This window comes from Mesoplodon bidens (genome assembly GCF_964165515.1).
Source record: "Mesoplodon bidens genome assembly, chromosome: 1".
Taxonomy (NCBI): domain Eukaryota; kingdom Metazoa; phylum Chordata; class Mammalia; order Artiodactyla; family Ziphiidae; genus Mesoplodon; species Mesoplodon bidens.
In genome coordinates, this window is record NC_138176.1 from 86,610,588 (window position 1) to 86,682,676 (window position 72,089).

Below are 72,089 nucleotides of genomic sequence, written 5' to 3' on the forward strand. Positions count from 1 at the left end.
TCAGGTCCTCTAGATGATGTTTGTGAAAGGAACTAGAGATGTGTAGTGTGCCATGAAACAGTAAAACCAGCTACCTTGGAATCATTAATGCAGGGGGTGGTACTAGAGTTAGAGGTAATCATAAGGGCAGATGACATTTGTACCTCAGTCTACCAAAAGTGTAGCAGTAAGTTTAACTTGCTAGGCATTTCCTAGGAGCAAATGCTTCTAATTTGTGAGTATTCTCACAAGTTGAGCCATGCACATAATTGGACAGAAATGTGGAAATGAGTGGCTTCCCTCTGGTAAGAGGAACAATGGACCATGTTACTTACCTATCACTCTAGTAGAGGATGTAATTTTCCCTTCTAAGCAAGGGAAATGGCAGTGCTAAATAGTTTTGTAACTTTTTGAATGAGAAACTTTTAGGTAAAGATAAACTGTCAGATAATATTTTCAGATGCATTTACATTGACTATGGGGAAAAGATTGTGAAAAAAGTTAGTCATTTTTTTTAATTTTAAAGACTTGAGAACTTCTGTTACATGAAGTGACAATGTAAAAACACATTTAGTTTTATACTAAATCTTTTTTAAGGTCTTGGCATTTAATATAAAGCAAATCCACACATTTTCTAACTTTCCACGAGTTCCAAAAAGGGAAGGAAGAAACCTCAGTCTTGAAATTTTGGTTTTTAAAAATCATGGCACCGTTTTACCATGAAATTGAGTGGCTAACTTTTGGTAACACCTTTTGTTTATTTGTATGTTTGTAATAATGGACCTTTTAAAACACAGGAATGTTTTGGTTTGTACAGACTTTGGAAAATGTGTGTTAATAAAAATTCATATTGACTTAAAAAAATACTAGCAAACAGAATCCAACAGCACATTAAAAGGATCATACACCATGATCAAGTGGGGTTTATCCCAGGAATGCAAGGATTCTTCAATATATGCAAATCAATCAATGTGATACACCATATTAACAAATTGAAGGAGAAAAACTATATGATCATCTCAATAGATGCAGAGAAAGCTTTTGACAAAATTCAACACCCATTTATGATAAAAACTCTGCAGAAAGTAGGCATAGAAGGAACTTACCTCAACATAATAAAGCCCATATATGACAAACCCACAGCCAACATCGTTCTCAATGATGAAAAACTGAAACCATTTCCACTAGATCAGGAACAAGACAAGGTTGCCCACTCTCACCACTATTATTCAACATAGTTTTGGAAGTTTTAGTGACAGCAATCAGAGAAGAAAAAGAAATAAAAGGAATCCAAATCGGAAAAGAAGTAAAGCTGTCACTGTTTGCAGATGACATGATACTATACAGAGAATCCTAAAGATGCTACCAGAAATCTACTAGAGCTAATCAATGCATTTGGTAAAGCAACAGCATACAAAATTAATGCACAGAAATCTCTTGCATTCCTATAAACTAATGATGAAAAATCTGAAAGAGAAATTAAGGAAACACTCCCATTTACCACTGCAACAAAAAGAATAAAATACCTAGGAATAAACCCACCTAAGGAGACAAAAGACCTGTATGTAGAAAACTATAAGACACTGATGAAAGAAATTAAAGATGATTCAAACGGATGGAGATATATACCATGTTCTTGGATTGGAAGAATCAACATTGTGAAAACGACTATACTACCAGAAGCAATCTGCATATTCAGTGCAATCCCTATCAAAATACCAATGGCCTTTTTCACAGAACTAGAACAAAAAATTTCACAATTTGTATGGAAACACAAAAGACCCCGAATAGCCAAAGCAATGTTGAGAAAGAAAAACAGAGCTGGAGGTATCAGGCTCCTAGACTTTAGACTATACTACAAAGCTATAGTAATCAAGACAGTATGGTACTGGCACAAAAACAGAAATATAGATCAATGGAAGAGGATAGAAAGTCCAGAGATAAACCCATGCACATATGGTCACCTTATTTTTGATAAAGGAGGCAAGAATATACAATGGAGAAAAGACAGCCTCTTCAATAAGTGGTGCTGGGAAAACTGGACAGCTACATGTAAAAGAATGAAATTTGAACACTCCCTAAGACCATACACAAAAATAAACTCAAAATTGATTAAAGACCTAAATGTAAGGCTAGACACTATAAAACTTTTAGAAGAAAAGATAGGCAGAATGCTCTATGACATAAATCACAACAAGATCCTTTTTGACCCACCTCCTAGAGAAATCAAAATAAAAACAAAAATAAACAAATGGGACCTAATGAAACTTAAAAGCTTTTGCACAGCAAAGTAAAACATAAACAAGATGAAATGACAACCCTCAGAATGGGAGAGAATATTTGCAAATGAAGCAACTGACAAAGGATTAATCTCCAAAAGTTACAAGCAGCTCATGCAGCTCTATGTCAAAAAAAACAAAGAACCCAATCTAAAAATGGGCAGAAGACTGAAATAGACATTTCTCCAAAGAAGATATACAGATTGCCAACAAACACATGAAAGGATGCTCAACAACACTAATCAATAGAGAAATGCAAATCAAAAGTACAATGAGGTATCACCTCACACCAGTCAGAAAGGCCATCATCAAAAAATCTACAAACAGTAAATGCTGGAGAGAGTGTGGAGAGAAGGGAACCCTCTTGCACTGTTGGTGGGAATGTAAATTGATACAGCCACTATGGAGAACAGTATGGAGGTTCCTTAAAGAACTAAAAATAAAGCTACCATATGACCCAGCAATCCCACTACTGGGCATATACCCTGAGAAAACCCTAATTCAAAAAAAAAAAAAAAAAGTCATGTACCACCATGTCCATTGCAGCTCTATTTACAATAGCCAGGACATGGAACAACCTAAGCATCCATCGACAGATGAATGGATAAAGAAGATGTGGCACATACATACAATGGAATATTACTCAGCCATAAAAGGAAATGAAACTGAGTTATTTGCAGTGAGGTGGATGGACCTAGAGTCTGTCATACAGAGTAAAGTAAGTCACAAAGAGAAAGCCAAATACTGTATGCTAACACGTATATAGGGAATCTAAAAAAGAAAAACAAAATGGTTCTGAAGAATCTAGGGGCAAGACAGGAATAAAGACACAGACCTACTAGAGAATGGACTTGAGGATATGGGGAGGGGGAAGGGTAAGATGAGACAAAGTGAGAGAGTGGTATGGACATATATACACTACCAAACGTAAAATAGATAGCTAGTGGGAAGCAGCTGCATAGCACAGGGAGATCAGCTCGGTGCTCTGTGACCACCTAGAGGGGTGGGATAGGGAGGGTGGGAGGGAGACGCAAGAGGGAGGAGATATGGGGATATATGTATACATATATCTGATTCATTTTGTTATAAAGCAGAAACTAACACACCATTGTAAAGCAATTATACTCCAATAAAGATGTTAAAAAACAAAAAAAGAAAGATTAGGTCATGAGCCCACTTGACTGGGATTAGTGTCCTTATAAAACAGGCCTCAGAAAGTTAGCCTCATTCTATGTGAGGACTCAGCAAGAAGTTGGCAGTCTGCAATACTTAAGAGGGCTCCAGAACTTAAGAGCCTCCAGAATAGTGAGAAATCAATTTAAGTTGTTTATAAGCTACCAAGTATGATATTTTGTTATAGCAACCCAGACAGACTAATGTTATTGAAATTGGGGGTCTGGCTGCTCGCTGCTCAAAAGCCAATAAAGAGGCAAAGTTGGTGGAAAGGAAAGCTTCTGTAGTTCAGATGTCGGCAAGAGCTTTTATCGATGGAGAGAGGGGGCTACATACAGAAACAGCACAGTCAGCTCTGACAGTCATCAGAATTGTGGCAGCTTATGTCATGGCTACAGTCTGGTCATCACCCAATTAACTTCTTCCACCTGGTGGGGATTTCAGTATCTATACGACAGCTCACAGGATGTGGCTTGGAATATATCTATAGCCCTTGAAGAGGAACTAAAGGTCCTTGACTATGCTTAATGACTAAAGTATTATTATTTAGTCTTGTTGGACTGTTTTCCTTTGTTTCTGCATTTTCTCACTTCTCTGATTAAACTTCTTCTTTAGCTAAAGTTTTTCCACAGACAAAAGGCAGGCTGAGGATGTGGGGGGCAAGGACCACAGGATCCTGTTCCATTTCATAAACTAGGCAGAGGAACTTGGTTTTAGTTTCCATTTTTATTTCAATTTTTCCCAGCTCTTTGAGGGAATGGGACGATGACCGCTCTGGCTAGTTTCTGCTGAAATGGGGGGTAGTGCTGCCTAATTTGGGGAATGCACACTGAGTTGGAACAAATCTCAAGTTCCAAGCTTAGTATCAATATTTTCTATTCTGAAAACATTACCTCTCTCTTCGATTACTTTGTCATAGTACCTAGACAAACATTTGAAAATGAGTTGACCTATTACAATGAGAATAATAATCAAAATTCATCTTTGTATTGTTCTTTGAATTTCTTTTTTCTTATTGGTTAAAGCAGGTGTGCAATGTATGCTTAATAGGCCACAAACAGGATGCTTTCGTTAGCCTAAAGTTCAAATTAAATCATCTATAAGCCAGAATGACTTCCCCATACCTCAATATGTGAAAATTTCGTCCATCATTTTCCCCTTTTAATTGTAAATCTTTTCATAGAAAGCACTGATAATTAATATATTTTCCCAGCATTGCCAGAGTGGCTCAGCTTCCACTCAGTGGCTCCGTTCATGTCCGTCAGTACTAGGCCTACTTATTTGTTTATATGTTTGCCTAGTCATCTATTTTGGGGAAAAACTAATCAGACATAACATACAAGTATAAAGAGGTATGCTGATAGGGAAACATTTTATAGGCTATACATTTTATCAGTTATACCCAATTGTCACACAGACTTTGTACATGTGCTTCAAGTAGTAAACTTAAAGCCAGCAGTGATACACATCATAAGTAGTTATATTCTGTGACAACTTCAGTAGACAATTTTTTCATCTGGAACATTGGAGTCAAAAGTATGGTTAGAAGTAAAACAATAGCTTTCCATTAGAGTTCTTTAAATTTCTTACTAATATTTTTCTCTGAGATGCCTCAGGGGCCCTCTGGAAAACTCAGTTAGCTAGAGAAAGAAACTTACAATCTGTTATCAAAAGCAGCTCAGTATTCCAGGAAAACTTTGTTTTCTTCCCATAGAGAGAAAACCAAATTCAGTCTTGCATCAGTTTACTGCTAGTAACAAAATTCATTTACCTAATTAAATTCAATCTAATCTTAATCCTGACAACATACAAAGTTCTTTTCTCAAATTCCTTTTTCACAAACATTTTATTGCTTTCTGGATCCATATTAACTTGTGCCTTATTTTCTCCATACAAAAGTAACCAGACCTAGGACAAAATTATTCTCCTTCTTTTCCCCCTCAACAAAAATGTCTCCAGTCTTTATATCTTCTCTTGCCGGCAAAACATGTCCTATTTGCTTTACATACAGAAATGCTTCCCTTATCATTTTTATGTATTACAAATTTTAATCCTTGAAAACCTTAACAAAACCAAGAAACAAGTAATTGAACTGTCATACCAGCATTTTTTGATTGGCAAACTTAAGAACATATTTTATAACCTTTAAAAACGTACATTTTTCTCATAGCACAATATCTCTTTTTAATGTGATACAAGATACATGTTTAATAAACCCAAACCCTCTTTCTTCTTCTTCTTTTTTTTTTTTTTTCTGGCTTGAATTTCTACTAATTAACCCAAGGTTGAAGTCTCAGGGTCTCAGGCAAAGTGGGTTGTGTTTGTATTTCAAGGACATGATGAGAGTTAACTTTAAGCTTTCTCCTAGGAATATTTTTATTCTCTCAGAGTCAGAATTCTGCAAAAAGTATTTTATCAAGCTGGCTTTTTATAACTGCATATGCAAAAAGAACCAGTTTTGGAGTTTCAAAAGAGTTTCATTTTAACCAATTTTCTCTGGAGTTGGAAGGATAATGTTGGTGGCCACACAGTGCTTAAACAAATTATCTTCCTTTTTCTTTAGTCATAGTTTCATAGCTAAAATCTTTCTCATGAACAGAACCTGAATTTCTCATTTTACAAAATACAACAAGAATACCAACCACACAAACGGAATACACATTGACACACCAGAAGACAGAAGTGTCTCAAGTCCTCTAAGACAGTGGTACCCAACCTTTTTGGCACAAGGGACTGGTTTCCTGGAAGACAATTTTTACGCGGGCGGGGCGGGGGTGGGCAGGAGAGGGGGGTGTGGTAAGGTTCAGACAGAAACGCGAGTGACAGGGAGCAGCGGATGAAGCTTCTCTCACTTGCCCTACACTCACCTCCTGCCCTGCAGCCCGGTTCCTAACAGGCTGCGGCCCGGTACTGGTCTGTGGCCCGGGGCTTGGGGACCCCTGCTCTAAGAGGAGTCCCAAACAAACACCTCCCCAACACAAATGGCCTTCAAAGTCAGACACACGTCAGAACCAATTGGCAAAATGCCCAAATAGCAGTTCAGTGCTCACAAATGGCCCTCAACGTCAGACACAGTCAGAAGCAATTGGCAAAATGCCGAAATGACACTCAGGGCTCAAAAGTGAAGTTTGCCCGGATGTACACCGGTGGACTTACTCGGTCTTGGAGCTCATCAGCTGGTCCAGATGCACGTTTCCGTTCCACCAAGGAAAAGTGTAAGTTGGCAACCAGTGCCGAGCAGGGAGAAACAGGGAGAATCCCGGAAACAAATGGTTTCAGCAGCTCCTACGAATGTCCCCCAAAATCTCCCTCTTGGGGCTAGCTAGCCACGAGCAGCGGACTCCTCGCGGCCATCCAGTCCAGGCGTGTCGTCATGGCTGCGGCTCTACTCGGGAAAACCCCGGGGAGCCAGACGTCACGAGAGCGCTGCAGCCCCACGTTGGGCTCAAAAGCTGTTCCTGAAAGTTGGGTCCGGCTGCTCGCTGCTCAAAAGCCAATAAAGAGGCAAAGTTGGTGGAAAGGAAAGCTTCTGTAGTTCAGATGTCGGCAAGAGCTTTTATCGATGGAGAGAGGGGGCTACATACAGAAACAGCACAGTAAGCTCTGACAGCCATCAGAATCGTGGCAGCTTATGTCATGGCTGCAGTCTGGTCATCATGTAGTTAACCGCTTCCACCTGGTGAGGGGTTTCAGCATCTATGAGACAGCTCACAGGATGTGGCTCGGAATATTATCTATAGCCCTTGAAGAGGAACTAAAGGCCCTTGACTTTGCTTAATGACTAAAGTATTGTTATTTAGCCTTGTTGGACTGTTTTCCCTTGTTTCTGCATTTTCTCACTTCTCTGATTAAACTTCTTCTTTAGCTAAAGTTTTTCCACAGACAAAAGGCAGGCTGAGGACATGCGGGGCAGGGACCATAGGGTTCTGTTCTGTTTCACTAAGACAGAAACCAAGATCTGGGTGAGAGCTGTGTTTATTGCTACTGGGGTGTCACTGCTTCTACACTCTCTCATTGACAGAGCATAGAAATACATGTGTGTATACTAATCCGTGTATATACACATATTAATAAACTTCTCTATACATAACCATCTGTATTTATATTATTCTAAATATTAGTTTATACTGGCATCTCCAACTCTATTTCGTCACCATCACATGGATCATTGTAGCCTCCTCTCCTTGTTTATCAGTAATCTCCCATTCCAACAGTGAAAAACCGGCTTCCCCCATCTGCCATACATTTACCCAATTGTCTAATTCCAGTATATACTTATAGCAGTACCAGAATTGTTAATACTTACCCCCAGGGGAAACAACTTTGTCAACTGGACTATAGTGTTCATGTAAGTTTCTTTTGCTCTTAGTTTTACAAATTCCTTTTCGTTTCTAAAGTTACTTAGGTCAGCAATTCCCTCCCCTCCCGCCTGCCCCCAGCAAAACCATCCCCTTCAGTGGTGTGGTTTCACATGCATTTGTAATACAATTAGATCCTCTGGCCAAAATCTGTATTCCCTTTTGGGATCCCCTGGCCTCCTAGATGATTTCTTAAAATTTGCATACATTAAACTGTACAGTTAGAAAATTAAAAAGTGAAAATATATAAGCTAAGTGATCAACTCATGCAATTAAATGCAAAGAAAGCAGGAGGAAAGAAATAGAGATAACATTAGAAATTAACAAAACATAAAACAAAGAAACTATTTAAAAGAGTAATAAAACCAAAAGCTGCTTTCTTTGAGAAAAATGAAACAATTGACAAGCTCTTGGGAAGATTTAAGAAAATAAGACACAAATAATTTAAAAATAATAAAGGAAATAAAATTAAAAGTATGTAAAATACTTAAAGAACATAATACTATGAATAAATTTGGAGCAGTGCATTTGAAAATTTAAGTAAAATGACAAATTTTAAAGAAAATATAAATTAAATTTTTGATTTAAGATAAAATAGAAAACTTGAGAGAATACTATCAGTAAATAAATAGAATAGTCACAATGCTCCAAAGGATAATAGAACCAGATGGTTCACAGGTGTGTTTTATCAAATATTCAAGAAGTCAATAACTCCTACTAGTATACAAATTGTTTCTGAGGATAGAGAGAGAAGGAAAGCTTTCCAATCAATTTTGTGAAGCAAAGAAAACCTTTACAAGAAAACTAGACAAAGGCAGTCTGAGAAAGAAAAATTAGAAGACATTCTCATTCTGGGACATGAAAGCATAAATCCAAGAGAAATACTTTATGGTTATAGTCTATATATGGTTTTGTAAATAGCTTTATATTCTCTGTGTATTTATATAAAATATACATAATTTTTGTAAATACATATAAAATCAGGACTTGTACAACAAACCAGATGTTGGCATTAACTTTGTATTTTATCTTACCCAAAATGCAGATGCAATAATCATTTTTATTATATAGTGTTTAAAAGTACTTTCCAATTCTTAGTTCAGTCCTCTATAGATCCCTTGAGAGTAGTTTCATTTTACTTTTTTATGGTTACTTCATTTAACCTGAATTTGTAATGAGCATGAAATGGGAATTTTAAAGGTATTTGCCCAAGCTCTTGTCAGAGAAGAGTGTCATGACATTTAACCCCGAGAGGCTCCAGATACTGAACCAGTCTCTGCCCTCGTTGGTGCCTGCCATTCAGCCCCCTACCTGAATGCTCCAAAGAGCTGCCTGCAAAGGAGAAAGCCTCAAGGTGGCTTGAGGATGTGTGTCGTTTTCATCTCTGACAGAATTCTTTGGGAGCACTGGGTGAATAGATAAGAGACGTTCCTTCCTCACTATTCTCACCCCTCCCGGGAAACTGATTACGATCCAAGACACATGTAGACTGAAGAACTGCTTTGATTGAAAGGACTTGGTTCCTTGCTCTCATGGTATTAAGTGGCTGGGGTGGGGTAGAGGTTTATGAGGGTGATCATAAAAGAGAAGCCAGGGAATGACCTGCTTTTAACCCAACCTCTGCGTCACGTGGACTCAGGGACAATTTCTACGTAGAATCTCAGCTTTCCTTGCCAATGTCAACTTGAGTAGTGTGGATCAGAAACACAGATCCTCCCAAGGGTGTTAAATATAAATGTGAGTATAACAATCATGTCAACTGGGCTTTAGAAACATTTCCTTTGAACTTACATTTGAATATATTTGCCTGATTGTGGGTATCATGTGTGCATGAACCCCTAAGCAGTATCCCACATGGTGAGTGAGCACTCCCACAGAGATATCGACAAGGCTGAAGATGAAAACAAGGTCTGGAAGTAGTTTACTTGTGCTAAAAAAATGTATTCTGGGCTTCCCTGGTGACGCAGTTGTTGAGAGTCCGCCTGCCGATGCAGGCGACACGGGTTCGTGCCCCGGTCCGGGAAGATCCCACGTGCCACGGAGCGGCTGGGCCTGTGAGCCATGGCCGCTGAGCCTGCGCGTCCGGAGCCTGTGCTCCGCAATGGGAGAGGCCACAACAGTGAGAGGCCCACATACCGCAAAACAAACAAACAAACAAACAAACAATAATGTATTCTGATACTTGTTCAGATAGTAGGGTGGACTGTTGCAGTAGGTGTAGGGGCTACTGCAATGGGGTTTTGCAGCAAGGAGAGATTGGGCTTACCTCAGGATACAACAAAGAAAAGTAGGGATTTACAGCCAAAGAGCAGGGTGGGAGGAGGGGTCAGTGGATGAAAAATTATGATGAGAGTATGGTGATACTTGCTAAACTGACCTAATGGGATTCTTGCTGAAGGCAGGCTGGGGTGATATGATATTATCTGGGGATGGTGGTAGGGGATGAGAAATTTGGCCAGATGTCCAGAGTCATCAGATTCCAGGGTGGGGGATTTGGGCTAAACTGACTTAGCAGGATTCTTGCTAAAACTGGGCTATGCAGGCCCTCCCAGGATGGACACTGAAGATCCAAGCCTAGGCAGCTCAGACCAGCCTGACTACAGGTCAAGGAGAGAGTCTGTCACTTGTTGGGAGAGGACACCCGTATGCAACAATGAACACAGGAGAGGTCAGCGATGGTTCAGTCCTGAATTTGAGGATGGTTTAACAATGATAGAGACCATCATTGTGTGTTCATATTGATACACATTTTACATATCTGAGGAGAATGGGAAGAAAGGATGTTTAGAAAAGAATGGGATCGGGCTTCCCTGGTGGCGCAGTGGTTGAGAGTCCGCCTGCCGATGCAGGGGACACGGGTTCATGTCCTGGTCCGGGAAGGTCCCACATGCCGCGGAGCGGCTGGGCCCGTGAGCCATGGCCGCTGAGCCTGCGTGTCCGGAGCCTGTGCTCCGCGACAGGAGAGGCCACAACAGTGAGAGGCCCGCGTACCACAAAAAAAAAAAAAAAAAAGAAAAGAATGGGATCAAGCTGACATGGGATGTGGGCCCAAATATCAAATTCAATGAAAAAAGCCAGTTACAAAACTGTGTGTTTAGTATAATTCCATATTTTGTAAAAATGAATGGTAATAATAAATAGTTTATTTACAGGGAAGGAAAAAGTTTTGGAATGTAAACAGAATTGTTAAAAATAGTTTTCATTGGGGAATAGAATTAGAGTGAAGGTTCAAGTTTCATGGTATAGGTTTGAGTAATTTTTTAGTTGTTGTAGTTTTCTTTTTATAACAAACACTACCTTAGCAATTAGGAAAAAAATATTTTTTAAATGGGGGAGGGGCTAAAGGGGCAACAGAGCCCTCATCTCTCCTTAGCACTGTCTAGGAAAGAGTTCAACCAAAGAAGTCATATCAACTAACTCACTGACCCCAAAGGTGATACTCGAATCCTGTTGTCAGCTGCTCTTCCCCCAGGCAGGACACAGAGTTCACCAGCTTTCAGCCTGCAACTCAGGCAGTGGCTGTGTGAGCTTCTTAAATGCCAGGTACATAGGAAAAATTTGTATGGGAACAAAGGTATAAGAGAGCGAATCAGGAGAATGTCAATATCAAATACTCAATGTGCCAACAAAGTAAGTCCTTAGTAGAATGAGCACAGGTCCAGCAAACTTTAAAAGTAAATCTGTGCCAGTGGGTCCCACAGGAAGTCAGAGCCTCTTTCCCAAAGGCAGGAAATGAGAATCACCCCTTCCAGCATTGGCTTTATCTATAACCCTGGATTTGACACTGAGTTGTACCCCTTATTAGCTGTGTGATATGGGGGAAGTTACTTAACCTCTCTGACCCTTGGTTTCTTCATCAGAAAAATGTGGAATAATAGTATCTACCTAATAAGACTGTTGTGTGGATTATCACAATATGCCTCAGCTCGGGGGCTGGCATATAAATGAAGGCCCAGTAAGTATCTGCAATTAAAAAACCTATAACAAAAGAAAGTAAATATGTACAAAACAAAATCCCAAACAACCACAGATAACTCTATATGCTAAAACACAAAAGCATTAAATAAAGGTTTATTGGCATCATATTACAGACACATTTTATCTTATGCAAGCATTACAGCAAATTCTGTATAGTGAGATATATAAACAAATAGAAAGAAAGGTTGTTGTGATATAGTATAAGACATCATTAGATGGAGAAATCCTACACAGTAAAAGGAACTTAGTGATCCTTCGTGAATTATTTCTCTTTTGTCTCTAGCTCTTCATATTTATCCATGTCAAAGATAATTTGTTGATAAATGTCCAGGCCAACCTTTGAATATGTTTTAAATTTTACCCATTTTTATCAATTGTCTCCTCATGTATTCTATTCTGTAAGTTCACTAATAAGCACTAGAGCTCACACCACACAAATGGAAATAGAAAGATGCATACATTTGGAGCCAGATGTATCCATTTTTTTCTTTTTTTTTTCTTTCAGATGTATCCATTTTTTATTCAATTTGTGACCTTGAGCACATTATGTAATTTCTTTGTTCTTTGGGATCTTTGTCTGTTCAATGAGACTGCAATAATGTCTTCATCTCAGAGTTGTTATGGGGACTAAGTAATTGTATCTCACATGCCTGGCACTCAGTATGTGCTTAAAGGTTGTTAGTTTCCCTGCTTTACCAAAAGGAATCTTAAGAGATCATTACCCTTCTCATTTTACAAATGAGAAAGCTCAAGACCACAGAAGTTAAAAAAACCTCACATCCTGAGTCCCATTTCTACACTCTTTCCACTGCTGTCCTTTCTCTTATTAGCTTGTTTATCTTCAATAGAGAAGAGAAAACTCAGCGGAATCAAAAAGTATTGTTTTCCTTTTTTTAATATAGGTAAGCCACCAAGAGACTTTTAAAGGAGGAGTAAGTTTTATGAAAGCTAATAAGTAGTCTAAGAACCATTTTAAATCCTCAGAGATATTAAAAACAGAAGTTCTGTTTTTCCAAGATTTCCATGGCAGAACATAAGTATTCTGTATGCTTTGGCACCAAAAACTCCAGCACTGACTATTTATCTGCACATTTGAACTCAGGCCTTTGGAATGCTTGCCCATCGAATCGGCAAAGGAATTGGAGTTCAGTATTCAGAGCAGTGAAGTTTGCTCAGCACACAGCTGTATTTGAAGCCCAGCTCTCTTCCATTAGTCAACAGAACTTGCACAAAATGCAAATAATTTAAATGTAAGTGCTGGGATCTTACCCTGCTTTCATATCTTTGTCATCTTTTTCCATACCTGAAGATCACCTGTGGATAAGCCAAGAGAACCCGTGATCATGTGCATGATGGAAAAAGTCAAAATTGGGCAACCTGTAACTTAGACCTTGGCCTCTTTATTTGAGGAAGAATGGCAAGCTTTATTTGGCAGGAAGGAGATATTCAATACTACCATTAAAAATAGCTAAAAGAGTCTGTTATTTCTTTAAAAACATGTTTTTAAAATGACATTTTACCATAGTAAAATTGGTTGAATTTTATTTGGTTATTTAAAAAATATATGTACCTTTATTTGTCTCTCTCAGCTGTTTCACTTGCCTCTTTGCTGGTCTCAAGTAAAGTTCTTACTACATCCAGAAGCACCAGGAAACTTTAAATGTCACTAAGGCTACTTGTGGCTGCTCTGATACTTGGAAACACAGCCATTGGAAATGGGCCATATTTGTGACTACGCCAGTTGCTCTTAGCAAATTGCTCACACAGCAAACTATATCTGTGGTTATAACTCTTAAATATTTCAGCCACAATCCAGGTATTTTAAGCATATGGATCCACAGAAGGGCACAAAATTGGTCAGTCAAATTCAGAGGCCTGTGTGACATCTCTGTGGCTTTTGAGGGTAACAAACTGCTTCCAAAAACGGCTGGTTGATTTGGCATTGGGGAAATTTTCCAACCTGCATGGTAAAAGTAGCAATATGTTAATTCTATTTAATAGGTCAGAGTTCATTTTATAGGAGGGATGAGACTGAACAGTCAAACCTCTAACCCTGCTATGTATTAACATACTTGGTTCTGTTTATTACAAATAATTTTTCTCAGAAGCAAAATCCTGTCAGAATTATAATTAAATACGGACATTTGGGAGTCTTGTCAAGTGTATCTTAAAACAACTGTTTATATAATTCTGTGCTGCCTTATTTACACAATGTAGAAAGATTATACCAAGGGCTAAACTATAGATAAGAAATGGATATTTGCTCCTTTCCAAATTATGACAATTTGATTGGATATTAATATTGGCAAGTATTTATACAAGCAGAAAGAGACTGGAAACATTTTGAAATTGCTTCTTAAAGCTCACTTTCTGACAATAACACCGAACTCAAAAACAAAGCAACGCATTCATCGCTTCTCTTAGTTGTAAGATGGTTATTATTATTTTTTTTACTGTTCTGTCTGGATCTCATCACCCATAACAAGAACCCATCTGCTGTAACTTCTTTGTTTTACACCTTAGTCTCAATTCATAAAATTATTTCAAATTCTGAAGTCTTGGGACATGTCCACATCCTGGGAGCCTGCTTGACATGTCCCTGCTTCAAAGTTTCTAGACTCTAAGTTTCTAACAAGTTTCCAGAAAACCTTACACTTTTCCGAAAATTCTCCCCTGTAGGGCAATAGGATGACAAGTTACACTCATTCTTCTCTCCGTTTTCTAAGCGGTCCTTTACTAGGATGCAATGTCCCTCCCAGCACTACTCTCTTCCCCCTCTAACACTTGATGCCACACTATCTTCATTAGAATCTGAATAATGACTATATAGAAACATAACTACCCCTAAGGCCTTGCACTCTTCCATCTTGGAACCAATTATTTTTATGTGACGGCGATCAATAGCCTTCTATATATTTTACACTTTGAAAGAATATTGTAAAATATCTTTGAAAGAGGTATAAGGGTGGATATGAAAAGCCATTCTAAGTAATTTCATCTCTAAACTTTGATTTATTTCTCAAAGGTTGAGGAAGGGCAATGCAAACAAACAGAAATGAAGGAAATCTTACCCAGGTACATGATCAACCATTCCTAGCAAATAGCGGGATGCAATTTTAATAGAGTGGATGGTGATCTATTAAATTTTCTAGTGCCAGGTTGTGTGTAGAACAGAATCCAAAACCTTAATAAAATTAAGCTGTATTAGATCTCTCACTTCCCTTGATCTCTCAGACCACTTTGAGAACAAAATTAGATAAAACTACACTTTGCTCCATGCTCCGTTTCCTCTCTCTCTTCTTCTTTCTCCCATTTCCCACCTTCACAACAACAACAAAGACCCAAATCCCAGGCTACTGCATATTTTTCTGACCAAAACTCTCTGGGAAAAACACAATAATGGGTGTGCCCTGATGTCTCCCAGGTCCTGCGGACAACTTCAAACAGAGTACAGCTGAAATCGGGCTGCAGTCACTTTGCTTGGTCCTGGGGGAAGGACCCAAAGGCAAGTTCCCAGCTGACTTTATCTCTATTGCACCATATCTAAGTGGGGAAGAAGTGGCTGGAGATGCTCCAAATGACCTTGTTCTTCAAGTTAGATGCTGGGTTTTGTTTTGAAGCCAGCCAGTGAAGAGAGACAAAGGTGCATAGTCTGGGTGAGTGGCTGCATGCCTTCTGGAGTGAAGAAGTGTTTATAATGAACTCCGGGAGTGAACATTAAACTGGGAGTACAGGAATCTGGGTTCTAGTCTTAGCTGAGCCTCAGTTTCCTCATCTATAAATTGAGATAGTTGAACTAGATGATTTCTAAGAGGCATTAGTAATGTGTTGGAAGAGATTCCTATTGGTTTCAGGTCCAACAAATTCCTTGAATTGTATTCAAAACGTGTGTGTGTGTGTGTGTGTGAGTGTGTGTGTGAGTGTGTGTGTGTGTGTGTGTTTTCAATGGTGTCTGGACCTCCCAAACTATTAAAAACCATTAAAACTGATTTCAAACTCTAAAGTTCATCTAAGTGATTTTTTATCTGAAGTCGCTTCATTTGGCTTTTTAGGGTACAAAAATCACAACTTTTCCAAGTGTATTCGGAGTAACTAAAATAAGCAATGCATATATCCTTTCCAGCACTAACCCTCTGATGCTTGTTTAAAAAATTAATCTAGACATTGATTATAACTTAACCAAGAAAATCATCTGCTATAAACTTTTATAGATTCTGAATAGTTTTAGATTTAAATAATTGACTAATGAACTTAACAGCCTCAGTTTTTGTGTACATACAAACCTAGATTAGAATACTTTGTCTCTAAAATAATCATAAGTTTTTTTTTCTTACAAGTTTGAAGTTGTCAATTATGGGTTACACACACAGTCTTAACGAAATTTGAAATGGTCTTTAAGAATGAGTTGCTTTGAAGTCATAAATAAGACAAAAATTTTATTTCCTTTTGGAAAATAATCCATAAGTGACTTCTTTTCCCTAAGAATTGGTGATTTATATTCTAGTAAGGATTTTGGAGTCTAAGCAATTCTATTACTTATTTGTTTTGACTATGAGAACTTTCTTTTTATTTCTCTGGTATTCAATTTCCTTTTGCACCTGAAAAATAGAGATAGTAAACTCAAATAAAATATCCTCAGAGATTCCTCCCCCCTCAATGATACTATGGCTATACTTGGTATTCTAAATGCCCTGTTCTCAATATAGCTATCCCGGAGCTTAATGGAGAAAAGGTGGTGTTTTCATATTAGCTTTCTAGTTCTTTTGTTAATTAAGAACAAATTTTTCTTTCTTGTCCTCAGTCCACCTGAATGCTCCTAAAATCTAAACACATTAGTAAATAAAAGAGCTTTGTTTTTAATAGGTTTCTCTCTTCCTTTATGAGTGATAGAAGTTTTACAATGTGTGTTTAATTTTCCCATAATTTTTAAAAGGCAAATTTCACTGGGGATATGAAAGAATTCTCTGGTATATCCAGACTACATAGAATCCGCCATCCCAGTTGGCTAAAAAATAAAAGCTTGGTTAAATTGACTTGGCCTGGCTCCCAGCATTTCCCAGGCATTTAGCAATATCTGAGAGTTAAGTCCATCACCTTCAGAAGCTGCAATAACTCTGATTCACTGTAGTCCCATTTAGCACATTGCTCTGTAATAATATATTTGTGAGTAATATGAGAAAGTTGATTCTCCTTCCAAAGGCACCGTATTTATAACTTAGGATAAGAAGGTACCTGGGATATTGTCAATTTTAAAGTTCTCCTTCCAAGTTGGTTGGTTATGTGGCCACTGGGGACATGCTCTTTCTTCCTTTTAAAAAATTATTTCAGGTGTCACAATGCTTCATACAGATATGATACATTTTGTTTTGATATCTTAACACTGATGAATTGGATGACACATTTTTAGGGGGGTTATTTTCTCCTACGGTGGTCCTTTCATAAGGACAACCACTTATACTCCCCAAACCATAGTGACTTTATACTCCATAAGAATGCTACTCATGTACACCCACCATATGAAAGGTCGTGCCAGCACATAGGGGAAATGTAGTGGTTAAGGAATTACACCTGACCCACTTGTAGTTACAGAAACACTTTCTAATTTAGAATCATAGAATTCTACAAAAGACAATGTCTCATGATAGAAGGTATCCTATAATATCATCTTATCCAAATCTATCACCACCTAATTTTATAAATGGGAAAGAGGAACAAGGGGAGGTAACAGATTTTCCTAAAGCCACATAGCCTAGTTGACTGTAAATCCCAGACTCTTCGGAATCCTCCAGTGTTTTCATGACACATCATGTATAGAACCTGTGGAGAATGAAACTATCTAAAACTGCCCTCTGTAAAGAGTTTTTGATAAATGAAGGTTTCTATTATTATTTGCCTAAATTTTATCTTACACCTAAATTACTTTTTGAAGATTCATGAAAAATCAAAGCTAAAAGTAACAGACTGTTAATGTTACAAAACAGCAGCTTCCATATTTTTCTCATTACTAATTACAGTCCTAATTGGTTGTTGCTTAGTTGTTCCCACTAGAAATCAAAACAATTATTTTGCTAATATTCAAGCAGCTGGAAAATATTTGCCATATCCCAATTTTGTACTTAAAATAGATGCTTATTTTTAAAATAGAGGTAATATATTTTAGGTTGTCAAGGACAATTTGTTGAATACTTATCGAGCTACAGTATTTTGAGGCTTGTCTTATTCTAAGCCCATTGGTGCGCTCTCAATTCTCACAACAGCTAGCTCCTATTCAATGTCAAAATACAAATTTCAGTAACTGTCTCTAATGCCACAGTAACTTTAGAGGAATGCAGCATGCCTTTTAACTATTAAAAAAGGGTCAAACCTGGTGCAAAATTACATAAAGGCGCAGTTTGGGGAACAGAATAGAAATTGAATACACCAAGGTAGCTGCTTGGGAAAATGAACAGTATATAATCTAATATCTTTAATTTTATATACATGAATATAATGTATGTCAACTTTGTACATGAGATACATACAGTATTTAAACATTTTACTCAACAGATAAGAATTTACAATAGCAATAGAACTGACTAAAGGGCTGTCCACTTAATATACTTAGATTAGATCCGTACTTTAACAGGAAAAGAATTTAATAGTTTACAATCATAGAAACACTGACATTTAAAACAAGACTTTATAAAATAATTTATATATATCCTAGCATCTATTGAGAGGAATAATTTGCATTTGTGGATGTGTGCAATGAATGGCATATTCAAAATTTTTAGGTGATAAAATAATTTAGAAGCAGTTCATGCAGTGGTCAAAGCAAGGGATGGCAGTTCCTTCAAGATGTCCTTTCTCTTTGACATCAGTGGATATCAGATGCACACTAGGTACCATTGGGGCACACTAGACCAAGTCTCCTCCAACAATTACTTATATAAACATCAATATACACCAGTTGATATCCTTTCTTCCATAGTACAAGTACAGGTCACAACTTCTCTCAGCTGTGGGAGTAGTCAGTTTATACTTAAAGTGATTTAATGTCTCTCCTGGAGTTCTAAGTGATATATCTCTATACAAGGTAACTAACAGAACTTCCTGGTTTTTACAACTTTACTCTGATACTTCACAGAGTGCCCCCCATGTCCTGTGACATAAACATCCAGCAGGTAAGATTTTCCAGGCTGAAGACCTTTAATTGTTTCTGTGGTCACTGCTTTTTGCAGGTTTTGACTGTGGAAATATTTACAGAGGACCTTCTCTGATTTCTTCCTTGTATCTGGTCCAAGGCATTGGTTTTGTTCTCTTTTCTTCTGGTCTTCACTGTAATTATCATCCACTTCCTTTTTGTAGATGCAAAACTTGTTCCTTTCCTGGGTGCCTAGCCAAGCCACGGTGGCTGAAGAACAGGTACGGAGCTTGTCGAAGGCTTTGATGCGTGTGTCTTCAGGAAGAGAGGGAAATGACTGCTTACCGGGCCTGGTGGTAGCTAGTATTTTCAACATAGATGCTCCCTTCTTGTTTCCTTTCAGTCGAATGAGATATTTGGCTTTAGGTTTTCCTCTCAGCTGAAACTGTCGAATGCCTTCCACATTCTGAGACAGAAGAAGTTTCCCATCTCTTCTCACTTGGATTTGGACAGCGTCCAGACAAGAGTGAATAAAGAAGGTGACCTTTTGGTGAGACGAGACTGGAGCAAACCGTAGAAACTTTGCCCCCTTCCTTTTAACAAACACATCTGTAACTTTCCCATCTTTCAGCTCAACTGTCTTCTGTTTCGCTTCTTCCTTGGTCCTGGCAAAGGTGCCCACGTAAGCAGTGCTCATATTGCTGTTGCTGTTGGCCACGAAGACATCAAAATAGTACTGCGTGTCGGGTTTCAGATCCGAGATGGTGAAGATGTTCTTGTTTCCTATGCAGATTTTCTGAATGTCAACCTTGGGCCTCGAGTAGGCATGCCGCCCCAGTTTTGGAGACGGCTTTGTCAGGAAGCTGCGCTCTTTATCTGAATTATCCGAAGCAAATCCGAAGTGGGCAAAGTCAAAAGGGCTGAAGTCCAGACCGGGCTTTGGTGCCATCATGAAAGCGTCGTCTGCATTCAACTTCGCTTCCACTGCGCAGAGACTTTTGAAATTGTGCTCTTTGTTGATCACCACACAGTACTGAATGGGTTGTTTCAGCAAAGAGGCCGTGGGGCTCGGTTTCCAAGCCAAAGTGACAGTGGTGCATCCCAGGGAGGTAACGTCGACTCTTGGGTCATAAGGTAATTCAGGGTAGGGCTGGTCAGACTCTGGAGTTGTGGTGGCATATACTTTGAAATGTGTGTCTTTCTCTGTTGAAAGAAGCTCCAACTGATATAAACCAGATGGAGAACTAGAAGATACGAAATATTCCACGTCGTTGCCTTTGTAGGAGAATAACTCTGTGCCTTCCTCATGAATGATCTGCTGCTTCTGCTGATCCAGAGGCTCTGGATCACCTAAAAGACACAAGAGAAGCACAGCCTACACGTCAGGGCATGTGCTATGGCTTGCCAACCTTAAATTGTGTTCTTAAGACCATTTAATTTTGTTTTTCTCCATTATAAAAAGAATACATGTTCCCAGTAGAAAACTGGGAGATAGAGAACAAGATAAAAAAAATCATCTGTTAATACAAGATCCAGATAGTCCTTTATTAACAGTTTGGTCTATTTCTATCCGTCTTCCTTCTACACATGTTTATGCAGTTGGTATTATTTTCTCTTATTTTTCTCTGCAACTTTATAACATTTATTATCATGCATATACATACCTAGAGAAACCTCCATTTTTCTCACTTAATATTATATCATAAAAATAAAACTGTTGCTTAATTTTTGACCATTATAATAATGTTGTTATATATGTAAGGCTTTTCTGATTTTACATTATTTCTTCAGGATAGATTCCAGCTGGTAGAATTTTTAGGTCAAAGACTGCAAGCCTCTTAGAGACTAATTCCTAGTGTCAATCTGCTTACCAGAAAGATTCTATCAGTTTGCACTTGGATGGCTAGCCATTTCACTAATTTCACTTTTGTTAGTAGGACTGGACAGTCTCATTAAAATATAGAATATAAAGCACCAGTAAGAGGACCTAATTTTCAATGTGTAGAATATGTGCTCAGGAGGAATATAGGGAAAGTACTGAAACTAAAATAATGTTTTCCATTTTTTGTTACTATTAATATCAGATATCACACAGATATCAGTGTTAGAAGACCCAGAGAAGGACTGTGTAGCCAGAGTGGGAATGGATCTTTTCCAGCTGATCACTGCAGGTTGAGAGTGAGGTATGTAGAATTTCATATTCCTAAACCACGCAACTAACACAATCATCATGTGACTATTCATTCTATCTCAATCTCATCACTCCCATATGCCCTTTCAATATTTTCCTAATTACAGTGTTCCCACATCACTGTAAGTATCCAGCTTGCTAACATCCTGTCATGGCACCAATCTCAAGCCTTCACTTTAAGCTAGGATGCCTTTGCCCCTTAAAGGGAGGCAGTATCAACCCAGGGCCTCATTCAGACTCTACTCATTTCTTTGTATCTGTTATTTGCTTTCCATCATCTGCATCTTCTTTAAATGCCTGACCTATTCCTCCTGACTTTCTTCTCATCCTGGACTTTCAGTGGTGCTCAATGCCCTTTTGTTCTCTCTTTGTGGCTATGCTTTACTCCCCAGAGATCAGAGGCTCTTATCCTTGGGTGCATATTAGATTCACCTGGAGGGGAACTGTTACCATCCCAATGTCCAGACCCCACCCCAGGGCAATTAAATCACAACCTCTGAGGTAGGATGCAGGCATCAGTAGAATATACAGCCCCCAGTGGTGAGTCCAGTGGTTAGGCAAGACTGCAAACCACAGCCAGGGAAGCTGATCCTCACCTCTTGCCTTTCCTCACTCCTTCAGCCCACACACCTGTCTCTCTCAACCTTTTATTTCACCAAATCACCGCCATCTGATGTCATCCTCCATTTCCCTCATCTCCATCCCCAAATCTCCAGCTTCCCCCGTGCATCCATGCTGGTTTTTCTTACTAAGAGAGAAGGCTGTCTGTCTCATAAGCCTTTCAGCTATCTATCCAGAGGTCTGGGGCCAGGTCTGCCGCGCCGCTTACCTGAGCCTTCCCCGCTCGCCTCCTCTGGCAGCTCCTGGAGGCTCAGCGTCCACGCTAAGGGCGCATCGCAGGGAGTCACTGTGACTGACAATGGCGTGTTGTCTTCTTCGACCACAAAGAAATACCTGGGTGAAAGTGGACCACTTCAGACCGAGGTAATTCATCCTAACACTTACAACCAAGATTAGTGGGGAAAATCACTTGGTTTAATTTGTATTCACTTAACAGAAAATCAAACTGGCTATCTGACACAAATCATGATATTTTCAGCAGTAACCGTGGAAGTCCAATATAGCCCAAGGTTCTGCGACCAGATTTACCATCCGCACAGTCTGAAATAATTGAAAGACATTGAACCAAAATGTGGAGTTTGGGTGTTACTCGAGTTAAGAATCAACACTTACCAGTTTGGGGGTGTTATTTAACACCAGTGCAAAGTAAGTCACAACCAAGGGGAATTTCCAGGTACGTTGCCCTACAGGTACTGCATTTTCCATAAATTTGGTGATAAATTTATGTTACCCCAAGGGCACTCTAAAGCACCAACCATTCCAAAAGATCATTTTCACAGCAATGTCCTTCTAAAATGCATGTTGGTTTCTGGCAAAATAACACTGCATTCAGGCTTTTACAATCTTGACTTTTGTTCACAGTTTTACTATTCCATATCCTTTTGGAGAGAGGTATCTAATGACCATTTGAGAACTATTTTTAAAAGGTAAAGGTAACTGTGTCAGTCAGTGGAAAGACACATTTCTCTATCACTAAGATTTTCTGTTGAATTAATAACCTAGTGATTTGAAAACATTTTAAAAGAACAAAACATTCTCCTCTATGCTTTCCCCTTAGATTTTTAAAATGATGTCTCAAAAGAACTTTTAAGTAGAATAAAAATATTGCCTATGTATAACAATGCTATGTATTCTTACTCTGAATAATTTATATGATTCCATTTATCTTTCAAAGCCCATAATCTTGCAAGGGAGGAAACAGTGGTTTCCTCACTGGTTTCACGGCAAAAAATAAGCAAGTTTCACCTCCTAGAGATTGCACCTCCTGGGTACGTCTTTGCCTCTCGATTCTCTCTATATCTACCCCAACACTCTCTCCAAACTGACCACAGTGGCCAGCTGCTCCATCAGTCTCCTCCGCAGTTCTTCTCACCTCCCTGACCTCTAACCCATGGGGTGAACCAAGGGCCTGTGCTAGGACACTCTTTTCTACCCGTGCTCATTCCCTGTGTGATCTCACCCAGGCTCACAGCTTTAAGCTCTTCTATTTTAATGATTCCCAAATTTAAATTGTCAGCCTGAACTCTTAGTTAAATTTTAGAGACAACTATGTTCTAGCCATCTTCCTTTAGAGATTACTGAAAATTTCAAACTTAAGATGTCTAATCCAAACTTCTCATTCTCTCGCTAAACCAACTTCCCCTGCAGTCTGTCTCTACTCAGTAAATGACAGCCCTAACCTTCCAGTTGCTCAGGACAAATGTTTTAGAGGCATCTTGACTTTTTCTTACTCTTCCACTCCACATACACTGAATCAGCAGTCATTTTTTTTTGGCTTCATCTTTAAAATATACCCAGAGTCCATCACTTTGTTCCACTTTCCCTGTTACCACCAGATCAAGCCACCATTTTTTCTTGTCTGAGCATTGCAAGAGCCTCTGACTGGTTTTGTTTCCACTTTGACCCCCTTAGTTTATTTACCTCCTTCCAGGAGGACATATCCATGTACACCTAAGTCTGAACACACTCGCTGCAAACCCTCCAGGAGCTTCTTATCTCATTCAGAACTTGCAATGATTTGCATCCCCAACCAAATCTCTAAACTTGTCTCCTCTATTCTCTCCCTTCTTTACTCAGCTCCTTTCTCTCTGTGGAATGGTTATGGCACACTCTTGCCTCAGGGCCTCTGAACTTGCTGTTTCTCCATCTGAAATGCTCATCCTCCAGCTGTTGACCTTACGTGCTCAGTCACTGCATCAACTCTCTTCTCTAGAGTCGGTCACCATCTCGCCATAGGCCGACTCTGACCCCTTATGTAAGATACCACCTTCCTACCTGTGAAGCTCTTCTACTCCTCTTCATTTTCTTCAAAGCACTTATCACTACCTGATGTATTATATATACCTTTGTTTATTTTTTTATTTTTCCACCTCCCCCAACTAGAATGAAATCTACAAGAGGGCAGGGCATTTGGTTCATTAATGAAGACTTAGAGACTTAAATAATTATTAATGAATATTTGTTGAATGAATAAGTTTAGCTTTTCACTTTTGGGGAAAAAAAGTCCTTAATTTTTCAGAGAGTCTACAACTTCCCCAGCAGTGGGGCCTCTGCCTACCTCACTGTCATGTCATCATCCCTCTTGCTTTCTGTGCTCGAACCACGTAGGGCTTCTTTGAACCATTGGGATGTTGTTTGCTCTGCCTGAAATACACCCCTTAGTCCTTACTAATATTTGTAAATAAATAAATACATTATTTTTTAATTGAAATATAGTTGATGTACATGCCCTTACTAATATTTAAATGTCACTTCTTCAGGGATGCCTTCTCGTACTGTTCTGGCTCAGGTTCTCTCACATATTCCGAGTGTCCTATACTTTTCACTTTGGGCACCTATTGCAATTTGTTACGATATATTTATATTATTATTCGATTAATGTCATTTTCCCAACAAAGACCCACTTAGGGTTCATTTTCCGTCATTTTATTCTCAGCATTCAGCACAGATTTCTGCATGTAGAAGGTACTTGATAAACTCTTCTTAATGAATGCATTACTAAATGAATAAACAGAACCCAAGAATCATAACACCTACATTATTCTAGCCTTAGGATAACTACACTTAGTCTGTTTCTACCTGAAGATACTGAATCTGAATGGAAATATATATGCTTTCCCCCCTTCACTATTCCAAGATGAATTAGGAGCTAGAGGGTGGAAATAGGGCTGTGGAAGGACAAATAAAGTGAAGACCCTATAAAAGCAAAAAAGCTTGTTTGGAGTATAGTAAACTTAGACAATCATCCAAACAAAATAACTAGATGATTGCACTCTTTACTGTATGGAAATTTTATGGATTTAAGCATCCCTAAAGACAGGTGTCAGATGGTTTAATTTTCAAATTCAGTCGACTTTTGGAGAGTAGAATTTTTTTCTTTTGGCCAGGTTGCATAGGTGATATTAACCACATAAACATGACTGAACCTATGAACATTACAAAGAATTAGGTAAGACACAATAATTTATTTAGCATCATGTGATTTTAAAAGTATTCAAAACTTTTTAGTTTTGTTTGTTTTTGGTTTTTATGTGGGTAGCAGAGCTAACCAGTGCTGAAATCAATGTGCGTGTTCATCTATTATCTTCTGTTCTCATTTGAATCAAGAAAGTAGTTTATTTCCCAAAGTATGCAACTATGTCTTAGTAACTTTAATACAGGCCATAAGCAACCAATAACAGAGAAAACAATGCTTGCATTCCACAGGGTAATCATTATACATATAAAACATCAGAGAGTCCCTCTAAGTCAACATTTTCATATGGAAGCACTTATGATTAGGGATAAAAGACAATCTGAATAAACTTTAACAATTTGACAAACATTTATTGTCTACCATGTACAGTGTACTCGTGGAAGGGAGCTGTAATCAGAGATGATAGGGCACGATCTATGAGTGCCAGGTATTTACTGGCTAGTGAGGGAGATAGAAATGTGATAAATATGCTCCAAATTATAAGGCCAGAGTTGAGGGATAAACACTCCATGAACCATTTAGACTTTGGCATTTATGTATAAACATAAGAATAGTTAATGAATTTGTTTTCTTTTGCTATTCTCTCCTTCCAAACTTTATCTGGAATTTCATCTTTAGTTGTAATATCAACAATGCCTATGTGTGTTCTCCCATCACATATTTTACCCCTAGAAATGACTGTGGCCACAACTCTTTATTTAACTATTGTTAACATTGCATCCAAATGTAGATATCAAAGTCTCCAATCATGATTTGGGGGGGGGTAACCCAAAAGAATGAACAAATGAAAGAAATAAAAACAGAAGGAGGAAAGCAGCATGTGTTGTTTTGAAATGTCTTATAATAAAAACATGTTGCTTCAAAGAAAAAAAAATGTAATTTTAAGACAGCGCTTAGAACCAAAATTTATTTAATTTTTAAGAGACTGGAAGATCAAAGATAAACCATGTATTTGATTAAGTGAAATGATTACATAATGAGGAATGCTGTATTTTAAAGAACACTGCAAAGCAGTGCACAAGTACATTTGGGAAATCAAAGTAATTTTTAAAGAAAAATTTGGATTCAAATTCTCAAGAGTTTCAAGAGATAAAAGAATATGACAAGCAAAATGGTTCAGCATGAATTCAGCTGATATTTAAGACTAATTTGAATCATTAAAACTGCCTCCTCTACCCTTCCTTATTTTCACAGACTGTCTCTGTAAATACTAAGACATCAAGTTCCTTTAGTGTAATCATCCTTGCATTTTGTACCTTCACTCTTATGAATGTCATTGAAAGAGTCATAATTATTTTATATATTACTGACAAATTAGTTCCTAATCTATTACAATCATTCAAACAGATAATTTCATTCAGATGGTGCTGAAATGATACCGAAACAATAGGTCACACCAGTCAAAATATGAAAACTGATTATCTACTCTCACACAGACTGACCGGATGGTAACATGTCTGTGCCATTCAGTGGAAGAGGAGCATCACGTTCTGTTCTTATTGTCAATTAAAACTGAAGGGACAAGAGAAAGATGACAATAATTTGATACACCTCAATCTTTGGAAAATGGATTATTGATGATATGACATAGTTTTATCCTTTGGACTGTCAAGGTATCCTAGGTTAAAAGGAGAAACTGTTTTTGAAATATGATAAAGAGGAGTTTGGGTACTTCAAGTAAGAAACTTTAAATATAATTAGTTTATATGATTGATTGATTTATATGATACGTTGATATATGTAAGTTTTAAAGGTCAAAATACTTAGAAGCATTATGTGAGTTCAATATGTTGATGTTGGAGTGAAGATAAGTGAGGGGCCAGTTTTTATCTCTGTTTGGTTTGATGCTTTCAGAACCAATCATATTGATCAAAGAAATATTATCCTTACAAGCCAATGCAAACCCTTGAAGAATCATATGTGTTCAATTAATTTCATTAATCCTGTAGAGTCATTCTTAGAAATTTCCTACCATCCTGAAGAAAATGATCATTCCAAAACGTTAGACATGCAAGGACTTCTCTCTCCACCCAAAAGACCACAATCAGCGAGAATCAAAGAGATGTCTAATGACTAGACGTTGCACTGCCATTTTATTTTCTTACTTAGAGAAAAATAGGCAATGCTATCCAGAGGTTGATTGCAAATTACCTAAACTAAGTCTAAAAGGTCACCTTCTTTTTCAGAGACACCCATTCTGAGCTTATTGATAAAGGAAGTACTGCAGGGAGAATACCTTTTAGGTGTGTCTCTAAAGAGATAACTGCTAATTTCAGCTCCATCTGGAATTACTGACGAATCATGAAAAAATGCCTTGTCCCGAATTTGCATCTGAAAGAGCTCCTCATCTCGAGTGGGTAACTTCTGGGTCCTGGAGCTGAGTGGTAACAGCAGCCACAGCATACACCAGTGGAGAGGCACCATCCTGGGGCAACAAAAAGAATTGCTTACATTAATTTTACAGGCAAAACACTTGGGCAAGTTGTGAACTTTCTGAAGGGTTCACACTATTTGGTTTTGAGAGAAAGAGATGTATTATGTATTTTGGATACATGCACATGAGCTTTAAGGTGACTTTCCAGTTCTTTTTTTTTTCAAAGTATTTCAACAAGTTGATAATGAATTCACCAGAATTTCAGATATTAAAAAAATTTTGAAACAAAAGGACTCTTGGTGCATTAACTTCCTTGGGTATCCAGAGAGAAAAGTCCCCCCTTCGTTATGGCAGAAAACAATATGGTCATTGTAGACATCTCCATACAAATGTCTCAAAGCTTGAACCATAACATAAGTCACAGAGACCCACTGAGAGCCAGAAAATTACCACTACACAGTTACTTTTCTTCTTCCTTAAAATTTGACTAAGGAGCATATAGATATAGATCTAATAATATAGAATTATTCTGCAAATCAGATTTTCATAAATCAGAGATTTTAAGAGATTATAAAGTTTAACTTTCTTATAGGATAAGCAATTTGTCTAAAATCCCAAGGTGAGTTATTTGCCAGTGTCTAATATTACAGATTTACCAGACTCTTCAACACAACCCTTATATATAAACTTTTACCATATTAAAAAGTGGGCTTGGATTCCCACTTCAAATCAAGAAAGACCACTGGGGACTTCCCTGGTGGTCCGGTGGTTAAGACTCTGCGCTTCCAATGCAGGGGGAGAGGGTTCCATCCCTGCTCAGGGAACTAAAATCCCACATGCCCTGCGGCGCAGCCAAAAAAAAAAAAAAAAAAGACCATTGGAAAGTTCTATACTTAGGTCATTTGTCTTAACCTCCAGCAGAGTTATATATTTATCACTCCAGTTTTCACTGAGTTACATTTTGACATTTATCACTGACTTTCATAAAAAATCCTATAGGCAATCATGGATCATTCTCTAGGGCACCTTGCTGTAGGGATGTTTTCAAGGACACCATCTTCTACATGTTTCCCTTTCCTTACAGGAAGACGCAGGTAGGCCAGTTCTTTTCACCTCAAGTGCTAATGAAAGGCTTTGCTTCCTTTGAGGATTTGGTGCCTGTTTTCCTCACAGAAGAAACTAAGTGAGGAGTTGTTTTCCCTTATCTCTTTGACAACACACATCAGGGAATTCAAGCATTAGGGAAATATAGTGTTTTTACATTGAAGTACTTTAAATAGTGAGAAAGTCAAATGCAAATATTTGTGATAATTTGAAATGAAGAGAATGCCAGTTTTATTTCTAAATAGTCATTGCTATAGCTATGAGGTCACCTCTACTTAAACCATCACTTGACTTTAAGTTTTCTTTGAGTGCTACCAAAAATAGATTCATACAACTGAAAATATTTTTTTGAAGGGAATAAGCTTTTCTTTTTTCTATGAGAGTTTGAGAAGTAATTTTTCTCAGTGAGCTTGCTCAGAAAGTTCCTTTAACTTACTTTTTCAAAATTTGCTTTCTGCCATGTGCTCTGCGATTTTCCATATAAATATGTGCAGTAATTAAGAGTTACTATGTGCAAAGCACGGTGCTAAGTTGCATTTATATTCACAATAACCTTGTGAAGTAGGTGCTATTCTTATATAAGTATAAACCTCCTTTAACATAAGCGGAGAAAGGATATAAACCCAAGTGAATCTGACTGCAGAGCCCAAACATTTATTTTCCATCCTATTTCTCCATTTTATTGCCATTGAATGAGAATTTGACTGAGAGCTAAGAAACTTGACTTTTTAGTTTCAGGTCCTAACTAGAAGTGTAATCTTAGGCAATTCACTTAAAATTCTGGACCTCAGTTTTATGAAGGGTTTGGATGGATCATCTCTAAACTCTGAAAACAAATGATAATTCTGAGACTGAACACTAAAATCCTCTTCCCAAATAGCTAGCAGTTTAGGAATAAGAACAGGCCTCCTTGAATTTCATTAAATAACCTGTCCCTCAGATATCCAGGTGATTGTCAGGGTGGAATCCAAGGGAAGTTGGGGATATAAACGAGAGCTCATGGGAGTTACAAACAGCAAACAAAGGTTATATCTACAAAAGATGGCTGGGGGGATCAAAAATCAAAGCTCAGTGAACCTATTCAAAACAAATAGGGACATGGTGGAGTAAACTGAATGGGACCTCCACTCACGACCCTCAGCCCCTCTCCTCTGATGCCCTTCATCCTGTAGCTAACAGAAATGGAAAATCTGAATAGAATTTGATATGCCGCCCCTATAAAGAAATACTTATTATTTCAGCATAATAAAACACATTCAGTTTACTTTGTAGTAGCATCTCTGAAAGTTTGCCTCCTGAGAGCAGAAGAGGCCAGATAATAAAATATGTCTCTTTAGAAATGGTTAAAATTTGGCTTTCCATATTTATTAGGAACTTAGAGCAAACAAGCCAGCACTTGAGTGTGAGATACTTGGGTGTATTTGCCCTAGAACCACTCAAGGGCAGCCTTCTCTCATTAGCCCCATATTTGCCCTCAAAGCTGTCAATTGCACAGTACCACTGCACAGCTGAACAGGACAAGCTGCCCAATGCCCCTGGGTATTTGGGATAGTTAGGTCAGCCCCAGAGTTAGAGAGCTAGCAAGTTGTGACTGGCGGAAATCTTCCCAGCATCCTCAGCTGCCTGTGGGAGGAACTTTCTCTTTATTAAATCAGCTAATAAGAAGAGATGAATTTTGAGTTAATAACAATATTAATAAATTTGTTGTGTATGTGCTGCATGCCAGGCACTCTTCTAAATGCTTCATATCTGTTATCTCATGAATGCCAGCAACAAGCCTATGATGTAGGCCCTATTATTTATCTCATCTCATCTCAAAAATGATCAAACTTGGACACGTAAGAACACATAGTGAATACAATATGATATGAGAAATATAAACTAACAGGAGTGTGGTAAACATGATTATTATATATTCCCCCACGTCAGCTACTTAGCCATGTAATATTTAGTAAAGCGAACAACTTCAGATGATAGGTTTATGCAGAGTAAGTGTTAAAAAGACAATTCTCCATGGGTTTCTGTGCTTGTTTGTGCATATGTGGCAAGCAGAAGAACTGCCTGCCTTTGTTCAGATTATCTTTTCAAGGATGTTTGTATAGTAAACAACCTTGAAAGATAAAGCTTCTGGAGCAAAGAGCAGGCATGATTATTACCCATTATAAAAATCTGGGTTCCCTAAGCTCAGGGCTGCTCTCTTATAATAACCCCACTATATGGACTGATGCCATCAGGCCCTCTTTGCATCATCCTATGAGAACTGGGGGATCAGGCAGTGGGAGAAAATGATGCTGCTGTGGATCTGTGGCTTCTGCTACTGCTCTTTGTAATAAAGTCCTTTGTCACTGACCCAGGAGTCTCATGCCATCTAGCATCGATGAAACTATGGCAGGCTAACATGTTAGCTTGCAAGGAGGGTAAAATCTCATACTCTTCACAGTTATTGACACTAAGATTTTACTTGTTAAATTATTTTACTGGCTTATTGACTTTACTGGCTCAGGTAGACATTTTTATTTAGATAATCACCAATAGGGAATAGACTAAACTATCTTTTGCTTTCTTTAAAAGAAAAAATCATATATCCTCAGCTAAAATTCTATCAGGTCACATTTTCCGTTTCTGAAACAATTTTAGCTATTTAAATTGCCACATCAACTATGGGCAAAACAGATACTTTTCAGAAAAGTGTTTAAAATTAGTATGATCCCTTTTCTTTTTATTGTGTCTACAGGAGAAGATGGGTATTAACTGAACTTATTGTGGTAACTGTTTCACAATGTATGTAAATCAAACCATCAGGATGTATGCCTTAAACTTATACAGTGATGTATGTCAATTATTTTTCAATAAAACTGGAAAAAATTAGTATGATTCCCCAAACACAGGACTTTATATTCTGTAGGATTATTGTTTTCAAAATGTTATCTAATAGCATTCCATGTATTGCTGGGGAAAAACATACTCAGTTTTTAGGGAAGCCTAATAATTTGTTCAATTTGATCAGGTTACAGGCAGCATTTTTTAAACAAGATGTACTTAAAAGAAGCATTGAATATAGCTAATCAAAAAACTATTATGCAGACATATTGTGCATGTTTTCACAATTTATATTCACTTATTCAAATTTAAAGCTTTATGTAAGTATTGTTTAAAGGGTGGAATTTTACACATTTTTTTCCCTACCAAAAAAAAAAGTTCTCTCTTGTCATTCAGCTTAAGAATTAGTCACTTTTAAATAAACAACTGAAAATACATTCTGCTTAAGAATAAGCCTTGGGTAATCCAGTCTATAAGAACAGACTTTTCTTCTAAGATTACAAAAGTGCCCTCTAATGGCATAACTTTTCCTCTCATTTCTTTTTGTTACTTCTAGGTATCTAGAGCTTATCTAGGTTTAAAGTTTAAAGTAAGTAACATTTCTTAGAATTTCTCATTCAGCATTATTACTTCTGTCATGGACATCTTGTGGATAATCTAGGAAATGTGTCTGCACATCAAGAAATCTTGCTATCTTTCTACAGTCAAGGGTCTAGTTCCAACAGAAGTAGAAAGTTGCTAGGATGGTTCCAAATATTTGTATTTTGCTAGGCAGATCAATCAACTTGGTTGCACAATGATTTTCAGCCCAGAAAAACTAGGTGGTGTTATCCTATTACTGAGAAGATTGATTTTGACTGTTTCGATTGAAAAGTTCTGGTGAATCATGTTCATAGATGCTAATCTAACACTCTGAGATTGTTCATATTGTCAGAGGCCTTCCGCATATTTGAACATTCCTTCCTATCCTACCAAAACTGAAGTGAGAAAACAAAAATGACCTAATGATTTGATATACCTCAAACTTTAATCTAGATTATTGGGAATCTAGATTATTGGAGGTATGAGGTAGTTTTATCCTTTGGAATGCCAATGTGTCCTAGATTAAAAGGAGAAATTGTTTTGAAATATAATTGTCCAATGAGATTAACAATGTATTCTATACCTGGGAAGGTAGAGAGAGGTTTGGGCACTGAAAAGTAAATAACTTTAAATATTATTAAAGTTTATTAGTTTAACTAATAAACTAAACTATTATTAGTTTAGACTATACACACACACACACACACAGATATCTAAATTCAAGCTATTTAGACACACTATATGAATCCAATTAGTTGATGTTAGAGTAAAGGTACATGAGCAAGGGTTCTAAAAGGACCTTTTAAATATACAATTTTATTTTTATATTTGCTGCCCCCTCTCTGGCGAGCGAGTGAACACTACAGCTCTAGGAGGGTGGAGGGGGGCTGTTTTTGAATGTTTGAGGACTGTGATGACTGGAGCTGCTTCTCCCATATGCTTCCTTCCCTGCTGAGCTCTCTGCTGCCCTACCCCACAGACAGAACATGGAGGAGCGTGGACCGCAGTGGGTGAATTGAAGACCAGTTTTAAACAAAATGCCAATGTAGAGATATAAAGCATTTGTATTGTCCCAAAATGGGTAGGGAGTAGAGCAGTTAATGGGTAACTGAAAACACATAAAGAATTCTAAGACTTTATTTTCAGCATTAACATGACCTTTTCTTTTTTCTTTTAATTTATTTGTTTAATTTATTTTTATTTCTGGCTGCGTTGGGTCTTTGTTCCTATGCCATGGGTTTTCTCTAGTTGCGGCGAGCGGGGGCTACACTTCATTGTGGTGCACGGGCTTCTCTTTGCGGTGGTTTCTCTTGTTGCGGAGCACAGGCTCTAGGTGCGCAGGCTTCAGTAGCTGTGGCACTTGGGCTCAGTAGTTGTGGCTCGCGGGCTTAGTTGCTCTGCAGCACGTGGGATCTTCCCGGACCAGGGCTTGAACCCTTGTCCCCTGCCTTGGCAGGTGGATTCTTAACCACTGCGCCACTTGGGAAGCCCAAACTTTTTATTCTACGTGGCTTTTAAACAGTCAAACTGACCTGGCACGATCTTTTCCCACAAACCTGTGGAAATGCTTGAGAATTGTAAAATGGTCAAATGGTAAGCAAGAAAAAAAATTAAAGGGGCCTGGAATAATTTATCAGTGCACCAACTAACCACCCAGAATGACCTCTATCACCACAAAAAAACCACAATAGGCCTAAAAGCAAATAAAACTTTCCCAGGGAGTCAGCAGCAGCTCTACTACCGTCATTTTGCAAAATTCATCTTCAGTTACATAGTCAACTTATCATCTTGGTTAATCCACTGATTCACTTAGTGAAAATAAAAATTTATTATTTGAAACTGTGTAAACAATGATAGTAAGTAAATAAATCCGGTTAATTTTTTTTTACTTTGAAATATGTATTAAATGAATTTAACCACAAATCCTAATTGAGAATCTTGTCTTAAGAGTAGGGAATATTTCAAACCATTAAAATGCTTGCCTTTAATATTTATAGACTGCTGTTTAGTTACATTATTTCACTAATCTAAGAAATTTGCAAAGATGGTAAATAAAAAGTTCTCTAAGGTTTTCATGGAACTTCCAAGGCTCTCTGAATAGAAGATATCATATAACTTAAGGCATTGCAACCTTTCTCAGTTCTGTAGTTTCCTCAGAACAGCAGCCAACAGCTCTACCTACCTGTAAGTAATATGATCAAAGCAAATTCCTCCATCCCTTTACCACCAACCACCAAGATCCTGCAAATTCCTTGTAGAACATGTGAACGTATTTGTAAAAAATGTCATCAAGCTCCTATAGACATTACATGGTATAAAACTTAATAAGATCAGATTCATCAGGATAAACAGGCCACACATAGCATACAATTAAAAAGAAAATTCATAGAGTCATTAAGATGCACCTAAAAACTGTCCAATGCGCCCAATCATGTGTAGGCCACAAATATGAAATAAACTTACAATGACCAAAAAGAAGGATGGGGCATTCTGAATTTACTTGAGACAAATGCATCTGGAATAACTAAAATCTAATGTTTAATTACAGAGAATGGAAAGTGCATGATTATAATTTAGTGAGGATAATTTCAAGGAATGGTCTGCCACAGAGATTTCTGTTATTTTCTTTTCCTTTTTAAGTGCAAATATTTAGTCTTTTAACTTCTATTTTTAAACTCAAGGGCATTTGTTTTTGTTTGAATCATCCATGCCACATCTGATAATAAATCTGAAGCATCTGATCTAGCTGTAAAGAAAAAAAAAATGTAGCCTTGGTCGGGGGATGACCCCCGTGCCTGCCAGGATGTGATCTGTGAGCAAGGAGAGGGTGGGGGGGGGCATGGGGTCTGTCTGTGCACTTGACGCAGTAGAATGCACAGCCTGGACCTACAGATTCCCTCAAGGCAGAAAAAAATGAAAAAAGCTGAATTCCCAGAAGTCGTTTTGTTCTGCCGTCTTCTGCAAACAATGAAAATGTTAACTGAAATTAGTTGGTTGTTCCTATAAATATACAAATAGCCTCTACTATGGTTGCAAATTTGAGGGAAATAGAGCATTCTGTGGTTTGGTATGTTTCCATATTTGAAAAGGGTGAAAGAAGCAGGTAGAAGTCAAGGGCTTCTGGTCTGCGCTAAGGAGTGGTTTCCTGCCCGTGCTGGGTGAACTGCAATATTTCTAACGCCTATAGCCCAACAGAGCAGAGCCAGCATGGGCACAGAACACATAGGCTAAAGCTCTCTAAATGCAGGCTGTCATTACAGAGTGGAATGATTATTAAGGGTTTTAGAGTTCATTATGTCAATAATCTATGGATTAGGGACCTTCACAGACATTTCAGCTGCAATGATTCCAACCTCCTCTACTACTTCTCTAAATGATTGCCAACTTTCATTCTGGAAGGAAATTAAATTAGTATGAAAAAGCAATGTAAAATTAAAACATGCCAAAGATCTGAATAAAGTTTCCATTCTGTCATCCCCTTCCCTCTGATCCTCATGGTGTGCAGTTCACAGCAGGGCCAAGGCTAGGGCACTCTAATTTTAAAAGATGGCCAAGCCTACATAATAAGAACAGCTTGAAAGAGGATAAGGTTTTAAAGGAAGTGACCCTGTATTCCTACCATAATTAATGCCAATGGAAAGAATAATGAACAATAGAAATGGCCAAAATAAATGTACTACAGATAGAGAGTAGTCTTTGATTCAGGAAGCCAGACTCATTTTACTAAAGGAAGGAGTAGATCTCCTAAAATGCATCTGTTCGTTAGGTGATTCGAAGATATGATAAATTCAAAAGCAATTTAGAAGATAATGCAAAATAAAGCTGGAACAAGATACTGAATATCCTCCTCCTATCCACATTTCCTCTGTAGGTGCAATTGAGATACCTGGGCTCATTTCCACTGTCGTAGGAGAAGCTAATGATTCCTGGAATAATGAAAGCCCCTAAGGGAGGAGGAATATACTCGGTTGCTTTTCTTACTTTAGTTTGGCAACTAAGCCTTATTTCCTGTTGATCTGCAACAAAATGGAAATGACTTCCTGTGTAATGTTCTCCAAAGCAGTTAATGCACGACACACGCCATCCTCAACAGAAACTTAGCTAAGATGGAACATGGCAATGTACCAGCAGCATCTAACAGCAGCACGTATCAGCCTCAAAAGTGAACTGTCATGGTCAGCAGAGTCCCTGCTGTGTGAAACACGCTAAAAATACACTGAGAGTACAACAATATTGAATACACATCCATACCGTCCCACTGTTTACCATCGAGTCAAGTGGACATTAATCATGCATAAAAGTGCCCTCCAATGTAAACTAACACATACCAAGAGGAAAAGGGTAGCTGAGATAATAAGTGCTTAACAGAGTTGGAGTGAAGAATCACCAAGAGCTGGTGAGGACAGAATGGGAATCAGAGTGGAAGTAGGATGAAGGGAGAAGAATGAACTAGATTTGGGGAAGGGAGATGGAGGTGAGGAGGTCAGGGAGTTGAGGCAGAGAAGTAGAACTGCATCAGTAAACAAATGTCAATTGAGCCCCCTCCATGTGCTGGACACAGAACGGTGTGCCAGTAACACAAGACATCCTCTCCCCTTGAGGTATTTATGGTCTAGTAAGAAGTAAGGAAGAAAATATTTTTAGGCAGAGGTAAAGAGAGATCAGCAGGGTGCTTCCCTGGTGGCGCAGTGGTTGACAGTCTGCCTGCCGATCCAGGGGACGTGGGTTCATGCCCTGGTCCGGGAAGATCCCACATGCCGCGGAGTGGCTGGGCCCGTGAGCCATGGCTGCTGAGCCTGCGCATCCGGAGCCTGTGCTCCGCAACGGGAGAGGCCACAACAGTGAGAGGCCCATGTACCGCAAAAAGAAGAAAGAGATCAGCAGGGAACTGCATTCTGAAGAGGGTCCTTAAAATTTCACATCATGTCCCTAAGATCACAGAGAAAAACTCCAGAGGCAAGGACAAATATTTCCTCAAGACAAGCTACTTTTTCGAAGATCACTGTTCTTTTCCACACAAAGTCTCCCGCCACCCCCAAGGTCAAGAAGCATCGTTCAGTGGAAAAATCACAGACTGAGAGTCAAGACACTTCCATTGCAGGCAGGAGAACTATTCATGTTGATGGCTTGTTGGCCCAGGTATTCTCCAGGGTACCCTGTAGCTGTGAGTCCCTGAGTCTAGGGTTAGTTCAGCCTGTTTCTTACAAAAGCTGGTAACATAGGACAGAAACTAAGTTCCTCAAGGACACAATGCAACTTGGGTTCCTCTGTATCTAATTCTAAGATAAGAAATAACAGGTTACGACAGAAGTAAAGAAAAATCAACCTACCTTTATGGAAACATGTCCATCCATTTCATGTATTGAATGGTTACTGTTGTAGGTTAACCTTGAGAAAGGGTTTCCACAGCCATGGTAACACCACAGAAGAATATTAATATGAAATTCTACTGGCAAGTAAACCCAATTCTACTTTCTTGGAAATAATCATTAAAGCACTGGAGGTGAGTTGTTGTAGACCTCCTGGAGGTTGGGACTATAGTATATCAATTATAGATTTGATGTTTTTACAGTTATTTTATTCAAGAGGGGAAATTTCAGTAAGATACTCCATAGATTTCTTAGGATACCAAAAACTAAATATGGTCAAAAGAGCTAAAAATCAAGAGAATAAGAATTTTCCAAGCACTGACTCCATATTCTAAACTGAACTGGGTGATATAAGGGCTCAAAAGAAATATCCTAGGAATTTATAATCTACTCATAAAGACAAAAGGTACACAGCCCAGACACCAGAGTCCAATCATGTCCATATCACTCATTCACTATTTTGTTACTTAACATATATGTAATGAGTCCCTGCTACATGCAAGGACCTCTTCTGGGGACATGAATCCATGTTCTCATGGGGGTGATAGCAAGACACAGATGCATAAGTAAGAAAGCACTATTGGCTGGTAGTCATTGCTATGCAGAGAATTAAAAGAAGCCTGTGTGAAAGATAGTGTGGTGAGGGCCACTCTAGATGGTATATTTAGAGAAGATTTCTTGGAGAAAATGACATTTACTCTGAGATATGAAGGAAAGGAAGCAGTGAAACAAGTGGCAGGGAAAAGAGCATTCCTGCAGAGAAACAGCAGGTGCAAAGGCCCTAAGTTGGCAGTAGGCCAGGGGCACTATGGAGAGGAAAGGCTATCAGTGTGGAATAGAGTGGGTGAAAGGAAGAGTGGAGGTCAAAGGGCAGATCACACACAGCCATGCAAACCACATGAAGGAGTTAGGATTCTATCCTGAGTGTGATGGAAAGCCCATTAAGCAGGCCAGGACCGTGATCTGGTCCATGGTTTTTTGGTGTAACTCTGTCCACTGTGTAGAAAATGGATTTTAGGGAAGGGATCATTGTCAAAGAAAAAACCAAGCTCATCTTTGTAAAAGCAAAAAGATCAGATGAAGGCAAGTCTACTACAGTTGTCCACGGTAGACATGCTGATGGCTTAAACCTTGTGGCAGAGATGGACAGTAGTGAAGAGATTGAGAGTATGTTTTACAGGCAGGGTCACCAGAATGTGCAGGTGAGTTGGAGGTAAGAAGTGAGGAAAAGCGAGGAATCAAAGATGACACCTTGATTATAGTAACACAGGTACAATAAAATGACAAAACGTAAGTAATGAAGAGATGGAAGAAAACAGAGGGAAATGAGATTAGTCAAGCAGAATTTCCAGCTGGCATCAAATAAGTTTTGAGTTGCTGACCATCTTGATGCAGTTTTTAAAAGCTAATTCTTATACTGGATAAAGTGTTAGAAAAGAGGAGAAAAGAGGAAGGTGTTCTCTTTGTGTTATGAGAAACATAAAGGAGCCCAGGCCAAGGTGGGAAGTAGCAGGAGTTCAGTTGTCAGGGTGGGAAATGGGATCTGCTGGATACAGGGAAGGTGGTGAGACACACTGGGGAAAGACAACACACACACACACACACACACACACACACCAGTAGTTGCTTCAAAGGAAAGGATGCATGAGGTCAACTAATTTGTCAAAAGTTCTGGTAAGGGGTTGTTTGTGGTAAGTGAGCAGGAAACTAAGAGAGACAGATACAGAAGTTATGAAGAAAATTTGGCAAGAAACCATTGCCACTTGGCATATATGATCAGACCCCTTTATAAGCTATGTCCCAATGGATAGGCTAGATAAAACTTATGAACTTTCTGATGAACCCACACCTGCCAAACGTCACATAGTGGAGGCTACCAGGCACTTTTCTGGCGAGCAGCACCACCACGAGAGGAATCCCAGGACAGAGGGATAATATGAGATGGAGGCTGACTACACAGGCATGGGCAAGGGAGAGGCAGGCCGTGAGCTCACCAACAGGCAGGAAAAAGCAGCAGAGAAAGCAAAGATGTGACCTCAGCAGGGTCATTAGGACAGATGCCAAGCTCTGAAAGATAAGAGTCTAAGGGAGAAAAATTAGCTATCATTTCAGATATTTAATACACAAATTAAGTGTTCACTAAATATTGATTGACCGATGGGCCAAAATGAATAATCACTACATCTTCTGAAATGAGATCATTACTGGTTTTGTGTGTTACTGACAGCAAGGATAAAACTAAAAGACAAAAGCAAAATACTGTAGCAGGAACAAAAGTGATCAATCTCTTCACTCATCCATCAGCAACAACCTTGACTATTTATGTCCTTTCCATCTATCTCAGGGCAGACATACTACCTTCTCAAAGGAACTTCAAAATCTAAAAGGCTTTTTTAGTTCTAATCACCCTACTAACAAAATCAGGTACTTAAATTATTCAAGTTCAAAGATATTCCTGTTCTCAGGACAAACCTGGTTTTAAAACTTGCTTTGGGGGCTTCCTTGGTGGCACAGTGGTTAAAAATCCACCTGCCAATGCAGGGGACACGGGTTAGAGCCCTGGTCCGGGAAGATCCCACATGCTGCGGAGCAACTTAGCCCGTGCGCCACAACTACTGAGCCTGCACGCTAGAGCCCACGAGCCACAACTACTGAGCCCACATGCCACAGCTACTGAATCCCGCACGTCTAGAGCCTGTGCTCCGCAACAAGAGAAGCCACCGCAATGAGAAGCCCATACACCGCAACGAAGAGTAGCCCTCGCTCTCTGCAACTAGAGAAAGCCCATGCGCTGCAACAAAGACCCAACACAGCCAAAAATAAATAAAAAAAAAAAAAAAAAAAAAAAACTTGCTTTGGTAGTTCTGCCAGCTATGTCTGCTGAACACATGGGCTGCATCTTCCATAAGTTTTGATCAAAGAAATGTTTTATAACAGAGCTTCTAGTGATGTAATAAAAAGCGATACTCATCTACAAGGCAATGACAACAGAAACTTTTTTAGGACAGCAAGCATGATGGAAATGCAGATCTCATTGGCTGATTCAACAAACAGTTTTGGGCACTTACTCTGTACCGGGCACCGCTTGAGATCTAGAAATACAGTAGTGAACAAGATGTGTGCATGAGGTTCTCATGTTTGCAAAGCTTACACTTCGGCGGGTAAGAGAGAGATGATGAGTAAGTAAATAACTACACATACTGATTCCAGAGAGCAGTAGCACCATGATGAAAATGAAACTGGTGAAGAGGCTGGAGGGGAGCCACAGAGAGGGGCAAGCTGGGGGGACAGAGAGATTCTAGGCTGAGTGGTCAGGGAAGACCTCTCTGAGGAAGTGACATTTCAGCAGGGACTTGAATGGAGAAAATAAGCCATGGCGAGACACAGAATGTTGGGACTAGAAGGTACCTTTTACAGATGAGGAAACTGAGGAAGACAGAGGGGAAGGACCTATTTCATCTCCTGGGCTTCACATCCGGGAATCTGCCTCACCTGTGCATTAACTTCAACCCTCAGCAACCAAGAGGCTTTGCCTCCACACTGGCAAGCCTTGGGGACCAGAAGACAGGCACTGAGGCCCGTGACAATCACATCAGGTGGGGGACAACTGGCCAATGTTAAACCCAGGGTGTGCTAGGAAGGGTGACACCAAATATTTTTAAGGCCCCTTAGCAGATAAAAGAGGGATTAGAAGCCCTCTGGCTAGCCCAGCTAGTCTCAGTGGTTGGCATGGCATTATAGGGAAGGAGATTGGGACTCAGTAAAATAAGGATTTATCTGATAAAGCCATTAAACTGAAGGGCACAGGCACAATTTAAAAAGTAGGAGGTGTTCTGACAGAGAAAGGATGCTGCCTGACTTTCCCCAGGGAGATTCTTAATAGGATTGCAGCAGTGTGGTGTTTACTTAGATGGTTTGTTATCTGAGCTCTCTGTATACCATCAGTAAATGAACTAGTGTTTATTAAGTGCCTATTGTAAGTTCCCTGGGGACATCAGAGGCGGATAAGGCAGAATCACAGTCCTCCGGTGAAACCAGAGACTTTGATTCTTCTGTACTTTATCTCACTTGAATTATAGCTATTTTTATATTTTTTCCTGTCCCTAAAAAAAGCTCTTCACGAGGCTTACATAACATGAGTTTACTCAAGAAAGTGCCCCCGTAGACAAAGATTACTTTTTTACTCTTTATATCCCCTGCATAGACTTTTTTAGTTCTTGCACAAAATAGGCACTAAATAAATATTTGCTTAATTATACTGTTTTCAAGAAGCCTATAGGAAGAGTAAGGTAATCAGAAATGTCTCCCATCAGAAAAATCCCTAAATATTCTGAACGGTGCAAGGCAGTTGGGGGTGGTTATTGGCCAAACCCTCAAGGCTGATTGCTAGCTCCAGATCCATTTTCCTTCCTTTCCCAGGCATCTAACCCTCAGCGGTGTGGAGTGGCTCAGGGTTGGCCTCGCCAAGCCAGACTCAGGAGTCAGGCTCGAATCTGAATCTGGGTTCCTTCCTCTGTCGGAACCCCTGCGTACCATTGCCACTGTGGGCAGATGAAGTAAGTGGAACTGCTCTGAGCCTTGGTTTCCATGTTTGTTGTCTGAAATGGCACAGTAGCTCCTGGTAAGGCTGCTGAAGGGCTACCTTGAAATCAGTGCACATTAGTATTACCTCAGCAGCCCGGTCCTGCCAGCTGCTAAACTAGAACCTCAACGTTATCTGATACTTTGATCCCCATGTCCCATTACCCATCAAGTCCTGACAATCTCCCTGCTGCATCTTCTCTCAAAGTTGCTCTCTCTTCTCTATCCAAACGGCCAATGCCTCAAATTGTCCACTTACTGCATCTGCCCTGACTGTTCTCACACTCATTTCCTGCATCTTTGCTCAATCGTTCCTCACAGCACTGTACTGTCCCTTTTATAAATGGAATTTGTTTCACTCTTCTGCTTAAAAAAAAAGTCAGAGGCTTCCCATGAAGTACAGAATGAAGGTCATGCATGCGAGGTCCTTTAGGTCCCTCCTCACTCTACAAACTCACTTCCTACAACTTCCCCGCACTCTGCTCACATTCCCAGCACGCGGAGGAGCTGCCACCTCCTTTGCCAGGATACCATTGCCCCCTCTCTGGTGGCAAAATCCCACTCATTCTTCAAGACTCCAGCATCTACAGCCACAGAGAAATTTAGTTGTGCACTAGATGTTCCATGCTCATACTTCTATTGCAAACCATTTTAAATTCTTTGTACGTACTCTTGAGACTCACCCCCCCACACCGAGGGTGGCAAGGACACATGCTCTCTCTCTACAACAGTGATATGCTGATCACGGAACCCAACCCCTAGCAGATGCCCATGATGTTTCGTGAGTGTGTAACGAATAAAGGGAAATGAAAATAATAAAATTGACTGTTGTTGCTGATTTATGGAATCTGCTTCACAAGAGATAATACAAGCTAAATAGGAAATAAGTTACGGATGCTTTTGACAATTTTATGGGTGCTAAACTTATAATAGTTACTGTGTGAAACCGAAAAAGTTGGGAAGAATATCTTTAATCTTTTGAGGTGGACATCACAGACATCTGCTGGTGTGGCTGCCACAGACAGATGGTGTGTGCTAGGCAGTGCAGGGACTTCGTATAAGGATGCATTTCTTTTGTCCTTAAGAACACAAGAATGTCCTGGTAAGAATAACATAGCGCATTACTCAGGAGGGCCTCTGACTTCTGTAAACATGTAAAATATGTTTGGTTGGGATACATTCTGATCAGAGAATAGGAGTGGTACAGACTAGTGCTTCTCAAACCTTATTATGCACACAAATCACCCAGCCTCCCTGGTAAAATGTAGATTCTGATTCCAAAGGTCTGGGGTGGGCCCTGAGACTCATCCTTTTGAACAAGCTCCCTGGAGATGCAGGTGCTGATAGTTCAGGGACCGTACTTTGAGTAGCTCTGACTCTTCCAATCCTATTATCCGGTAAGAGCAGCACTATGATTTTCATCTCCAAGATTTTCATTGTTTGAACTTTCTGATTTCTAATTTTCAGTCATTACCAAAGTTTAACATTTTAAACATCTATTTAGGGAGAAGCATGGGTGAAATAGAGGTTGTCCACATCCTCTCTTCCTCTTACCTTGAGAACTATTATTATATCCACACAATTTCACAGCTTTCTCTTTTCTCTACCTCCTTTAAATTAAAAAAAAGAATGACAGGAAGGTTTATTCCCTTTGGGGAATATGTCTAGGTTTATCTTAAAGCCCAATAATGGACAAGTGGACCATTTACCATTTGGGAAATTGTGAGAAGATTCAAAGTTATTCCAAAGTTTCTAATTTGTTCATATAGTGATACATACTGGAGTTGGCAAATACAGCCCTAGTAAATAAATGCTATCAAGAAAAAATATTTATTATTACCATAGAATAATAAATACCATAGACTAGGAAGGGGCGTGGTTCCATGGACCCAATCCCATATTTTCCCAAATATCTGATGGTCCTGAAGCTTTACTCCTTCCTCTCCCCTGGCAGTTGTTTTGATATGAGAGCATTAAAGCCTGTCTGCTACCAAAGAGGATTTGAAGGGGTCTCCGGTGCCAAAGTCCAGGACAAGATCAAAACAGCGATTTAGAAATAACTGTACTCACGATAATGTAATCGAAAGAGAGATGAGTGAGATAGATATACCAGGGACCTTAAAGAGTCAAAATGGTTTAACCCTAGATTATTCTTATTTCCAGAAAAAAGGGGGGCACGCGAGTATGTTGTTCTTGTAAAAAGAAATAAGTTAAAGTTTTCAAACTGTTTGGCCTTAAAATCCAAGGCCAAAAACAAACTATAAACTTAGAGCCATGTCTTTGGACAGATGAGATAATATTCTCCAAGGACACTGGTTCCTGACAATTTAGTAATTTAGAGATTCTCTCCTGTCTTTCTCTGTCTCACCCTCCTGTCTTCTCAGTGTCTCAGGTGACTATTCCCACATCTTGGGTTCCTATCAATTCAGGATTGAATATTTTTACAAAAACTTGAACTTAATTTTTGGTTTGTTCTTTATTCTTAACCATTCTCCCCCTGTCATGTAATTTTTATGTATGTATTAATTTATTTATTCAAGTTTAGGGACAGTTAAAAGGCTGCCAAAATTTCTATTTAAAATAGAAAACAATCACTGGACTGAGAGTAAGAAGATCTGGGTTGGAGACGTTCTGACAAAACAATTATCGGCTTTTGTATTTTGAGCAAGTCTCAATCTCTTTGAGTCTCAGTTTCCTCATCTACAAAATGAAGACAATTATTCCCAGGATTGTTATAAGATTAAAAATCATAGACATGAATGCTCTTTTTAAAGTAAAGAAGGCTCTATTTATTTACAAATACTATAATCCAGCTACCCAATTAGTTGCAAAATTGTATTCAATGGCAAAAGATACAGGTTTTGACTTGCTCTTAAAACAAGATATGAGATATGAGAAGGAGTTTCAGCATCAGATTATTCTACCTTTATTTACCTAATCTATCAGGTAAAAGGTTAGGTTCCTATATAAAGAGACTGGCTAGAAACACGGAGAAAAGGCCAAGATGTTGGGTTTTAAAAAACAACCACACAGACAGTAGAAACTCTTAATATTCTTTTTGTTACCCTTGATATGCCTTATCTGAGGACATCAGTATTGTTTAATAAAAACAAAGCTGGATTAAAACCGATTCAAAGGTGAGTGTGCACCAGATTTTTAGGCACTAGATCCAGCAAAGGATTTAAGATGCATGTGCTGAGATTAGAGAATTGAGGGTTAGGCTCAGTCCCTGCGATGTTCTGCATTATTATTTCTGGATTAAGAGATGATTGAAGAACAGGACAGTCAAAAGGCAGACAATGTGGATTGATCTCACAGTCACTTTTTTTTTTTTTTTTTTTTTTTTTTTTGCGGTAGGCGGGCCTCTCACTGTTGTGGCCTCTCCCCTTGCAGAGCACAGGCTCCGGACGCACAGGCTCAGCGGCCATGGCTCACGGGCCCAGCCGCTCTGCGGCATGTGGGATCTTCCCAGACCGGGGCACGAACCCGTGTCCCCTGCATCGGCAGGCGGACTCTCAACCACTGCGCCACCAGGGAAGCCCTCACAGTCACTTTTAATAAAGAGTTTATAGCAAATTATGATGAAATAATACAAACATATAAGCCTGCAACAATTAGGGAGATGATAAACCACAAAATACTGACCCAATATGGGTATCCAGACCCACAATTATTTCATTCCTTTCCTCCCCGAAAAGTAAGATGTATAGGTAGGTGTGGTTTTTATTCTTATTAAAAACTTTTTAAGGGAAACTTTGAGGAAAGGCTGCAGCTGGTGAGTGTTGGGGGTCAACAGTGTTCAGTGCTCATTACAAGACAGAGTGTGCCAAGAGAAAAAGATGTGTCCAAACTGCCTCTTTGGGGTCGTTGCTTTGTAAGTGTGAATAAACTTTAAATGTAGAGACAGTTTTTCAATTATAGACTGAATCTGGTGGCTGAAGTGTTAATATGGGGGTGTGTATAAATACTTTCATTGTCTGAACTTACTTATTCCTCATTGTGTTTTAAAGGGCTTTAAACTTTTTGGGTATTTGGAATATCTTATCATATATGTCTATAATAGCTCTCATTATTCCATTGAAAAATAAAATTTCATCCAAGTTTTTGGGAAATCACTGTTTAAAAAAATCTTAGCACTGAACTAACTTGAAATCTTACCTCTCAAAAATGTCACATTATTAATGGAATAATAAAATAACTAGTGCTGAATTACTATTAATTACTACTAATTTTAAAAGGGATTCTGTAGCTTATTGATTTTTCAGTACTATACCTGCCATATATTCTTGGAATATGTGTCAAAATCATAGGTTATATGTCTCTAATACACTTATAACTCATTTTTTAATCCCTAATTTTCTTATTAGACTCCACTTTCTGAGAAAAATGTTTTATTGTTTCCTTTTCCAGACAACTTGTCTCTAAAGTATGTTAAAGACTTTGTCTGTTATACACACACACACATACACACAGACACTCACACACATACACATCAGATGCAACAAATAGCGTATCTTAGGGTATTTTAACACCCAGGGTTGGATGGCTGGTCAGTGAGACTATAAGAGGAGAGCTAAAGAAAGGAAAAGAGATTTGCCTTCAAGAATTGATTCCATGGCTATATGTAGATTTAATAAAGCAAAGTGATGAACTAGTTTGCCTTTTGTGATTGGGGTAGAATCTGTGCAAACAGAGGTTGGGAATGTGGGGAGGCGGGGCAGGTTTACACCAGAACTTACACATATAGTCAGAAATCGATACCCCATTTCACTTTCAAAAATTCCCCTTATTAAAAAAAAAGTCTTTAACCTTCTAGAAGGACAGGTGTGGGGCATTGTTTTTCTATTTATCCTTGCTGGACCTTTGTGTTATTTTCAAGTAGAATGTGTTTATTCTCAAAGAAAAGTTGTTTAGGCATGACCTTAAATAATGACTTAAAACTGGAAAACGTAATCATTTTCCCCTAGAAGATTCCCTAATAAGTTAACTATTATCAAAACAAACAAACAAACATGTAGCACATAAGCTGCCTACGATTAAAGTCTTGTGGCTTTAGACTAAATTAATATTTTTGAATCATTATATTTAAAAAAATTCTAAGCAAATTGTGTCCTTGCAAATTAATTTGGCAATTAATCTAAATTTAAAAATTTTAGACATTTCCATCAATTTTCCTTCTGAAATAAAAGAGTTATCACTTTAAAAGTGTGTGTTTCGATAAGTCTTTTATCCGAAACTGAGTCTCAGATTTCTCAGGAGAAAGGGGATATAATAACTTCCTCACTGAGTTCCTGTGAAGATGAAAGAAAACGATGGATGCAGAAGCACCTTGTAAACAGTCAAGGGCTATAATATTATTAGTAAATAGAATCTTTTCCATTCACTCTGTGAAATCCAAAGCACAGAAGCAACTTTAACACAGTTAATAACTAACTATACTGAAAAATAATAAAATTTCAAATAAAAATTTCAAAAGGTAACACAATATACATTTTTATGAGAGCATTAAGAAGGTTAGATAACTTTTTTAACTCTTAAAATACTGAAATTTCAGAATATAATGGAGTATAATATCTAATTATCGATAACAGAGGACTTATGAAATGTTTGTACAAATAACTAAGAATACTCTTGAAGATAATGGTGGCTAATTTAATTGAGGGCTCTTTCAGCTACCTGTCCACCTCCTTTCAAGACCTCTGGCTCTGTAATGGGTTGTCTCCAAATCTCTTAGAATTCTGATTAAAATATATAAATATATTTCATTTACATAAAATAACTTAAGGCATTCTATACTGGAATAAGTATCATAATTAATTATAGCGGATGAAATTGTATATTTTAAATTTTTTTCTAGTTAATCTGTGGCAAGGACTGACTTCCTGTAACGGCTGATTAGAATGTCATTTTTACTTTGTCTTTTTATGTCATAGAAGCTCTCACCTCTGCCATGTTGTTTTTATTGTCCAATGACCATCTGATATGCTGAGAGTGCCTTTTTCAATAGATATATTGAAAATAATATTAACAAAACACTTTCCTTCTTTATACATAAAAGTAAATATAAATAAAGCATCTGATATTTTCTCCTTTCATCATAATGAGACACCGTGTGTTCTGTAATGAGAGGAAAAGGACACTCTGTTTTAGGGAATTTTGCTCTACAAGACTGACATTATTAGAAGCTGGATAACTATTCAGTATAATTTTGGAGGCAATGGGAAACCTTTACCTCAATTGTTTAAAGAAGTATCCTGTCTCTTTCATTTTAGTTAAAGACATGTTTTTAAATCAAATATTCACTGGACCTAACCTTACAAAAATAATCTCAAATGTCCTTTCCAATCCCTTGACATTAAGATTTTGTCTTAAATTCACACCAAAGGAGAATGAAGGTGACTTACATGATTTGTGGGACACAATGCAAGATTTCTTGTTCATAAATTAAGAATTCAAGATGACAACAGCAGAGTACTCAACTGAGCACAGGGGTTCCTCCTAACTGCAGCCCATGAAGCTGGCCCTGAGTATAACTTATACTAGAGTATAAGAAACTGAGAATCGATTACCAGAGGAAGAGACCATAGTACAGGTACATACTAAGTACATACTAGGTACATACTGTCTACAGAGGGAGAGGCTAAGAGAGCCCAAGATATACATCATTCCTCTCTAAAATTCTGTCTAAAACTAGCCTCATTTCAATCTGGCTTTATCTAGCCATTAACATCTTTGGGAGATGTTGGCCAATTGCAGCTTACTCTGTTTCCCATCTTGGGGATATTTTCATATTTATAGGGGACACTGAAAAACAAGATTACTTTAAAAATGAAAAATCATCTTTTTTCAGGTGGTGTTTTAGTACCATGAGAGACCATACTGACATTTGGGGCAGGGTCCCAATACCTCTCAGGCCATCTCTCAGGAGACTCGTCTGTTGGTTCATCTACTAGTACCTAATCCTGCTACTGCAATTGTTAGAGTGTTAAATTTGTATCTCCTATTTAAGAGGCAGTTTTATTCTTCCATTAAAAAGTAATATATTTTCATAGCAATTTTTTAAAAGATATTTTTTAATTAAAAAAATTTTTAAGGGAATTCCTTTATTTTTTATTTTTTATTTATTTTTGGCTGTGTTGGGTCTTCGTTTCTGTGCAAGGGCTTTCTCTAGTTGCGGCAAGCAGGGGCCACTCCTCATCGCAGTGCGCGGGCCTCTCACTATCGCGGCCTCTCTTGTTGCGGAGCACAGGCTCCAGACGCGCAGGCTCAGCAATTGTGGCTCACGGGCCTAATTGCTCCACAGCATGTGGGATCTTCCCAGACCAAGGCTGGAACCCGTGTCCCGTGCATTGGCAGGCAGATTCTCAACCACTGCGCCACCAGGGAAGCCCTAAAGATTTTTTTTTGATGTGGAACATTTTTAAAGTCTTTATTGAATTTGTTACAATGTTGCTTCTGTTTTGTTTTGGTTTTTTGGCCGCGAGGCATGTGGGATCTTAGCTCCCTGAGTAGGGAACGAACCTGCACCCCCTCTGCATTGGAAGGCGAAGTCTTAACCACTGGACTGCCAGGGAAGTCCCTCATAGCAATTTTAGCAAATTTTGAAGGATCAGCCCTAGAACTGAGACTTGGAGAGGGCAAGAGGTAAGTGATTGCTGTCTCTTCTCAGTTTGCCAGGTGTTTTAGCCAGCACTGCTGTTTCTGATCTCTGTCACCACTGTTGGCAACAAATATCTCTTCAATTACAGGATCCAGTTACTTCTGAATCAATCTCTATTTGAAGCTTGTGATAATATCAGTGAATTTTAGTGAATGCTGTAATTTAATATGAAATTACAACATTTACTGAGTGCTATCAACATATGAACAATATTTAGATTTAAATCATGATAGATATACTAGTATTTATTATTTACCTTTAAATGTATTTTAAACAAGATAACTAAGAAGGATCAAGTACATTTATGTTCGTGTGTGTGTGTGTGTGTGTGTGTGTGTGTTTGGTATGACTGATAATTTAAGCAGAAACACATTTTATTACTGGAATAAAATGCATAATGTTACACTTGGCAAGGCCTATGGGCTTAGAGTACATATGACCTGAACAAAAGAGAGTAATCAAAGCCATCTCCTAGGTTTACATGCATTGCTAGGGTTTACTTTTCACTGTGATGTGCTATAAATTGTAACCATCCATACTCCAAGAGGCACCTATATTGGAGAAATTAATCCTAAATAAATCAAGCCCTTTTACATTAGATTTTTCCCTTTTAAACATAATATTTCCAAGTAACTACCACAATGTTTATCATTTTGTCAACTGTCTAGATATGTTATTATCTATCTTTGCATATAAACACTTGTTCATAGTTTCTATAAGTTTAAAAATAATCATGGTAATTTCAAAAAGAAGGTGTCACACCTCACAGTTCTTTCTAATTATGGGTTCAGTTTTTACTAATTATTTTAGAAAATGATAAATTTCAGTCTTATATTTTATTTAGATCTGTGTATATAAGGACTTGCCTCAGCGAACAAGATGTACTTATGATAATCTTTTGTTGTTGGTAAAACACCCATTTGAATATAGCTCATATTTTTTGGCTATGTCTTTAGATTGTGGAATATATGCTCTTTGATCACACAGCTGGAAGAAGAGGGCGTTTACCTTGATTTCATGTTAGGGAGAAGAAATACTAACAGACAAAAAACTTATGTAGTCACCATTTACTTCAGTCGGTCTCCACTACTTGTGCTATTGTGTGAAATCATTCCAACTAGAAAACAGACACAAGTGCATAACTTCATTTTTTTATTATTTGGTTATTATATATATAATCTCCACACTGCAGAGGCAGTGTGTAAGAGTTCCACTCAAATGAGCTGATTTTCAATCATGTGTAATCATGTTTTTTGTTGTGTTCCTTCCAAACTTTATATAACCCCGTTACTTCTAAAAATGTTTTTTCTTTTCTCATAACTATATAAAAGGCAGCAAATTCTTTCAAAAGAATAATTTAAAGAGATATTTGATAAGTTAACCATATGCATTCTGCCACATTTTTCTTTTTCAAAGAAAAGATTCATTTCAGAGTTTTTACAAGTGAAACTAAAAATAAATACTTCAGAGAAATATATGAAACATTAAATATATGTCATGTCCAAATTTGCTACAGGAAAAAATTAACAAATGAAAACCAAAAACTATTCACCAACTTACTAAAATAAATCAGTTTCCAAAGGATCTGAAACTTATTGAAGGAGTAATAACATGTAATTTTGGAAGTTTCTATACTTATAAACTTGAGGTCTGCAGATTTTAAAGTTAAGTTTAAATCAAATCTAGCTTGGTGAGTTCTTTAAAAAATTGACATTGTAACAGGACCCAATATCCAGCTGTTCTGTGGTCAAATCTGATTCTTCACCCCAAAGGGAAAAGTCTGCAGAAACATATTGCTAGTTTGCTTTTATTCCATACTGATCAAATGCTTCACTCTTACTTTTTAAAATGCAAAGCAAGCAATGCCTTTTTTATTTGGAGTGAATTAAAATTATATATTTCACATGTTCCAAATATTTCAAAAGACTAAAACGTGTGTATTTGTTGGTTTGCAGTTTTTGGCAAGATACCAAAATGAAGGGGAAAGGTGCAGATATAGCATCTTTGGGTTTAAGGAGTGTGTTTAGGAAATAAGCAGCCACAAAACCACCTGCTTCCTATACTGGCTTGGGCACTGGTGGGATATAGAACAGCAAATCTCAGGTGTCATCTCAGAAGTGGCAATAACATAAGTCTGTGCGCACGTCCAAACAAACACAGATTCACACTAAAAGGGTGCTGGTTTTCCCAGCAATATAACTGAATTTATGGTCAGTATACCACTGTGTGATTCAATAAAATATTAGCAATTCTGTTTTTCCATGTCATACTATACGATTCTCTCTTTTTTTTTTTCTTTAACCACAATAACAACAGCAGCATTTACTTTTCTTCCTAGGTAGAAATTAACATGTGGAAACATAACTGCGTGTATCCTAGGTGTCAATTTGCATTGTAATACAGTGGGAAAATAAAGCAGAATTTAGCCTAAATTCAGGATTTAAATTGCAAAGTATTTTTAAATGGGGGCATTAAATACTGGAGGACTTTAATTTTAAAATCAGTCTTCAAAGCACAGACTTGGTGTGACTGACTATTCAACTGAAACTTTTAAAGCTATTGCTTCTGCTAAATGATTGTGAACCAATGGGGAAGAATAAATTACATTCTTCAGAATAATAGTTCCAAAATAAATATTTAGAGGTATTCGATATCATTTCAAGGTCAAATGAATAATCTGAATGATTCCTGAAGTTATGCTTGCCTTTGACCCAGTACAGATCATAGGAAATGCCTTCTTTCTGGTGACTGGCTGATGGCAACTGACCCTGGCAAGTTTCATTCATTACAAGGCTGCTACTATGGATGCGCTGGTGCCCAAAGCAACACCTGACAAGAAGACAACGAACAACTTAAGTGTCAGAGAACCCTGCTTGGTTACTAGAATCAACCACATAATCACTGGGAAGACTAAGGAAGAGGGATTAAAATAATTTCAATCAATGCAAATTATGTGGAATCACACTACTCCCATACTATCTGTTAATTCAGGCATAACCGTTCCATTTCCAATATCTACTCATCCATCAGAGCAAAATGCAAAATAAGTTCTGTCCTAACAATGACAACAAAAACACAATCGGTTTTAAAATAAAAATTCTGACCTCTAGGTAGACTGAATAGAAAAATGAACATAGGAAGATAACAGACAGTTTACGCTTTATTTCTACCTGTCCCCCCTTTATTTCAAATAATTTGTTGGAGCTTTACAACACATTTCCCCCACTATCACACAGAGAGCCTAGTCAGTAAATCCAAGTGAGGAAACCAAAATCTGAATCACCAGGCTCATGAAGCCAACTGAAAAAGTTGCTGCATTAAGTTATCTGAAGACTGACCCACTGTGGCTACTTCGAATGTAGCATTCCCTCAGCATGCTATTATTCTTTACTCTTTAACATTCATACTTCACACGGATGTTCAATAAACCCAGGACAAATAAACTGAGGGCGGGGGCTTCCCTCATTCTTAGAAGGGTATTTTTCAATTATATACTTTGTTACATTTTAAAGAGATAAAAGCTGTATCTGCAAGTGATTAAAAGATGTTTTATATTCATGGTTTCATTTCTGCTGAAATAAATGTGTAATTTAAACCACACATAATTCATACCAATTTAGGCCCATTACAGAGTTCTAGCTTCTTTTTTTATGATAGCTACTAATTAAAACAGAGTGTTATTGTCACGCTGAGCCTGTGACTTCGACATACAGGTTAATGAATAAAACAGCCTGACATAAAAATGAAAACAATAATACAGACAAAGCTGCAAGCTGTTATGTTCCCAGTGTGTGGTAAAGATTAAGTAGATTCACTGAAGTTAAGAACTGTGCAGAGAAAAAAACTTGTAATTTCTTTTCTTTTTTTTTTTTTAAGGAATTAGTGAAGGATTTTTGAGAGAAATCTGAAATAGTATTAATTTCTCTAACTTCTGGGCCCCTCATTCCCAGCTCCCCCTCCAAGAATTTAAACTCATCAGAGTCACTTTTAAAGGATAAATGATGGGATAGTTTAATATAATCCTGAATATAGGTTTAGATTGAAAATGGGAGTTGGGACCATAATTAATTATGTTGCCAAGTTTTTTGAACTTTAAGGAGACAGACTGAGGCAAATGAGGACATTTATAAGACTGCAACCTTATAAAAGTTCATTGGTTAAAACTTTGGTAAAACGACAGTATCTTTTTGACATTGATTAATTCCATGTGCAGCATGAGTGTGAGGAATTAATACCCTTTTGGTGTTTTCACTTTCTGAAACCACTGTAATAAGAGACTGACGTAAAATTAAAACCAAATATAAACATAGTCTTCAGCCAGGGTTACGGCCTTATTATCACTCTTAATAAACGATAATGAGTAATAATAAATACTGATCGCCCTCCGTACCCTCTGCTCTGCACGCATATTTGCTCTCGCATCCATCCATCACGTCTTTCAGGATAATAACACAATTCAATCCCATCAAATCCTCAAAACCGCTCCCTCGGGAGGGATGTTTTATCTCTACTTCTGCGAGCCCAGGGAGGATTTTACTTGTTTGAAGGGGGCGGAGAATGGAGCGGGGTCCTATTTATTTCCATTGAGGACTCCCCTGGTTCTCACAGGCGCTCAGGGATCGGGTGGGAGGAAGAGAGGAGGAGGTGCGGAGATTCCCTCCTTCAGAAAAGAAAAAGGTTCAGGAAGCGAGGCAGGAGGAGGAGGGGTGCAGGGGGGAAGAGATGGTAGCGTGTTCGGAGAGATCAGCAACGAAAGGAAGATATACACATATGTATTTTGCGTGATTTAGCGGGATCGAGGGATGAGGAATAAACATTTACAACCCAACTAAGTTGCTAAAAAGAACTTTGTTAAAACCACACAAACACACCAACCCAGAAACATTTTCTCAGGTTCATTTCCCGCTCAAGGTCTTGGTGGTTTCAGGGAACTACTTTTACAGAGCAGGAGATGGACAGCGCCCCGAAGGGGACCGGGAGAGGAACCGCGACCTGACCCGAAGGACAGCTCAGCGGCAGCGCCGAGGTGCCCGCGGTGAGCTCCAGGGGCCTTGGCGACCCGCGCGGAGCGGGGGCTGGGGGCTGCGGGCAATTCTCCCGCCTCGACCTCTGGGGACAGGAGTGTGCTGCTAGGAAGGGGTACGAAGGGCGCACGAGGAAACGAAACCACACCCCAAATTCAGCAGTTTGCGAAGGGCCCCCAAGAGAACAGCTGGGACCTAGAGCCAATCGTTCGGATTCCTGAGGGTCAGAACTGCCCCGCCTGCAGTCCTGAAGGTAGCGCCAGACTCCCGCATAGACGGTGCTACGGCCGGATGCCCTGTCGCTCCAGCTGGGGCGGGAAGGAGCGTCCCCTCGGTGGCCGCTCTGCTTTCCCGGTAAAAGTAGGATCGGGTCCCAGGCCACCCCGCTGAGCTCCAGGAAGTTTCTCTAACGATGCTTGTCTACCACGCAGAGGACAAACGAGGAGCCAGATAGGTGGGGGGTCCGCCGGGCGAGGCCGGCAGAGACCCCAGCGCCCCCGAGGGCTGCGCGGCTCCGGACCGCCCGCCAGGAACCTGCGCCGCCCCGCCGGCGGGCGAGCCCCGCGCGCTGTCCTGACTTCTCGCTTTTCGCCTCACACGCAGAGGCGCCCTGCAAGACCCCACCAGCCCCGCAGGCTTTCTCCAGCGGCCGGCGGAGGGCATGAACCAGGGGAGGGAGGCAGCAGCCCTCCCGGCGGTCGGGCAAAGAAAGTGTCCAGGCCAAGTCGGGGATAAGGGCTCGGGGGCGGCTCCCCGGACTCCGCCGCCCCCTGGGCACCGGACCCCGTGCCCCCGACCTATGCACTCTCTGCGTCTCCTCCCAGCACCGCTGGGGCCGCCCAGCCACGAAGCCAGCCTGGAGAACTGAGGGAGACCTGCTCCCCGCCCCTCACGCCCTCGGCTCCTCGGGAGCCGGCGCCCTCGCCCTGCTGTGACCGAGAACCTAGCGGGGTCCCACCAAGTGAGGAGACGCGCGCCTCCACCCCCATCCCAGACGAGCCCTTGGGTGCGAACGCTTCTTGCGCCAGGTCTCGGGTGGCGGGCTAAAGGCGTCGGACGTCGGGGGTTTGCTTTTCTCTCGCAACTTACCTTAAAAAAATGTTTTCCTGGGGGGAAGAGGAAATATCCCTTCCCGAGGTGTGATGGGGCCACGTCCCCGGCTCCGGCCAAGATGCTAAGCACCAGTACTCAGGAACCAAAGGGACTTGGGGGAGGTGGGTGGAGGAAGAGGCGGATAAAGGAGAAAAATGAAATGGGCCGAAGTGTCCCAACTTTGCGGCCGGCGCTGCAAACTTCAAAGGCGGGAGAGGGCTGGCGGCGCGCGGCCGCCGAAGTTGCTGCGAAGTGGCGCGGGGAGAAGCGCGGAACTGGGGGGATCCCGGGGCAGAGCGAGGGAGCAGCGGAAGGTCCTTTTAAAAGGCAGGGAGCGTGCGGGGGCTGGGCGGCGGGAGGATGCTGCAGCTGAGAGGGGAGCCGGCGCGGGCTCCGCGGGCGGCCTCTCTGGGCACCGGCTCCAGGCTGGAGCGCCGCGCGGGGAGAGCTGGGCGCACGGGGCGGCGGCGTGTGAGCGGCTCGGTTCGCTCCGCTCTCTCGCGGCTCGGAGCTGGGAGTGTGTGATCTCTCCCGAGTGTCACTGCTGAAGCCCGGAGCCGCTCCCCCTCCCGCCCCACCGCTGCCCGCCCGCCCCCTCCCTCTGCCCGCTGCCTCCCGCTCCGTTCCTCCCTCCCTCCCGCTGCGCGCCACCGCGCGCGCGCGCGCGTACACACACACGCACACACACACCCTTCCCCCCCTCCCAAATGGACCCTCGCGGGCGGCATCGCGGGGGGCGTACTCCCCTCCTTACCTCCCAGACAGCCGCGGGGAAGCAGAGGGAGGCCCACCGAGACCCCCTCAAAGCTACGAAACCCAGAGAGACGCATAACGGGACCATCGCCCTGTCTGGGAGATCTGGGTGCACAATAAGGGGGAACTCGGGTTGATTTGAGGGCGGGGTGGGGAGACGAGCTAAACGGAGAAGGTTGGAGGCGGAAGCAGAGTGTGCAAACTGTGCATTCCTGTCCCACTTTTCACCCGGCCGCCTGCCTACCACAGCCTTCAGCCGGGGAGCGCTTCCCCCTCGGCGCACTCCGAGCCTCCTCGGGTTTGAAACTCAGCAGCTGTTTTAACAATTGAAAAGCGGCCCTGCAGGACCAGAGAGACTGAGCGGAGTGTGTGAAGCCATTAAGGCTGACTAGGTAATTATGATAAGAAGTTACCTAATTTGCAACCTGGCCTGGGCGCAGGAAAAGGCTGCGGGAGGGCGGGGGCGGGAGGGGCGGGACTAAGTGATTTAGTGACCTCACTTTGGCAACTTCGAACCTAGTTTTCGGCTAACCTGGTTTGTAGACCCTTGCACTTAAAGTTCTCAGAACATATAGTTTATTAAGATATAGTGTCAGGAATGAAAGCAGGAAAAATACTTGCCCGCTTCTCGTTGCCACAGAAAAATGAAGATGAAAATCAACCTTACCGAGGTAATGTTCTTGTTAAATATCTGGTCACAGAGGACAGCCCAATGCAGCTCCTTAAGTTTTGTGGCTCCTGGATGAGAACACTGCAGTAGGTGGATTTATGAAACCGATTTACTCCACAAAATCGCTTTATAAAAGCCTTAGAATTTTTAAGCGCTAAAAGGGACGTTGAGATCACTGTGCAAACGTTTTTAGCAGATGAGACAATGAGGTAGGAAAAAGGGATCTCTGGATCTCTGCTCAGATCTGGAAGAGTGGCTTCTGCACTTCTGAGATATGGCCCCAAACAGGTCATTGGAGAACTCAGCAAACATTTATTAAGCACCTGCTGTGTACCATACATGTCTTGGTGCCAAGATTTCAAGGTAAGACATAGTGCTGGGCCTTTAAGAAGTTTATAGCCTGGTGGGGAGACAGGCATCAATGAAAATGTGATTAGCGCTATAATATGTGTTTGTACCTGTTCCTGTAGGAGCATGGAAAGGGAAGCAGCTAATTCCCCTTTAGAAGTTACTCTTGGTAGAGATTTTAGTGTAGAGTTCTGAAGCATGAGGAAGAGAATGCCAGGCAAACAAGGATGGGGGAGGAAAGGACTTCCACAAACAGAGAGAAGCAAGTGAAAAGGTTAGAAAAGTGTCAAAGTACACGGTGTGTCCTGGGAACTGGGAGAAGTTAGAAGTGGCTGAATTGCTGCTGAAGCAAGCAAGGCCAGGCCACACCACACACTACAGGCCCAGAGAGCCAGAACTTTCTGGAGTTGGTACGTAGTTGGGAAACTATTAAGGGTTTAAAGCAAGGACAGAGTTTAAGGTTTTCAAATGTCATCAAGTACGAGTTTTGGAAAGTTACCTCTGGAATAATGGTGGAAGACAAATAGATAACAGTGAAGAGGTTATTTCCAGAGGAAAAAGTAGGCCCTAACTAGGGCAGTGAAAGTACCAATTGGAAGATCGGGACAGCTCTAGAGATGTTTAGGAAATAGTATAGCAGGACCTAGTGGTTGATTGCACATGGAGGGTAATGCAGAGGAGGAGTAGTCTAGACTGCCTCCCAGGTTTCTGGCTGGGGCAAGCAGGCAGGGGATGGTGCCATATGTCAAGAGAAACAATGTATAGAGAGGAGGAATTTTAGGAGCAATGGGATGAGTTCTGTCTTAAACTTGTTGAGTAGCGGGTGCATTTGGGACACCTGAGTGCAGTACCTTGTAAGCAGCCAGAAACAAAGTTCCTAGGAGAGAAGATCCAAGCTGGAGGATCCATCAGGAATTATCAGCATTCAGATATTTCTTGAAGCCAGGGAGAGGGGGAAGGCGGCCAGGGAGAGAAGACTTAGGAAGGAACATGGCAGAACACCAATGTTCTAGGGCTGGATGGGGAAAGAGGAGCCTTTGAAAGAAACAGATGGAGACCAGAGAGGGAAGAGGAGACCAAGGAGGGAGCGGCATTGATGAAGCCGAGGAAGGAAAGGACTGGTGACCAAGGTGGAAGGTGGCAGGGTGAACAATACAACCAGGCTAAAAAGCAACTGCTACTCTTTTCAGAATGTCTCAGTGATCTTGACCTAAGCAATTGTAGTTTCTGTTGTATGTGTGTAATGGATCCAGATAATAGCAGGTAGAGAAGGTGAGATCACGGGGACAGAGAACATAGCTTATTTCCCTAGTACTTTGGCCCTGAAGGGAAGGAGAGAGATGATAAGAAAAGCATTTTTGTAGTTGTACTTTTGTTTGTTTTCCTTATTTGATATACCTGGTCTTAATTGCACAATGCTGAGGGGAAAGCAGGTGGAGAGAGAAAGGCAGAGTAGTCTGTGAAGTTCTCTGAGGATCTCTTCCCGCCTCAGTACAGTGGTGGCACCAATATCTACCTGGTGAATCTCACAGTGTTGATGGGAGTTCAGATAAACCAGGCATTAAGATAGTGCTTTAAAATTGCTGGGAAGAAACTGAGTCCAAAAGATGTTAAAGTGACTTATTAAATCAGCCAATTAATGACAGGCTGAGTAGTCTATGGGGAAAGTTCTATAAAAACTCTGTGCACAATAGCCCGGAGCTGGAAACAACCTAAGTGTCCATCATCGGATGAATGGATAAAGAAGATGTGGCACATATATACAATGGAATATTACTCAGCCATAAAAAGAAACGAAACTGAGCTATTTGTAATGAGGTGGATAGACCTAGAGTCTGTCATACAGAGTGAAGTTAGTCAGAAAGAGAAAGACAAATACCGTATGCTAACACATATATACGGAATTAAAAAAAAAATGTCATGAAGAACCTAGGGGCAAAACGGGAATGAAGACGCAGACCTACTTGAGAATGGACTTGAGGATATGGGGAGGGGGAAGGGTGGGCTGTGACAAGGCGAAAGAGAGGCATGGACGTGTATACACTACCAAACGTAAGGTAGATAAATAGTGGGAAGCAGCCGCAGAGCACAGGGAGATCAGCTCGGTGCTTTGTGACCGCCTGGAGGGGTGGGATGGGGAGGGTGGGAGGGAGGGAGATGCATGAGGGAAGGGATGTGGGAACAGATGTATATGTATGACTGATTCACTTTGTTATAAAGCAGAAACTAATTAAAAAAATAAATAAATAAACTTAAAAAAAAAAAAAAAAAAACTCTGTGAAAGGTATTTTTATGAAAGTTCCCCCCAAATTCCTAATTTTGAACATCAGGATTTGCATATATCAATATAGCTGTCTTCTCAAAAAATGTGCCATTGGTAAAGCCAATGGCATTGTGTGTATTTATATTTATATATGTACGGACCCTCAGTGTGTTTTGAGAGACTTGGGAGATGTGCCATATTAGTTAGAACATGCATTATTTAGTCAGACAGACTTGTATTTAATTCTAAACCTGGTAATTATTTGCTGTGGGACAAATAGGTTAATCTCACTGAGCTTCAGTGTTGTTTTTTCCAATATAGAAATGGAACAAATTATAGCTGACTTACAGATGTTTTGTGAGGATTAGGTACTATACTGTATTCAAGTGTTTGGCAGATATTTGAATACTTATATTTCAATTTACTTTTTAAAATAAATTCATTTATTTCTGGCTGCATTGGGTGTTTGTTGCTGCACGTGGGCTTTCTTTAGTTGCAGCGACCTGGGACTACTCTTCGTTGCGGTGTGCGGGCTTCTCACTGCAGTGGCTTCTCTTGTTATGGAGCACAGGCTCTAGGCACGTGGGCTCAGTAGTTGTGGCTCGCAGGCTCTAGAGTGCAGGCTCAGTAGTTGTGGCGCATGGGCTTAACTGCTCCACGGCATGTGGGATCTTCCTGGACCAGGGCTCAAACCCATGTCCCCTGCATTGGCAGGCAGATTCTTAACCACGGTGCCACCATGGAAGCCCTCAATTTACTTTTAAACTATGAAATTCATAAATATTCAGTCAATTGGGAAAAAATTAAAAGTCCAAGACTATTATAAACTTAAGAGTGTAATTTAAGTCTATTTAAGAGAAGTCCTAGTTCAAGCCCTTGTCTTAAGGCAGCAGTCCTCAAAGTGTGGTCCACAGAACAGTGGAGGGGTGGGGCATGAGACCCTTTCAGGGAGATCTGTAAGGCCAAGGTACTATCATATTAACTCGAAGATGGTAATTTGCCTTTTTTACTGTGTTGACATTTGCACTAATATCAATAGTACAAAAGCAATAGCGGGTAAAACTGCTAACATCTTAGCATGAATCAAGGCAGTGGCACCAAACCGTACCAGTAGTTATTGTCATCTCCACTGCTACAAATGTCAGTTTCTCCTAAGAATGCCTTTGATGCAGTAAAAATTATTTATTTTATTAAATTCTAACCCTTGACTTTGTCTTTTTAATATTCTGTATAGCAAAGTGAGAGACACACATAAAACTTTTCTGCTGCATACAGTGTCCTGAATTAAGACTCTTGTGTAATTGAGTTGTGAGGTAAACTAGTTGTTGTTTTTTTTCATGAAACATATTTTTACTTGAAAGAACAACTGACAGACAAACTATGGTTATTCACACTTGATGTTTGGCAGACATTTTTTTTCAAAACAAATTAAGTGAGCCTGTCACTTCAAGGTAAACAACTGGCAGTATTTATTTTCAATGAAAAATTTGAGCTTTCAAGGAAAAAAAATATAGAAATTAGAAAACTTGTATCTGCTACCATGAGCTTGACAGCTTCCCAAAACATAAACTCTTTTCTAATAGGATTGTGGCCTTTTTAATTAATGTGGTTTTTTGATATTGTACAATGAAATGTCTTGATATTTGGAAGTCTGCTTACGCAGTGCACCAGTATTTTCCAAATGACCAATAATGTGTGATGTTCTAAAATCGTGCATTAGTTACAGATCCATTCAAAGCCCAAGACAGACCAATGAATTTTTATATGAGTATGAAACGTTAACTGATGTGGTTTCACATTCCGTATTGCAATTATAAAGTTTAAGAAACTACCACTTGTTGAGTTTTCGTATAGCACCAAAGAAAAATATCCAGAATTATTTGAAAAAGTTATTAAACTGTTACTTCGTTTTCCAGCTACATATCTGTGTGAAACCAGATATTCCTCATTTGCTTCAAACAAAACAGCATATCGCAACAGATTGAATATGGAAGCGATAGGAGAATCCAGCTGTCTTCTACTAAGCCAAACATTAAAGAGACTTGCAAAAAATATAAAACAATGCCACTTTTCTTACTAGATTATTTTATTTGGAAAATATAGTTATTTTCAGAAAAACATGATGCTATTTATGCTAACATGGTAGATATGCTATAGTTATTTTAAAATAAATTAATAAATTAAAAATTTTTTCTGTTTTAATTCCTAATATGTTGAATACTGATAGAAATAATCCACATAAACAAAAACTGCTTGGGATCCCCAACGATTCTAAGATCCTCAATGATTCTTAGTGGTTCTTGAGAACCACTGCCTTATAGAACAGGCCTAATCATGAAAATAGATTGAAAGGTCATCAAAGCCTTATCATAGTATTCTGCCTAATGATTGGCCAACATCTCACATGCATTTATTTGTCCAACATATTTCTTATATTACACAAATATAAATAGACCCTTCTATACATATACTTAACTCTATAGAGTGTTGTAGTGGACATTTCTGCACTGGGGACTGGAACAGAAGAACTGGTGGAAACCATCATACAAATACAAGTTTGGATAAAACAGTATCACGCCATGCCGGGGCATTCTACTGAATCAGTTCCAGGCATTCTTTTGTTTGTTGGCTCAGTTTGAATCCCTTCCCTACTCCACCCTCTCCATGGCAGAGGCTGTTACACAATTCTTGAAGTAGTACTCTAAATTCCCTTCAAAATTAACGATTACCTCTAATTTGATGTCTCTTACACACAGAACCAATGTTAAGTGGAAACCTTAAGCCTGAGTTACCCCTCATTCTTCATGAGGGCATTTATTCACTTAATAAATACTTGTTGAGCACCTACTATATTTCTGGCACTATGCTAGCTGCTGGGAAGAAAAGGATAAGCAGGGCACTTGCTCTCAGGAATCTAGTCTAGTGGAGAATTAGGTAATTACCATGTGATGTAATAAGTGAGTAGTGAGACGCTGTGCAAATCCATGAGAAATTGGAGTGGAGTGTCAGGGGAAGATTCTTGGAAAAAGTAACATCTAAAAAATAGAGACCCAGAGAATGTGTCAGTCATCTTGGGTTAAAGAATGGCAGGGTAGAGTCAATGAGGGTTTGAAGGAAGAGGGAACAGCCTAGACTATGACATATTCAGAAAGTGTTACCAAGAAACCCACTAGTATAGGAAATTACCTTAATTTTAAAGGTATAGATAAGATCAACATATTTTTCTTGAGTTTTAGTTTGTGTGAGCACTAGAATGGGATATTTTAAAACCATTATAGTACATTTAAATACATTTAATTTAAATCAGAATTACCATTATCTTAAAAGAAACACTGGATTAAAAAAAGGTTAAAAATTTTATTAGAAACCTCAAACGCAATTTTGCGTGGCTTTCCAAAGATTAACTTAGTGCATTGAAAAACAATGTTTTTATTGTTACTTTGTTCAAGGCACTGAACTCAATGCTAAAGAGATAAAAAAAAAAAAATCTAAAGCATAGTGTTTGCCCAGGAAAAGTCTGTAAGATGAGTTCAGACATATTTTCTTTCCTTCCTTTAGACATTCAGTAAATATTTATTGAGTGCCTATTGCCTGACTGATCTTGATGATGTATTATTAAAAAGACAGATGTCACCCCTGTCCTCAGAGAGCATATAGCACAATAGTGACAAGTCAGTTGGCTTTCAAATATTGGTCACAACATCAGACACCAAGTGATAGTTCCAAGGGCATAGTAAAAATTGCAGGACGTAACTTTTTCACCATTGGGAAAAGTTTGAATTAAGGGAGAGGAGACTGAGAGCATCAATGCAACAGAAGTGTCATTGGGAGAGGTTCAGAGGAAGGAAATACCAAGATGCATCAAGAGGCAGAAAATAGACTAGTTTAGCTGGGATGGGTTGTGTAGTGGAATTAATGGAATTAATACAGAAAAAGAAATCGGATACGTAGGTTGGGTAGATTGGAGTGACCATGTTATAAGATGAGGTTTGGGCTTCATTCCTCTTTGCAAGGAGTATAACCTAAACAAATAAAACATTAAAGAAAGCATTGTTTGCCACACTTAAGAAGGACACTCCTGGTTTGTAAAAGAGGCATTCTTTTGATGATAATAAATAGGTTCCTCTTACATAAAATCCCCTATTGTTTCACTTCAAAGTACAGTCTTCCTTGGTATCCTTGGGGGATTGGTTCCAGGACCGGCTGTGGATATTGAAATCCTTCGATGTTCAAGTCCCATAGTCGGCCTTTCATATCCGTGATTCCTCATCCGTTGATTCAACCAACCTAGGTTCATGTGGCGCTGTAGTATTTATTTTAAAAAATCTACAATCCACGTATAAGTGGACCTGCACAGTCAAACTCATGTTGTTCAAGGGTCCACTGTATATATCTGCTCATTCATTGCATTTCCCGTGAACAATTTTGCTAGTTGATATATTACACTTTATCAGTTATGTGATAGAAAAACTAAAGTATTTTATAGAAAAACTAAAGTATTTTTTAATGTCAATCTAGAAAAACATTTCCTGAGTGCATCCTATGTTCTAGAAGAAAGAATCCACTGGTGACATCGAGTCTCAGCCTGTGGTATTCCACCACTGTACTTTGATCCAGGCTGGTTGACCAAATCAACATAGATTGCTATTTTCAGTAGCCTGCACTGTGTCAATTATGTAGAGAGAGCAGACCATGCAAGACAAACTAGCAGCACTGTAGTGAGGTTACTGAAGATATGTGCACACCCACAAAAAGAGACGTGAAAACACTGGGCCAGTCTGGAGCAGAAAAAGGACTGAAAGGAATAGGGGTGGGGAGGTATTCTTAGATATATCAGTGAGTCCAGGATTATGTGATTAATATGTTCCTATAATTTGGGATAATTTAAAAATTGCTTTATTTTCTACCTCTCATGGCTTGTTTAGACACAGTTAAAAAGAAAATTCTTTCATGTAGGAAGATTGGCCCAAGCGCCTGATAGCTACATGCCAGTGACGTCATACTACCTTAAGGCCACTCAGACACAAAGCCCGGTTATTTTATTTTATTTATTTTAGATTTATCAATTATATTTATATCAAAGAATCAGCTTTTATTTTCTTTGATTTTTCTCCAGAGCCCTCTATTTTCTTCTTCTTTTTTTTTTAACATCTTTATTGGAGTATAATTGGTTTACAATGTTGTGTTAGTTTCTGCTGTATAACAAAGTGAATCAGCTATATGTATACATATATCCCCATATCCCCTCTCTCTTGCGTCTCCCTCCCACCCCTCTAGGTGGTCACAAAGCCCAGTTATTTTTTAAATGTTTTGAAGCTGAATGGCATCGATAGAGTGGAAGGAACACAGGCTTCTGAATCAGAGGTCTTGCGTACAGTTTCCTACATTGCCCCTTAATGACTTGGAGACTGTGTGACTTGGAAAGTTGTTTAATCTCTCTCAAGCTCAGTTTTATCATCTGTAAAATGGGAATAATAAAATTTCCCTGAGAGGAATTTTATTGTCAGAATTAAACAGTTTTGAATATGTAAAGTGCTGGATATATAAATAGGCACTAAATAACTGCCCATTCTTATTCCCTGGCTTCAACTTGCCTGAAAACGCATAAAACATTTGCCCCTGCCTAATCAGAAGACCATTTGTAAGTGAAAAACAAATGAAATGAATGGAATCATCGAGAACCTGGGCATTAGGATGACCAAAATGAGCAATTTCAGGTTTATAAAATGTGCTATATCTAATACTCCTCCCTTTACAAATTTTTATCTAGTTTATTCCTTAAAACAAAGACTGAAAAACATTATTTTCCACATTTCACTGATGAGGAAACTGAGGTTTAGGGACACAAGTGACCTGAACCTCATTCTGTCTGACCCCAAATCCTCTGCTCTTAACCAGCTCCCCAGGCTGTCCAGGTATATTACTTGTAACCTCTCTATCAACTGTTTTCACATATTCATTTCTCTTTTTGGTTCTGTCATGTTAATAGACAATAATAAAAAAAAAGATTTTACCACAGAATTTGAGTTGGTGGCTCCTTGGCACTCTATAAGAGCAAATTTAATCACACATACTGTTTTCACAAAGTGTATGAATTCATCAATTCTAGCCACAAACGTCTCAGGTCACAAGTCTGGAAGATTAAACCAGAGGGAAGTGGAATAGTCCAACTTGATTTAGCTGCCTGAGTCTTTTACTTGAAAACCATTTAAACTCCATCCAGTTGACACAGTATGGGTCCTTCCCTAATGGTACTTGACAAACTGGCTTGTCCATGAAAAACAGTGTGGCTAGGAGGGCTAACATAATTTTCAAAAATCTTCACATGTGCAGCTCATAAAAAGCATACATGACTATATATATACCTTTGATTCAACCAGTTTCCATTACAAGGAACTTGTTAACCCTAGAGGTCAATTAGTGGGAGAAAAAAAAAAGAAAAAGGCATCCCCGCATTAACCTTTTGTCTGTCTAATCTCTGTTATTAGGTGTTTTCTACACACCTCTACTGTTACTGCTCACTAGTCCCCACAAGAGCCAGCATCAGTAGGTATTGTTATGATGCCCATTTTAGAGATGAGGCTACTGAGGCTGTCAGAACTTGTCCTGTTTCTTGCCCAGAAGAAATTTGAACCCAGGCAGTGCTTTTGGCTATGACACCCTCTTCGCCCCCTTTTGGAATCAATTTAAGGTAGTCCCTTACAAATGTGGGCAATGAACTAAAGAATTCAAGAGCAAGTCAAGTCCAGTCATATCAACATCCATTTTAACTATTTCTTAGTAGTGTGGCATATTAAAAAGTTCCCTTTGAGAAAATAAAACTTTTCTTGGATAGAATAACATAATGTTAAAAAATCTGTTAAGTTTCTCAGTGTGCATTAACAGACTCAAACATATTAAATTCCTTACTGGATTAGACCAGTTAACACTGGATTTTGTCACATTTCTACTTTAAATGCCACATCTAGGAAAGAAATGTATGGTTTTTTAAACTTCTTTATTGGAGTATAATTGCTTTACAATGGTGTGTTACTTTCTGCTTTATAACAAAGTGAATCGGCTATACATATACATATATCCCCATATCTCCTCCCTGTTGCATCTCCCTCCCTCCCACCCTCCCTATCCCACCCCTCTAGGTGGTCACAAAGCACCGAGCTGATCTCCCTGTGCTATGTGGCTGCTTCCCACTAGCTATCTATTTTACATTTGGTAGTATATATATGTCCATGACACTCTCTCACTTCGTCCCAGCTTACCTTTCCCCCTCCCTATGTCCTCAAGCCCATTCTCTACGTCTGCATCTTTATTCCTATCCTGCCCCTTGGTTCTTCAGAACCTTTTTTTTTTTTTTTTAGATTCCATATATATGTGTTAGCATACGGTATTTGATTTTCTCTTTCTGACTTACTTCATTCTGTAGGGCAGACTCTAGGTCCATCTACCTCACTACAAATAACTCAATTTCATTTCTTTTTATGGCTGAGTAATATTCCATTGTATATGTGTACCACATCTTCTTTTTCCATTCCTCTGTCGATGGACACTTAGGTCGCTTCCATGTCCTGGCTATTGTAAATAGTGCTGCAGTGAACACTGTGGTACATGCCTTTTTTTGAATTATGGTTTTCTCAGGGTATATGCCCAGTAGTGGGATTGCTGGGTCATATGGTAGTTCTATTTTTAGGTTTTTTTTTTTAATATAAATTTATTTATTTATTTTTGGCTGTGTTGTGTGTCCGTTTCTGTGCGAGGGCTTTCTCTAGTTGCAGCAAGCGGGGGCCACTCTTCATCGCAGTGTGCGGGCCTCTCACTATCGCAGCCTCTCTTGTTGCGGAGCACAGGCTCCAGACGCATAGGCTCAGTAGTTGTGGCTCACGGGCCCAGTTGCTCCGCAGCATGTGGGATCTTCCCAGACCAGGGCTCGAACCCGTGTCCCCTGCATTGGCAGGCAGATTCTCAACCACTGCACCACCAGGGAAGCCCCTGTTTTTAGTTTTTTAAGGAACCTCCATACTGTTCTCCATAGTGGCTGTATCAATTTACATTCCCACCAAGAGTGCAAGAGGGTTCCCTTTTCTCCACACCCTCTCCAGCATTTATGAAACAAATGTATTAATATTTAATCCATTGTGCCAAATCAGATTCTATTATAAAACTAGATCAAATATGAATCACTACCCTGTAAAATTCAAAATCTGTATGTGCAAGGTAATGAGAAACGTAGGTCATTCTTGTTCCCTGAGAATAACTTCTCAAAAATCTTATGCTCTATTGAAGGAAAATATTGCATTATTTTGAGTCATTTAAAAGGAATAAAGCCATTTTTTTCTAGATAATAAATTGTAAATGAACCACTGAAATATTTTGGGAAAACAGCTTTCATTCTGATAGAGTCTGATGTGAATCTGAAAACTCTTGGTGTTACAAAGGAAAATTTTGATTTTTGTTAATGTAAACTTAGATTATCTAGTCTAAACCTGCTTCATTTGTTCAGATTAATCCTTATATGACATATTCTCTCCATAAATATTACCTATTTAGAACCTTGAATTTTTCTCTTGTCTTCCTAGCGTTTTATCAGTAACTGTCTATATTTCTAAGTCTATAAATTTCTATGAATGTGCTAATCATACTGGTATTATATCACTTCCAATCCCCAAACCTTAGACTACTCAGTCAAAATCTGAGAGAATTCCTATGGTGAAGAAACAAAACTTAGGGGCTGGACATTTTTCTGCAATTAAAAGAGAATAACATCATGAAAATTCAAATAGGTTGGAAACTCAGTGGTCATTTGAAACACTAAACTCCAAAGAACTCATTTGTACATCTGTCAAAACATAGAAAAATCATTCTGATTTTGAAAGAACTTTTCACAGACCTTATCTGTGTGGGAAATTGCACACCAACCTATGAGGAATATGTAATTTGTGTTAAACACAAAGTCTCATTCAAGAACTAAAGATAATCTTATATCCGATCAATTCTAGACCAGAAATTTTGTAATTTATTTCTAGCGAGAATGTTCTTAAGGGAATAGGTGATACAAATCAAGCAGGATCCAAGTGCAGAAAAAACTTCAGAAGTGCAAAAATGTTTGATTCTCTTCATCTTTACATGAGCAAATACATTTACAAATCCCCTACTTGCTCTTCCTCTGTATTTCAAGGCAAGTCTAGCAAAACACATGTAGGGGGAGAAACACAATAAAATGAAGAATAAAGATGATGGGAAGTAGGGATAAAAATGAGAGAAAAAAGTGAAGAGAAGACAAAATAGTAGTTAAGAAATTAAAATAGAGAGTGATGGGAAAATAAAGACACGTAATAAAGTGATTAGGGTTAAGGATAGTCAGTAGCGGGCATGGGGGCCGGAAAATACAGAGTGCATCAGAGGAGTCGAGAAGGCCAAGAAAAAAGGAATGGTATGTGACTTAGCACCAGATCTAGAGGTAACATCACAGAGTCAATACTTATGTAATGAGAAAACAAAAACGTACACTGACATTTACTGGGAGGCAGAGTAGCATATTTCAAGAATTTGCATCTCACTATCAGTTAGAGAAGCTTCAAAGAGCTGCTTCATTTTCATGGGCAATCTGAGTGAAAGGAAGGAAGATAGAAAACTGAAGTGGGGAGGATTTTGAAGTTAGAGGGGTCCTCTTGGTAAAAGGAGAGAAACCAAACCGGATTGTATATTTTCACTGGGTGGATTTGAGCCAATATGCCTTACAGCAGAATTTCCCAAAAGTTTTCCATATTTAAACACAGACTTTACTATTACTTACTTGATCTGTTTAAACTGTAGACCTTCTTTTTTTTTTTTTTTTTTACTAAATAGCTTATTTTAAAAGGAAATTAACAACCTAAACAGTAATATCTGTTTCACATGCTAGTTATGTTTTTTTTCTCATACACATTAAAATAAATAAAATATTTGCTATGGAACCACTTAAAATAATATCTCATGCTGTTGCTGCTTTGCATGCATGCAAAGTGAGATAGTCCTAGGCTATGAGGAAGGCAGGAAGGACTCTTGTCTGATCCACAGCAGTGGGAAGCTCTTGAAAGACCCTAAAGAGGGAGGAAATACAGGAGAGCAATGGGCAGTGAGCCCCTGACGCCTGCAAGAAAGGGGGAGAGATGAGGAAATAGCCCCTTGAGATCCGGCATGGAGGGCACACAATGTCACTTCTGCCTCATTCTATTGATGAAAGAAACTCACAGAGCCAGCCCAGATTCAAGAGGTGAGGAAGTAGGCTCCACTTCTTCTTTTTTTTTTAATATTTATTTATTTGCTGTGCCAGGTCTTAGTTGTGGCCCCTGTGATCTTCGTTGCTATGTGCAGGATCTTCGTTGCAGCATGTGGAATCTCTTAGTTGCTTCATGTGGGCTCCCAGATGAGGCATGCATGAGGGATCTAGCTCCCCAACCAGGGATCGAACCCGGGCCCCCTGCATTGGGAGCATGTTGTCTTAACCACTGGACCACCAGAGAAGTCCCTAGACTCCACTTCTTGATGGAAGAATCTGTAAATAATTTGTAACCAGTTTTTTTTTTTTTTTTTTTTTTGCGATACGTGGGCCTCTCACTGCTGTGGCCTCTCCCATTGCGGAGCACAGGCTCCGGACGTGCAGGCTCAGCGGCCATGGCTCACGGGCCCAGCCGCTCCGCGGCATGTGGGATCTTCCCGGACCGGGGCACGAACCCGCGTCCCCTGAATCGGCAGGCGGACTCTCAACCACTGCGCCACCAGGGAAGCCCCTTGTGACCAGTTTTAATCTACCTCAACTCACAGGCTCAAAAACTCAACAGAGGGTCATCAACATAATTCAACAGAGGTGATATTAATATGGAATGTCATTTTTGTGTTCTTTTGAAGCTATAATATGTTTGGGGCTAAGTTTAACAGAATTAGGTCAGTAGGAGAAGAGTATAGCAACAGTTTTATTCTAACTCTCACTTTTATTTTGGGATGCCAGTTCTTATAGATCGTAAACACACTCACAGAAATACACACACACCTCCAGGTCTATTATAGGTTTCTTGTACTATCTTTGTTCAAGAGAACTAGAAAATCAGTTTTATAATACGAATGGGAAGAACCAAATTAAAGGCCAACTTAATTGATTTTAACCTAAAGTAAACACAAAAAGTCTTGTTTTTTGTTTTTTGTTTTTTTTGCGGTATGCGGGCCTCTCACTGTTGTGGCCTCTCCCATTGCGGAGCACAGGCTCCAGATGCGCAGGCTCAGTGTCCATGGCTCACGGGCCCAGCCGCTCCGCGGCATATGGGATCCTCCCGGACCGGGGCACGAACCCATATCCCCTGCATCGGCAGGCGGACTCTCAACCACTGCGCCACCAGGGAGGCCCAAAGTCTTGTTTTTAAATGGCATCTCTCAGTGGGTGAAACACCTAATTCAGGCATCTCAAGAGACAGATATTCACTTAAGGTAGAGGAATAGTTCTGCTTCTGAGTGGAGATGGAGAGATGATTTATATTCCACTTAATTAATTCTTAACTGAGAGTAATACTATGGTGTTTTATCAAAATCTTCTAATATATTTGTTATCTCAAAAGCATAGAAGAGAATAACTTATAAATTCTACTGACCAATGTTTGAGAAGCTGTGGACAGTTCACAGGTCTTCCTAAAACAATGAGGGACTTTTCATTTTTCACCTCTCGGGTTTGGGAATGATTCTCTTCTCAAAGGTTCCCCTTTGAATACATAACATTTTTGTGCCTGGTATTAAGCTCTTTTCACTCCGTTTTGTACCTCCCTCCTTCTCCCTCCCCACTTTGTTGTGTTGAGGATCTGGCAAAACACGTCTCTGCTTTGCCAGCTGCTCTGGAATGGGCTCTGCCGATGGATGCTGGGGTGAGAGTGCAGGGTTGGAGGACGAAGAAGGGGCACTGCCTTCCTCAGCGCTTCCTGTTTTATTCCCACTGCTGCTTCTGCTTCCTGTGCCCTCAGACTTCACCCAGTGGGGCTTCTCCATTTGGCCATGGTGGTATTTTGCAGTAGCAGCAATGGATGCCCGTTTGCGGATTTCCCAGCCTGTAGAGTCAGCCTCATCACCTCCCGTCAGAAACACCAGCATCCTGTCCTTAGAGGTCCAGGTCACAGGTTGCAGGTCAGACACAGCAGCATGAGTTTAACTGTGTCTCATCCTCAGAGATCTGAGTTTCAGCTCCACCAAACTCCTTCATGCTTCTAATTCCAGGCTTGTAGGTTTGAACAGTTCCACGTCTTCTCTTTGTGCTC

The 72,089-nt window shown here is 39.5% G+C and overlaps 1 protein-coding gene across 1 annotated transcript; it reads right to left on the bottom strand.

Moving 5' to 3' along the window:
* Window positions 1-18,203: 18,203 nt before the first annotated feature.
* NDNF (neuron derived neurotrophic factor) lies at window positions 18,204-56,283 on the bottom strand. Its single transcript, XM_081230509.1, has 4 exons — window positions 55,781-56,283; window positions 27,414-27,602; window positions 21,911-22,035; window positions 18,204-20,240 (listed from the first exon to the last, which is right to left on the bottom strand). The coding sequence occupies exons 2-4, from the start codon at window positions 27,599-27,601 to the stop codon at window positions 18,847-18,849; spliced, it is 1,707 nt and encodes a 568-aa protein (XP_081086635.1). The 5' UTR covers window position 27,602; window positions 55,781-56,283; the 3' UTR covers window positions 18,204-18,846.
* Between the last annotated feature and the right edge of the window lie 15,806 nt (window positions 56,284-72,089).

Bases quoted from the DNA above. Each gene is read 5' to 3' on its own strand.
- NDNF (XM_081230509.1), bottom strand. From the start codon at position 27,601: ATGGTGCCTCTCCACTGGTGTATGCTGTGGCTGCTGTTACCACTCAGC. The intron at 22,036-27,413 runs GTATTCTCCCTG...ACTTTCACCCAG, and splicing joins TTTAGAGACACACCTAAAAG to GTATTTCTTTGTGGTCGAAG. The intron at 20,241-21,910 runs GTAAGCGGCGCG...TGTGTCTTTTAG, and splicing joins GGCGAGCGGGGAAGGCTCAG to GTGATCCAGAGCCTCTGGAT.